General features: G+C 40.1%; 1 protein-coding gene across 2 annotated transcripts; it reads right to left on the reverse strand.

Moving 5' to 3' along the window:
• Positions 1 to 24,597: 24,597 nt before the first annotated feature.
• NREP (neuronal regeneration related protein) lies at positions 24,598 to 47,496 on the reverse strand. 2 transcript variants are annotated; one of them, XM_082784103.1, is made up of 5 exons: positions 47,415 to 47,496; positions 46,654 to 46,701; positions 45,106 to 45,160; positions 30,227 to 30,304; positions 24,598 to 26,270 (listed from the first exon to the last, which is right to left on the reverse strand). In XM_082784103.1, exons 3-5 carry the CDS (start codon positions 45,106 to 45,108, stop codon positions 26,145 to 26,147), a joined length of 207 nt encoding a protein of 68 aa, XP_082640229.1. In that variant the 5' UTR covers positions 45,109 to 45,160; positions 46,654 to 46,701; positions 47,415 to 47,496; the 3' UTR covers positions 24,598 to 26,144. The 2 variants fall into 2 exon arrangements, with proteins under 2 accessions (XP_082640229.1, XP_082640228.1); XM_082784102.1 differs by lacking the exon at positions 47,415 to 47,496 and adding an exon at positions 46,805 to 46,922.
• Positions 47,497 to 72,089: the final 24,593 nt, after the last annotated feature.

Raw genomic sequence — 72,089 nt, forward strand, 5'->3', positions numbered from 1 at the left:
ATTTTTGCTCTGCTCAGAAGATGACAGATATGCAGCTGTCTGTTCCTGAGCATCAATCCAGGGAGGACACCCCATTCAAATGCACACTACAGGCCCCAAAACTGCCATCCAGGTAGGACCAGCACTATCCCTGCTACACACAAGGAGTGTCCTCAGGCCTCATAGCCATCCCTGCAGGCTCTCTTAGCACCTGCACTGCTCCTGACTTTACTGACTCCATCAGGGAGCCTTTAGAAGTGAGCCTTCATGGAGAAGGAGGCTGAGGAAAGTGTGCATAGTATCTTGTGAGCCTCACAAAATAAGAGGGGATGGACATCATCAAGATGGGGATGGAGCCTCTGGGGTACTGAGGTGAGAGGTATTATTCAGTACAGCTGTCGTGAGCTTGTTATTCTGAACTCCCTATAGCAAAGCTTCCATTTTGGTGATGAGAAAGTGAAATGAGAAGGTGTTCAGCCTTGCTCCTTTCCTGTCCTCTCTCATCCACTGTGCTGCTATGCAATAGGAGCCACAGACACTTGCTTAGGTTGCCAAGAAGCAAGTGTTTGACTGTGATAATTTGATGCTATGCTGAAAAACATGCTATATTGAACACACACAGCGTAACAGCTGTGACTGTGCTGCACAGACCATGCTGCACTCAGAGCCAGCTCACTTTGTCATGTTAGGCTGTGGTCTTGCTGCTCTTCAGGATGCTTTTGCTCCATTTCTGTTAAATGCGGCATGTGTAAATAGTGCTGGGAGAATCCAGGATCTGGATTCTCCAGAGAAGGCGATTGGTGATAGTAGCAGGAGACTCCCTTCTGAGAGGTACAGAGGCACCCATTTGCCAACCGGATCTCTTGAGAGTAGTATGCTGCTTACCAGCTGCTTGTATCAGGGATGTCATCAACAGACTGTCAAACCTCATACAGTCTAGTGACTATTCTCCACTGCTGTTGTTTCACATGGGCACCAGCGATGCTGCCAGGAGCTGTCTGAGGAGCATCAAGAGGTTTCACAGAGCCCTGGAGCAGCCGTAAAGGACTCAGGAGCACAGAAAGTTTTTCCATCAGTCCTGCTGGTCAAAGGGAAGAGGACGGAAAGGACAAGTCAAATCTGGCAAATCAACAGATGGTCACAGGGCTGGTGCCTCAAACAGGGGTTCAGCTACTGTCATAGTCCATCTACGACAGGACTCGCTTTGAGAAACCTGGCCTGCTGGGGGCTGATGAGGTCCACCTCTCAGAGAAGGGGAGGATCATCTTCAGCCATAGGCTTGCCAAGCTTTAAACTAGAGTTACCAGGGGAGGGGAACCTCACTCCATCCCACTCCTCCCAATTTGATGCCAGTGTCAGCAATAGATGCCCAGAGCCTGGAGAAGGTTCACGGGTCAGCAGGAGAGCACCTGAAGAGCAGCACAAAGGAATTCCAGCCACTCCAGACAGTCAGTCAGGGGCTGACTGAAAACTCTCTGTGCTAACACAGGTAGCATGGGGAAAAAGAGCTGTTAGAGATGTACGCATGCCTGCAGGGCTATGGCCTAATTGACATTAGGGAGATGTGGTGGGATGGCTCCCCTGACTGGAGCATTGGCATGGAAGGATACAGGCTCTGTAGGAAGGACAGGCAGAGAAGACAGATGATCTTGAGGTCTCCTCCAACCTAGAAAATCTGTGAAGACAAGGAGAGAGTATAGCTCTCAACGTCAATAAGGATATATCTTTGATATCCTTGTCTCTAAATTGGAGAGATGTGGATCTGAGGGATGGACCACTCAGTGAGTAAGGAATTGGCTGGATGGTTGCACTCAATGAGCTGCATCCAACATCTCAATGTCCAAGTAGAGATCAGGAATGGAGGTGTTCCTCAGGTGCCAGCACTGGGACTGGCACTGTTTACCTTTTTTTTTGGTGACATGGATAGTGGAATTGAGTGCACCCTCAGCAAGTTTGCTGATGACACCAAGCCGAGTGGTGCAGTCGTCAGGCTGGAGGGAAGGGATGTCATCCAGATGGACCTGGACAGGCTGAGAGATGGGCCTGTGAGAACCTCATTAAGTTCAACAAGGCCAAATACAAGGTTCTGCACCTGGTACAAGGTCCTGCCAAGTGCAAGGTCCTGCCTGGGCAATCCCAAGCACAAACACAGGCTGGACAGAGAATGGATTGAGAGCAGCCCTGAGGAGAAGGACCTGAAAATGTTGGTTGAAGAGAAGCTCAACATGAGCCGGCAACATGCACTTGCAGCCCAGAAAGCCAACTGTATCCTGCGCTGCATCAAAAGCAGCATGGCCAGCAGGGTGAGGGAGGTGACTGTCCCCCTCTGCTCTGCTCTCGTGAGATCCCACTTGGAGCACTGCCTTCAGCTCTGGAGCCCCCAGCACATGAAGGACATGGGCTTATTAGAACGAGTCCAGAGCAGGGCCACAGAGATGATCAAAAGGCTGAAGCACATCTCCTCTATGAAAACAGGCTGGGGGAGTTGGAGTTGTTCAGCCTGGATAATGGAGGAACAAGATAATGGGGAATAGTCCTGCCCAATGTGTCTCAGGCTTCTTATGTTTGAGGGCTCTTCTCTAGGAATTGGGATGTCCAAATTTACAAATCAAATCTCACAACTCAGGGCAACATTATACAGCTCAGCTGCCCCTGCACTCAAGTGCTTTCTGTGTTTATCTGCTCGTTAAAGGATGCAAAAACAAGGTGCAATGAGTTTAGGCAGTCAAGGCAATTCAAGCAAGTCGATTTTCAGGACTGACAGTAGGTGTCTGAAGTTTGTGTACCTCCAGCAGCAGTTTAAACTTGAGTGTTTCTGGCTAAGCAGTGTTTGTCCCTGACAGAAATGTTAGCTTTCTGAATTTCCCTTCATGATCCAGCCATGGATGGGAACAGAGCATGACCAAGTGCCTTAAATCGTCCTCTTTGGGCAAAGCTTTACAATGCCGGTATTGCAGGTGCCTGTCAGAACTCTGATGAAGAAATGTTTATGAGTACTTAGAGGCCTCGTTCACACATAAAGTAGTACATAAAAAATATTAAATAAATAAATAAATAAATTATAGAAGACACAATAAGATTGAAATTATTTTGCTTAGACTTATAGAATACCACATGGTTAAGATCAGGAATATTAGTGTTAGTAGTAGATAAGAAATAAATCAGCCTACATTTGACCCAGGCTTATCAGCAGTAGTTACTGGATAATCAATTCAAACATTACCTTGTTAGTAAACAGAAACATTCTCGTCACCCTCTAGTGCATTTTAAGCCAGATATTACTCAGATAATATTTATTATTTTGCAATACTATATTGACATGTAAAACAGACTTTGGGGGTTGTTGTTTTTTGTTTGTTTATTTTGCTTTGTTTTGTTTTGTTTAGCATAGCTACAACCTGGTGATGCATTCTGCTTTGTCCAATAACCTAAGAATAATGACAATTAATTCATTTTCAGCATATCTTTTCAGCACATCATTCTTTGTCGTCATAAAGGACTGACACAAAAACATTTTATTTGTTTATTTTAGTTGATTTATTTATTAATTTGTTTGTTTGTTTGTTTGTTTTAGTAGATTAGTATCTATCCTAAAAAGGTCCTGGGGCAGATTTTGAGACTTTGGAATAATCTCTCTTAGAAGCCATGTTCTCATGCCAAGGGTGGTTCCCTCAGCTTTCTTCACAATTTATATCACATGTAAAGACATAGTCCTCAGCTATGAACTCAACCTGATATTTATTTAAAATTGTCAAACTGCAACAGTTTCTTTCCATGATAATATTGCTTGCTTGCCTTTATGAATTGCATACAATTGTTACAATGCCAACTTAACACCGTCTTTTAAAAGAAATATTAAAAAACAAAACAAAACAAAAAAGTAAGCCAACAAACAGAATAAGTGACTAACCCAATACAGTGAATGTTGCAATTGCTCTAACTTAACATCTCTGATTTTTGTCTGGCTTACACCAGAACTTGCAGGACAGTACGAAAAGTTTATGCAGCAGCCCTTTGACCCAGTGAAGTGGAGTCAGCAGGATGGGGGACACTCAAGTATGTTCTTATTTTGTGGCTTGTTTACCAGGCTGCTCACAGTGACTGAAAGATTCATTGTACATTAACTTTAGAGTCTGCTTTTCCTCCTGAAGCATGATTATGGGCTGCATGGCAGAGTGAAGTGTTACTTGCTATATTCTCTCTGGTGTACTTGTTAAACACAGTGACTGCTTCTAATGATGGTGGGTTTGATGCTTGTTTACTTAACTGCTGGTTTATCCCTTTTGTTGTTGTTGTTGTTGTTGTTGTTGTTGTTAATGTTGTCCTGTTGGAGCAGAAGCAGATAAAACAAGTTACAGCAATAAGCATTTTTCAGAAAATCACTTTATCTTTAAAATTGTTTTTCTGTGGTTACTTTGTAGCTTCAGTGTCTTTTCCTCATTTACTACTTTATCATTACAGCTTGTGTGCTAGCAGCTATATAATACTCAGCTCTGCATCTGTGAATAGAAATGACATAATTAAAAGCCAGCCAGCAGCATATTCCATCTACACTTTCATGCCTGCTTTAGCTGCCTTATTTCCCAGCAGAAGTCTGCTTGTGTTTGTTTTTCAGAAACTCAGCATGTCCAAATGCGGCAGGTTTGCTGTGACATAGTTTGTTCGAAGGGCACGTTGGGCAGTGTCCACTCGGTACATGTGCAGTAGTTTCTGATGTGCTGTTTTGATCTTTTTGTGTATGCAAGGTATTTGTCCAAGTTTTCTGGGCATCTGCAGCTTATGCTCCACCCAGACTGTCTGATCTCCCAGCCAGACAGTCAAAATCCACTATTGCTTCTAGGCATAATTTCCAAAGAAGAAGAAGCATACATGTAAATAAGTTAAAAATGTGGGGTACCTAAATGCACTTTTCTGTTTACTAGTTACTTAGGTGGGTAGCAAAGCTTCAAATATCAGCATTTCTTCTCTTATTTTTGAAGTATTTTCTCTTTGACTTATGGTCTGTTTACAGGAAAAACTACCTCGAGCAACTTTTTTTCCGTATATAGGAGCTTTCTCCTGCAAACGCAGCACGTCTGTCCTATTCTACATGTGAACAGCCTGCAGTGGAATTGGTTATTTCAAATGGAGAATGTGAGTAAGTGCTTTGCTGGACTGCAGCCAGGAAGTGTGGAGCATTTCAGAACTCAGCCCTTCCTCTCTTTGCTTTGATATTTTTCAAATTCAAATAATGTTAGTGGGCATCAAGTTAATACTATTGAATTACTCTATAAGAAGTAACCAGTAACTGCCTGGCATATTCAAGAAAGTTTGTCAAGGGCTGATTAAGAGCTGCTCAAGGAAACTGGCCTAATTTTCATATGACCATTTTGAACAAATACATTTCTTGTGCATTCAGATCACATTCAGTCATCCTAAGACATATTGCGATCAGTTTAGTTTCAGAGGTGAAGAATCTCCTTCCTAACAGCAAGACTCATTGTCCTATTTTTAGGCAAAGTATATATGATTACATAACTGTCTACGGTATTTTGGCAGTGGAAAAATATTATCAACCAGGAAACCCTGAAGCACTGGGGCTCTCTGCTTGCAGAGTGCTTGGAATGCAGTCTCCTTTAAATCAGATTGCATGACACTCAAGGTAAGAAGACCTGAAAACCAATAAACTTGGAATTAGTCATGCATACTTGTTCTGGAGAATCAAGAGAGCAAGTGAGTTTGATATCCCTCAAACACGTAGTTTTGAAAACATCTAGTTTCCTTTTCTCATCATAAATAAAGGAGATTTGAAAGAGAAATGTAGGGCAAAGTCTTTCTTTTCCTCACTGTGTCTGAGTAAAATTGTTAGATGTGAGACAAAAGCTGAAGCAATTCCTCCAGCACCTTTATTCAATATGTATTTTATTTAGTTTTTACTTCAGCTTATATTAATGAGTGCAGGTAGAGGAATTTTGACTGTTTGAAATAGACTTGAAAGTCAGACCAAAACAACTGTGCCCAAGTAAGATGTTTGTATGGTTTAGCATAGCATTCAAAATAAATATGGTGAACTAGAAAGACTGTTGTGTATTTATGCAGATGCATTGTTCTCATGATGTAAGAAAAGTGACCAATGCTTATCTCTATTTTACTGAATGGAAACTTGCAGGTAAATATTATACTCCTGAGGCTGGTGAGTGAGATTGGACTTTTGGCATCTCTTTCTCACACACTTGCCAAGCTGGACAACTTCCTACATAACTGTTGCCTTTTTGGAAAATACTTAAACTATTTCTTGGAAAGTGGTTGAAGGTCAGGCAGAGTTTGTTCTGTGTTTTACAGTATTTATTATTGCATAAGAAGGTTGTGTCCTACTTCTCACTGAGGTCTGGCTAAAAACTACTGATGTGAAAGACGCGTGCTTCCTAACACAAAAGAAATCCTACTAGAGATGGTGAGAGGCAGTACTTTGTACAGGTCCTTGCACATGTTACACATCCATATTCATATTTGGAAAATATGGACTCTAGAATGGTCTTTAAAATCTCTCAAATACATTCAAATTGCAGCTATTTTGATTTTCACAAGGGCTTTATAATAGGGCTTTTAGTGTTTCTGGTAACATGGCTTTGAGGTCATCCTGCTCTTGGTCCTCAAGAGTACAGCCAAAAGATGGCAGAAGAAAGCAGCAAAAAATGTTTAAAGATGTTAGTAGGGGTTCTGAGAATACAGGCACAGGTGGAAACAGGAGGCGAAGGGAAGCACAAACCACAAATGGCCATTCACTGGTCACTAAAGGAGTGCTGCCTCTAGAGCTGGTGAGACTGGATGTAGGGCATAACAAGGAGAACAAGAAATGTGTACCCTACATCTATAAAACCCATGTATGGTAAAAAAAAAAAAAAAAAAAAAGCAGGTGGTAATGGGGAGCTGTGAAAGATGGTCACAACCCCTAGAAGAATGGGATAAAAGGAAAAAATGGAAAGAGAGGAATTGTTCCAATATTGTCTTCCTCAGCTCAGGACACCACAGTCACAGCAGGTCACCCTCAGCTCTGGCAGGTAAACAGCACTGCTTTTTTGCTTACTGCTCAGCAGATTTTTCTGTGTGTGAAGTATCTATAGTACATCACAGGGCTAAGCAAATTTGGACTCTCCAGAGCACTAGGAGTGTGTGTGTCAGTGTGTGCATGTGCACGGGTGAGTGTGTGTGTGTGCGTCTGCATTTTCTGCTCTGACCTGCCCACGCAATGCAGTGATTGATACCACAGCACTGACTCAGAATAAACTTGGGTGTAACAGCTCCTTGAATGAATACAAGAATTTCAAACCTCCTCTCCACTCCCTCCCCCAGTTTCTTTGGTCTACTCTTACATCTCAGCCCATCAAAACATAAATACATGTATGCATTTATGCACACAAACAATCCCAGCAAAGTTAAGGGAACAGAGTGCTGCTTATTTCCTCACCAGCACGTCTCTCTCTCTCTTTGCATTGTTCTTCTTGCTTTTTCTGACTTGTGTGCTTTGGATTTGTTGCATGCTTGTTGCTGCCTGACGCACGTATTTGCACATTGCACAGAAGAGTGGTGTTCCAGCCCAGTAAATTACAATTAACTGAATGGCAAAAGAAGGATTTGATTCAGAGAGTAATGGGCCTGCTACAGAGAAAAAGAAACAGTTAATGCAAGGGAGAAAAGTACTAGGGTGTGTGTGGTATTTCCGTTTTGTTTTCTCTTTCAAGGTTATGGTTTGCCTAACGCTCTGTTTTTGTTTGGCATAGAATTAGAAAAATTGTGTGTGGAGGAGAAACAGCCTATACAATCATGCGTGGATACTTTGGTGTTCTTGGTCTTTGGCAAAATGTCTCAAAACTAATTGATTATTTTTTTTTCCTAAAGAAATGCTGTGACTTGCATTAAATACTTAAAGATATTAATTATAAAAGAACCGACTTGTACTTTTGAGTATGCTGGGGAAAAACAAACAAACAAACAAACAAACAAAAAACCTTTTTGATGTTATTTGTTTACTGCTTTTAAGAGGTACTCTGGTTTCAGATGCTCATTGCTTTCCTACATCATAACAGTGCAACAGTGCTACGGCACATCAGTTCTGGGATTGTCCCAGTCATTTCACATGACATTTACTCACCACAGATGTCCAAAGTATCCTTTACCTTTCACTGAGCTCTGTCTGGATTGGCAGACAATAAACTGCCTAAATTTCATGGACAAAAGCCCAAGTTGCTGCATTAACTCCAAATGATCTCATTAGCAGAGTATAAATCCATGCCTCCCAAACCTATCAGGAAAGTTTCGCCGTGTATATGCCACTCACCTGGAGGCGATCTTCCCTCTCCCCCTACAACTGGGTTTGCTAACTCTGATGCAGAGGAGATGTGAATGAGCACGAATATGCAGGCAATATGCAGCACAGACACCGAGTTAAAAACAAGAAAATGACTTTTGAGGCAGACCAGATTCTGGGAAAATGACTGTTTTGTGAAGCATGCAGGCCAGGCCCTGCAAATGACAAAATCTGATAAGCTGTCACACGCGTCATAAGTAATGACCCTTGTTCAGCAGCTCCCAGTGGCAGTGTTTGAGACACAGATCATTGCAGGACTGGACAAGCTTCCCTCTTTCCTACTGCTCCCCAGCCCTCAGCAGACTCCGAACGAAAAGAGGGTCAAATTTAGCAGTGGCTTTAGATTAAAACAAATGCACAAAGAAACAAATGTGGGAGACCAGAAAACCCCACACCATTGCTGCAAAATGTAAATGCTGGGACTCTTCATTTATATGCTTCTCAGTTTTCTTGTCTTCTTCAAAAGAATTTTCATTCCGTTTTTTTAAACTGTATTGGCATTTTAGTTAGAAATTATGTATTTGCTTACAGATTCACAAATGTTAACAGAGAAGTGCCAAGTGGCTAAAAATAGAGAGAGGACACTCTTTGAGTGAAACACGAATGATTTTCTGCCTGAACTCTAAAGAGAAAAAATGCTTCTGAAGTGAGCTGAAGTCACCACCTTTTAGATTTTCACTTCACTCAGAACGTCCCAGTTTTGCTCTCAGCATCTTTACAGCAGACCAATGCTGAAAAGATGCTGTGCCAAAACCTGAGGGGCTCCTGGTGGTCTCTGCGTAAGGGTGACCTTCAGCATCCTGGATTTTCTTTGCACGAGGAAAACACAAAACACAGCAGTGCTCCCATGAAGCTAGATCAGCAGTATTACCCCTGTCAAAAGCTGTGCTTAGTCCCTGCCTTCACAGTGCTGACTCAGTTATGCTCATATTCATTCGTTTTAGCAGTATAGGTGATCCATATGAACAATATACTTAAAGAAAAATGCTTGAGCAAAATTTGCTTCTTTCATCTCTTCTTTTCACACATCAGCTGTCACAGATGTAGCCCCCAAATTAATAGGGTTTCATATAGGATTTCCAGAAGAGGGGAAAAAAAAAAAAAAAAAAAAAAAAGACTTATTATGCTCCCACAAATGTAACTCAGGAGCAGGTGTCAACCTGCAGACAGCAAGGCTCATTATTATTTAACTGTGCCTTTCACATGTAGCAGCACAATTGCATATTTTATCTGAAATACCTAGAAACACCGGGCTCATTATATTCCTACAAAGAGCAGTATGCAAAAGTTAATGAAAAGTCTGCTAGAAATTCAGGACAGGTCTGCTTCATCCATACTTTGTGCATTTTCTCCCTTAAATCTCTGTGCTGCAGACTCTCTTAATCCTTATGCTGTTCTCTGTTCCAACACTGGCATTGTGTAAAGAGAGGGTACATAATTTATTAACTGTAGAAATGGAAATGCAACTTGTTTTGTCCCTTCCTGTAACTTATGGATAGTTGCTGGGAAAAAAATATGGAGTTCAGGGATTCTAAGCACCCTGCAATGTTTGTCATCACATCATCATATGTGAAGGAAAGTAGTCAGGTGTTTATTCACGTCTGGTTGGTTTGGATTTAACTCAGAGAACAGCACTGAAAACAGTACAGTGATCACTAGATATTTCAAAGGTGATACTGGATGGAAAATTTTATCCCAGCTGTTTGGATGGAATACCTTAAAACCACAGGAACATTCCTAGAGGTGAACTGTATGAGAACCTGGAGAATTCCCTTCACAATTACGAGCTGCCTTTTACAGATTCACTCACATTGTAGTAGAAGCCAGTAAGTTTAGTCCAATGTCAATACATGGGGATTGCCTTACTAAGTCAGGTCAGTGGCCTGATTAGTTGGGTATACTGTCTCTTAGGGTGACTAGATTCAGATGCATTTGATAGTTATGCAAAAAGTAGGATGGTAGGAGGAAAATATTTCTGCTACATTAGGTTTTCCCTTTTATCTCCTATAGCAAAAGTAACAAATCATAAAGCTAAGCTAAAATCTAAAGACTTGCTGTTTGATGGTGGTCCTCTTATCTACATGAAAGCCAGTTCTCTAAACGTTCCTAAATTCTTGGCTTCACCTCTGAAGAAGAATGTTTACAAAACTTTTTAAAATTAAATTTAGTAATTGTTGCATTGGCTCTTAAAAGATGAAAACCACACAAAGTGCTCCAGGCTTTTTAATACTCACAAAACAAGGAAAAGCTGAGTAGTTGACAAAACACTGCTTTCATATGATACAGGAAATCTAAATAATTATTCCCATCAATTTTTCCTTGTGGAAAGTCTGTAAAAAGGAATGTTTTCTTTCACTTTACCAGAATAAAGAACATTTTTAAGTTCTGTTCAGGAATGAGTGTATGATTTCAGATCTATTCATCATTTAGCACTGACCCCTTGAACAATACCAGGAGACCAGCCTTCAGGATTAAGCAAGAACGATGCCCAGAAACAGATTTACACCTCCATACTCAGTGAAAAGCATAATAAATTATGTTCTTTCAAGTGCACATGAATTAATATAATTATCCTGACGGTGATATTAAGTACCCGAGGTGCCAGTTGTAGGTAGATGTTCTGAGGGGTGATCTGGATGTTAATGGGAAAACAAAATTTATTTTTGAGCTATTGCATAGTCTCATGTGGCTAATGTAATGGGAAAAGATCATGAAAAATGTGGCTTTTGCTAGGCACTCCTGCAAGCCCTGGGAGCAGGGTGGCTGGTGCTCAGCCTGTCACCCTGGATGCGCCTCACCTGCAGCTAAGCTGCTGGATCAGCCTGCCAGGGGCTGCTCCCGATGCTGCTCCTGTGAACTTTGGTAGGCTCCGTGCAGCTACGAGACCGCCAGCTGTAACGCAGCTCTACCGCAGTGTGACAGGCAAACAGCCACGGTTCAAAGTATTACATGCTCGTCTGCTCGTACCCATGGAAAGCTGAGCACTGGAAAATATGTGAAATGTTTTAAGTAGGATGCAGAAAGAGAACGGAGAGGTTAAAAATAGAGCACTGAAGCCTTTGGTTCATTGACATGGTATGGCATTCCCATTTCTTTTCTGCCTAGGTAGAGAGAAGAGAAAAAAACACCAAAACTTTTTCTTTCCCATCTTTAGCTGATGAAACAAGAGCAGGGCACCTTGCTGGCCACTCCAGGGACCTGTCACCCCTGGGGAACAGGATGCTGCATCAGTGGTCCGGGTGAGCACCACCACCACCTCCAGAGCAGACCTGAGGACTTCCACTTGGCCACACCCATGTTCTCCCCACCAAGTGCCTCCGTCAGGCTTTTGCCAGCTCACATCAGGTGTGATTTTTCCTTCTGCCCAGAGCAAGGATGGAAGATAGGGCTTGCTGACCAGGGCTAGTTGGCTCCTAATAGCCTGACCTCATCAGGACCAGGCTGCTCAAGCAAAAGATGAGAAAACACACATGAAAGAAAGGCAGGCAGGCAGCCCACCTTCCCCCTTTCTGCATGGTGTCCTGAATTTGCCCGAGGTGATGGAGTTCCCCATCCTGTGGCTGCTGAAGACAGTTAGGTACAGCGGTGTTGGGGCTAACCTTAAGATCCCAGGAGAAAGTGCAGCTGCAACCAGGATATATCAAAATCAAAAGCTTCATTGAGTCTTCAGCCATTCCATGTCTCACACTTAAGTATTTCTTAAATTACTGCAAAAATGGAACAGAGGCCTGAGAAACCTCCACTACCCCTAATTTATCTACAAGGATTGCACCTATCTTTCACCTGTTGTTCCTTTTTCTTTGCTTTGCTACACATGAAATGAACATAGTTTTTGGTAGGTGCTAGACTGGACAGGTCTCCAGGAGGCTCAGCTGCATGCAGCAGGACAAACTACCTGTATAGCTCTGAGAGAACTTTGTGCAACTTTTCCTGAGTGTCCACTTGGGAATTTCCAGGGCTTCCCATAGCACTGCCCTAGCTGTCAGAAGACACCACCCAACTTTTAACCTAAGGCCCCACGCTGAGGCTTAGGCCTTTTTTTTCCTGCCATGACTGTCATGGGCCAGGAAACAAGATTTTCTCCTGCCCCTTTGCAGCGGCCTTCAGGCATTCAGTCATGTTCCCCTCGCTTTAAACTAAACAGTCTTACTCCTCCCAGTGTCTCCTGGCCAGGCACATGTTGCAGACCTCTGGCTATTCTCACTGCTCTCCCTTGGACTCCCTCCAGCAGCTCCCCACCTTGCAGGAAGTGCCTTGCCCAAAACTGGATGCCGCGGTTCGGCTGAGGTTTTACAAATGCTGACTGGAGTGGAACGAGTACTGTACAAGCCCTGTAGGTTGTGCCTCTGTTTATATACTCCAGTGCAGTGTTTGCTTTTCTAGAAACAGCAGCAGATTAACTCCTGCTGGCTTCAGATCCACTGCGACCCTCAGATCCCTTTCTGCAGAATACTCAAAAAAAGGCTATCTGTCTAGTCACTGCATAATGCCTGCACGTAGTATCTTCTTTTTGATGGCATCTGCTTGGAAAAGCATTTCTCCAGTTTGTCAAGGTAACACTAAACGCTAATGGAGTTCACCAGCATCACTATCTCACTGCCTAAAATGTAATACGTTTGCTTCCTAGCCCAGTACCCTTGTTCTGAAAATGTTGATTTGCAGAAAACCCATGGCAGGACTTAGCCCACCACTGTGTTCCTTATATCAAGCAGTTGAGCACTTTTCTGGTATGGGTATCCAGTTTTGTCTCCACCCAAGAGTATTTCATCCTGACATGGCTTGCCTGGTTTGCTTATAAAAAGATCACATCAGCCAATGTCAAAAGCATAAAGAAAGGCAAGATTTATGGCTTCCATTATTTATTCACAGGCCTTTTACTTCATTGTGAAGGAAACGAGATTGGTTGGACGTGATTTTGTTCCTGATGAATCTTTGCTGACTGTTAAAAATTTGTTTGCTTTTGTATCAGTAGATCCTTTTGTTTGGACTAAAGCTACGAACTTTCAGTTTCTTTTCTTAAAAATTCTGCCAATTGGTTTCTTTAATTGGACAAGGCAAATTTCTCTTATCTCACAGAGTTTAATATACAGACCACTGCACTGCAGCACCCTTCAGCACAGAGCAGGACTTGGAAAGTTGTGTTGCAAGATGCTGCTAAGCACACAGACCAAATTATCCAAATGATCTTGAGGGCAAGATCAATAGAAATAAAATAAAATTAAATGCCAAATCCCACACCTCAGGGCCAGCAATAACAACAGGCTCTTATGCTGTTAGCAGGCAACTCTCCCTAAGTGAACAGCAATGGCACAGAAAGGCATGGATTTATTAGTCAGTGTAATTACTCTGAGTTTTGACTACCAACAGTGACTATTGATATTAAAAGGTATGCCAGGATTTTGGCAAAGATGTCTTGGGAAGCCATGAGTAACTTATACTCCTTAGGTGGTCAAGGAAGAGTTTTCATGCAGATTAGATCCAAAGAGCAATAAATAGTAATGCAAATGAAACAAATGTGTAGTTGTTTCTGTTAAGTTAGTCAGAGATGAACGTACGGGGAGGAGGAAGAACCACTGATGATCCCAAAATGTTACCACTTGGATAAATGAATGTAATTCAGGCAAAACCTGTGGGCTGAGGCAAGTAGTGATAGCTATAGTAGATATTTCATAATTGCACAGAGCAAAAGTATCAGTAATCAGTCTTATGAATCACTGCAGTAGTAGTGTGTAGAAAAGAATAATGACAACTGCTGTGTGATTCTTTCATACATGTGTGAATCAGATCACCATGTTTCTCACCGTGTTTCACAGTCCAGTACTAACCTGTCCCTGTAGTACTGCCATGGATGAAGGAGGTGTTTTACAGAGGAGTTATAGCAAAAAAAAAGGGACCATGAAGCCAAGGGAGGCAGAGAGAGGTAAGGACTACATATCTGTAGTACCTGCAAGTAGGTTCCAGCACAGAACCTGTAGCTAATTACTTTTTTGTACTTTTTTTTTTTTTTCCATTTTCCTTTTAGATCTGACACAGTCACCAGCCTTAATTTGTACAAGAAATCAGTGGACTCCACCAGTCTCCCACAGTTTTTAGAATCATGCTCCAGCCTTTGAGCTGTTTTTAATGCACACTTTTAATTTGTCCTCGGAGAACTCTGCAACCTTTCACATCACAAAACCCAGTAATTGTTATTATTACTTCTACTTCTGGAAAAATGTTGGCCGAAAAGTTAAAGCTAGGTTTTCAAAAACAACTTTTTCTGCTGGACCTACAGCCTTGGAGGCCTTTAAGCTACCTGCCTCTTACAACACCTTTTGTGGTTATCAGATTTGAAGTTATCTCGATGAGAAAGGAAGTGAAAGCAGCATGGTCCCCCATTTGCATCACTGAGGGGGAACACAAATGAACAAACTCTACAAATAAATGTCCTTCAGCTGCAGCACTGGTGTCCGGGTTCCCACACTCAGGCACCATGCATCACCCTACGTTTCTTGTGGACTTTTTCCTCTGTGCCCATGGCCGTGTAGCAGGGCATGTGGGGATGCACTTGTGGCACATCCTCTGGGCTGTCCTGCAGCAACCAGCTCAGGCATGCTGGTGCTGGGGGAGAGGCTCCTCTGTGGTGGCCATCATCATCTCTGGTTTTACAACCCCTGGGTTTTATTAGAGACAATGTATTTGCGAATATTCAGGGAGCGCTCTGTGTGTAGGGTATTAAGCCAGGACATGCAGCTCACTCACTATGGTGTTTTCCTTCTACTGGTTCTTCAGAGGGCTAGGGAATGCAGCAATAAATCAAGAAAACAGCATGACAGTGGACGTATGAGACTGTTCAGATTGGCGAGTGCCATGATCCAAGATGCTGTTATACGATGTTTTGCTTCATAGAGAGGAAAAAAAAAAAAAAAAAAAAAAAAAAGATATTTTTAGCAAACAGTAGAAGATAAAGGAGTTTTGAGTGCATTGGCTAAAGTAGTTTCTCTGACCCAACTACTTCCTTTTTTTTTTTTTTTTTTTTTCTCTGTCTTTTTAGCAGTTTCCCCATCATTCAGGAAATGTGAATGAAATCAGGAAACCCATCTGTGGCCCAGGCCTGGTGTGGAAATGGTAATTCTTTGGGAGTACTTGAAAGGTGGTGTACCAGCTGAGATCTGCCAGATCACAGGTGAATAGTGCAGTCCCACTTATCCACATTTTCATGCCTCTGAAACACTGTCATAAATTACTTTTCAGAAGTCACCCCTCCCTCGGGCACAGATAACAGTCACTCACTGTAGCACCGAGTTGCTCTGACATACCAGCCCACCAAGAACTGCTCACCCAGGGTCCCTCACCCTCCTGCCCCAGAATCACCTTGCCCACCGCCAGAGGAGCCGCCGTCACTCCATCCCGCTCCTTGGCCCCGTGTCGGTGTTGTAAGAGCAAGCTGCTGGCTCGCAAAGAGGCAACATGAGGCCCTTAATCCGCTTTTCCTTGTCTACACTGAACTTGCATAATCCACAGAGCAGCCAGGCCAAATCTAGTTATTTATAATCCAGCCAAACGCTGGCTTGCTGTCTGCGCTGCCCCAGAGGGGGTTTCCCAAGGTGCAGGGCACCATCCCATTTCCATTACTGCTAAAGATCATCCGAGTGAAATCCTGTGACATGACCAACTTTAAATGGGTATTTTGCCTCAGATGTAGCCTACACTTCGAATACACCTAGTTGTGTTCACTATGGTGTCATGAATGGTTGGATGTTGTTATCCTATGAGTTAATTTGCAATATGGAGATAGCATGATCCAAAATTAACATCTCTACTTGTAGAGTTTGTCATCCCTGTAGGTCTCTGGGCAAATGTTTCCTTGGTTTTGCACATTTCTTATCTGCTGTATTTATTAGTGTTTTCTGGTGTTAAGGCTCGAAGGCCCACCAGCAAACATTACTCTCCAAAGGAAAAGAAGTACACCAGTAAAAAGTGATATTCTACCAGTCATTGAATATCCAGCTATTTAACTCTGTTATATCATCCAGAGAGAGTGTTTGTGTTTGTCTGGGGTGCGTGGGAACAGGCTCGGTGCTTCATGCATAATTCAGAAAGATATAAGGAAGCCCAGGCTTTCTGAAATGGGTTGACATACACCAATGTGCAAGGAAAAAAAAAAAAAAAAAAAACCACTGCATGGTTTCCAGAAGTAGAAACAAACTTGTTCCACCACTGGAGAAAATGTTTTTGCCCTATCCACAGAAAAAGATGCTGCCTGTTTTCGTCATGGTGAGTAACATACGTGAACTAGTGTTCACATATGTGATATTAACATTTACAGACACAATGGGAAGGAGTGTAAAATAGAAATAAAATAAAAGGATATTGTCCTTGCAGCAGGGCACAGGCAGGAATTACTGCAAAAGCAGAGAGTTGTGTCCTTCTTGTGCCTCTGTCGTGGCCCAGCGGAACAAGACCTGTTCTTGGCCCCAGTCTCAGGTTATCTTCATCTCTCAAGCAAATTAGAGCAGTGTGAAGCCTATTAAAGCAGCTAGGGGAAAATGAGTTTTCAGGGAATTTGTGTTATAACTCCTTTCCCTGGGCCTTAATCCTTAAGCCAGTTCAAAATTATTTCCTGTCCAAAAATTACCTGGGAGCTGATTGTGGTTTTGACTTGGTTTCCTAGGGGATAAGTAGGAGCAGGACCCAGGCTGATTGAGCACAAATTGGGCTGTGACTTCTGTCTTCTCCTGCACACAGAGCTGGGCAGTGTCTGGCGAGGGGTCACTGGAGCACAACCACCACAGAAACCCATTAAGGATTAGAGCATAAAAGGCAGGAAGAGCTTGAGCACCTAGCCAGAGGCAACCAAGTGCCCTGGACAGGAGATAAAACCTCAGGTTTGCCTTTCAGTTACCAAAGAAAGGCAGAGAGGCAAGGGCATGTGAGCAGGCAGAGCCCACCTGAGGCAGCTCACATGCACTGAGCTTCATCGTGCCTCTCAGCTTAGAGCCTGCACTTCTGTGAAACACATTCAGTGACAACATCCAGGCAGTGAAAGCTAAACTACACAGTTTCAATTACCCAGCTGACCTGTCTGCGTTACAAGTACACCAAAAGCCTTGGATCAGCCCTGTGAGCCTAGTTTTGATCTTGTTTATTCAGCCCAGTAACTCCAGCTGAATAGCTCGGGATTTACAGTTGTGTGAGATCAAACTGATGGCTCACTCAACATCCCTGGTGTTTTGGCATGTAATTTAGGCACACTGTGTTCTTGGATTCCCTTCCCACCTAATTTCTTGGAAGTTAGGATAGATAACATTATCCATGTAAAAGGATTTAATTAAGGTCCCTCTTCTCTACCACAGGGAGCCATTCCTCTCTCTCCAGACCTGAACCCCTCTTGTTTTCAGGGACTGGGGAGAACCCATTCCTTTCATTCCCCTTTAGAAAGATTCTCCCCAGCCCCAGGACACTGCATGCTATATTTTCCTAGGAACAACCACACCTGGATGTGGGTGTAATATGTATTTTTATCAGATATTTGGCTTACACAGCTGCTAGACATGGGATACCGTTGCTAGGACATGCTTGCCTGTGACCCTCTGTGCAGAGGGAACTGGAGAAGTGCAGAGAAGTAGCGTTGGGCTTTGGCAAGATGTAGCCATGCAATCCCCTGTCTGTGCACAGCTTTACCGTCCTGCTCCTGGCCCAGCATGTGCAGGGCATTTAGCAAATGGAGGAGCAGCATATAGGACCTGGGGAAAGTGCCTTGGTTCTGCCCCCGCACGCGTGTGAGAGTTAGCAATGCCGCGAGCTTCTCCAGCTGTAGCAAATTGCAGGTCTGCCAACTCGGGGGTCCCAGCTGGAAAGAACTTTACCAAACTGCTGCATTTCACAGCAAAAAGCACAAAATGCACCTCTTCTCACTTTGTTGATCAAAGTACACTTTTAAATAGAAGCAATTCTGCATTTTACATAACTGTTTCCTGCCACGGTTAGCTTTCCAGCATCTGACAGAGACATTTCCTGCTGCTACAGTTAACTTACTGATAACTTACTGCTGTTTATTTACAAATGCAATGTTCAGGCATCCTCTTCATCCCCTTCCCCCCCTCCCTTTTTTTTTTTTTTTTTTTTTTTTTTTTTTTTTTTTTTTTCCTGAGGCTGTTTTTGCCCCACACAGCCCTGTCCTCACACAACCTTCCTGTGAGCAGCCCTGCCAGCTTGCATGGGCTACCAAGGAAACATTGAGAATTTGTTGGACTTGAAAAGAAAGCAAATGGGCTGTGAATTTCTGAGAGGCTACAGGTGGTTTTGAATGGCCCACTGAAGTCTGTGCCGGAAACATTACAGGTCCAGAGCCTCCCCGGGGACATCACCAGACAGAGCTCTACAATCGAGCTAGTAACTAATGGGCAGAAAGCTACCTCTGAGCAAACGGTAGTGAGGAAAAAGTGACCAAGCCACAATGACTCACAGGGAAACGAAACCTCCAGAGATGAGGCTGCCTTGGCAGCCTGCTAACACGCTTAACTCGAGCAACAACTGTGCAGCTGTCAGTACAGTCACCGATGAGGCTGATTGCATAAGCAGTGGGAAAGTAAATCGAGATATAGCAGTAAACCTGTGTAGCCCTAAACCTAGCAGCCTCTGTAGCTTGCTGTCCTGTAGTCTCACTGTAGAAACTAGGTGGTCAGTGGTAAGTCTTAAGTGACTGGATACAGAAAATTTTCATAGGAATTTAAAACACCCTGATATTTCCAGATAAGATATGCAAATTTGGGGATGATGAGGTGTTGAAAGGAAAAATGGCACAGAGAGCTTTCTAGGTTCACATATTTGTTAACAGAAATCTGTTGAGCTGAACAAAGACTCAAAACTGCTTAAAAAACACATGAAAATACATGACAAAATGTGTGAGAACCCTGGTCAGTACTTTCAGCCTGAGGATGTGTCTTGAAAGCAGTTCCTACTGCTGTGACTTTTTCAGGCTTACAGGATCTGTTCTAAATTACATAAAGCAACTTGCCCAACAATACAATTAGCAAGTCTGGACCGATTCATGGGTTTAACTTTGGACACGTGCAATACGAATCTGAAACAGTGCTGTGCAAACAGGATACTGTTTCTTTGTATAAAACATCAGCTGTTGGGTCACATCTCTTCCTCTGGAATCAGCAGCTGGAAAATATTAGATGAGTCACAAGGAGTTGTGAGCTTTGAAATGCAGCACGCACCAAGTGACATAGAGGGTGAAGACTTTAAACCCACAAGTTAAGACACCAGATAGGAGCGTTCAGAGCAGGAATAGAGTTAGACTGCTCTGAAAAGTAACTTATATTACAAGCTGACAAATGGGTTCAAGTTGGTGTAACTAGCATGCTCAGACATCATCAGAAAGAGCAAGGTAGAAATGAATGTGTGAGGAGCATGAATGTCCTTCTGGTTTTGTTAAGCAGCCTTGATTTTGCACTTACACTGCATCCTGAGACACTTCACACCAGCCTACACAGTGCTTCGAGCTGTGGTCATCCCCTGACAGGCAGATGGTTGCTCGAAGCGCTCGACACTCCGGCAAAAAGTGTTCAGATGCATCTGTGCAGGCAGCAGGGATTGTCAGTGTGCTAGTAGGTCATCTGAGGATTTTAGGTTATGTTTACATTGCAGACAAACTATAAATGCAGGATGCATTGTCTTATTTGTTCTACAGCACGGGTAGGCAGTATTTGGGTATCCAGCTGTTGGACTCTTTCTTCATCAGGATGCAACCCACAGCATGCCTCTGCTGTTTCACCATGCCCCCTGCCTTAGCCGGGGATGAAAGGCACAGGCTCTGACTGCTGGTGGCCTTTCTGTGTCCAGAAAAGAAAATACCCACTGCATGTTGGAGCTTTGGAGACAAAACACTGTCATGGTTTGTCTCTGCTCACCTTGTGTCTCCTGAGCTCCTCAGACAGCCACAAATTCTGAATTTCCTGTCTCCCCTTAACCATTTACTACACCCTGTCTGCATTTCTCATTTCTTCCCGGCCTTTCCCTTCTCTCAGCCCGAGTGTAAGTTACATACACTGTCATGGCTGTCACAGCAAAGTCTTCCTTGTATTTCACCACAAATAAGTCTCAGAAAAGAGGGACATGTGGGACTGCAAGGAGGGCTCTGGTGCTTTAGCACCTGGCTCTCACAGCCCCCTTGGGCTCAGTCTACAGCAAGAGTGAAAGGTGCACAGGGAATGCAAGTCTAGTGTGGATGGTCTCGGATGTGTACAAGGTCAAGCTGTGTTAGCCAGGAAAGTTTTTAGGAAGCCATAAAAAGGCAGAAATTCCTGATTCTAGTGTCTCATTCCTTCATAATAGGGTCATCTGGCTCGGAGTAACTGGCAGCAGGAACCATCAGAGATATTTGCTGGCCTGCTCTGCAAGTTCTCAGAGCATCCCACAGCCCCTCCCTGAGCAGCCCCCTCCAGCACATCCCTACCATTCCACCTTGGAAAGGCTTTTCCAATTTCCAGGTATCACCTACACCCTTTTTATGATGCTGAAGTCTAATCTGCCTTGCGCTACCCCTACAAAGAGCACTATGCTAGCTTCACTTTGGGCTGAACGGGCCTGTTTCTTCCCGTCACTCCTCACCACACATGTTCTCCACAGTCATCTGCATTGCACGTGCTGCTTTCTCCTGGACTCTTGCCACTGGGAGCACATCTTCTCTGAACTGGGATGCCCAAGTAGGATGTCTTACTCCAGCTGTAGCCTTGCCAATGCTGAGTAGCGCTAAACTATTACCTCACTTGGCTTGCTGGCTATACTCCAGGTTATTCCACCACCATGTTTGCTTTTTTTTTTCTTTCCTCGGTAACATGATGCAGTTGAGACAGATCTGGGCTTGTTTTCTTTCTATTTACATTTGCCATTTGAATTTGAACTTCTTATCTGGAATATTGATTTTTTTTATTTTTTTTTTGGCTATTTTGTTATATGGTGGAACAGTTTTATATTGGAAGTTTTTGTGAACGAACTCGTCTATTTAATCAGAGTCTGACATTAAAGCAATATTGATTTAAACACGTTATTCTTCTTTAGCACAGATTTTGTATCCGTGTGGACAGAACTTAGCTAACTTCCACTGAATAATATTACATATGTAAATCAGGGGTGTGTTTTGTTTTCTCTTGTTTTGTTTTTTTAACTGACCTCCCCATGTTGTCATGGCTGGTATAAACTCCAAGGTGTAAGGGCTAATATTTTCTTCGTTTGGTAATTGAAACCACATTTTTTTAGTACTGGAATTTACTCATAACACATGCAGTTCTGCCCTACTTTTCATTTAAAATGTGATACTCGCTGCTAACAATAGCTGGCTCCTAATTAGTGATTTTATCTTCATATTTTAAAATGCTTTGTGAAAAACAGGTAGCCTTTGTCATTCCTATTTTTCAGATGACATGTTTGGGTAGTTTTTTTTGGTTGGTTGGTGTTTGTTTTTTTGTTTGTTTGTTTTGTTTTGTTTTGTTGCTTGATTTGCTGAGGGATGAGAATTGATTTGCCTTTGATCCTCCATTATATGTGGTTACTACTTTTGAGCTTTAGAACCAAGTCTTCCGGAATCAGCCTACTTGACCATAATGCCTTAAAAGTACTCTCACCAGCCTTTCTGTTGCACAGATAATTTAATAAAGGGATCAAAAAGGTGGCTTGCCATGCTGTCCTGCATCGACTAGCTGTGAGACGCGCTCACAGCTGTTTTCTTTCCAATAGTTCTAATCAATTTTTCAGCTCCAGGAAGCCTCCCTGACAGCCTTCAGGAACACTGATCTCTTCCACTTGCCACCCTTGCCCTACCACCTCCTCTCTGGACCTGCTTTAACACTGCTTATTCTCAGACACAGTTCAAGCTCCGTTTGTGCCACAAATTAAGTGTTGCTGCCACGAGGATAAGAACAATATAGCCTCTTTGCCCCTACTCTTGGTGTAGCAAAGCTTGGGTGACCCACTGACAAAGGGAGGTTGGTGGCATTTTGGGGTGCGTGGCAGGAAGAGGTGGCCAGAACAGGTGTTTGGGAGGCACGTGGAGATCTCCCTACTCCACTGAACCACCAAGCCCTCAGCCCACTGGAATTTTGTCAGTGATGGGGGCCGCCCCCTTGGGGACTCCATTTACAGAGGCTGCCAGGACATCACCACTGTCCCAGGCATGGTGCCAGAGCACTGCCCAGGACAGACACCCACAGCACTGGGCCTGTTCTGGGATAGAGGGTGCCTCAGTCCCCCTCCTTGTCCTGTTCCCCAACCCCAAGCCTCACCATAGGGGTGCAAAGCCCATGGCTCATCCCTGCCCCTCTTATGTGCCCAGACCCACCTCAGCACTCGCCCTGCATGCAGGGGCATTCCCACGCTGAGACCTTCTGCTGTCTGTGTTAGTCCTGCTGACCTGCAGACCCAGCTCCAAATCTGAAGCCACTGAGCACTGGGGAGATGCTGGGAGGCGAGCAGGGTCAAGGCCAAGAAGTGCTGCAGGGTCAGGGAGGGATGCAGCAAGGGTGCATGAACAGCTGCCAGCAGCAGCTCCACAGCACAGGGCTTTGCCACGAGCCCCAGCACAAAAAGTCTGTCTAGGACTTGAAAATTTTGTGTCCAGTGCCAGTTTTGTCCCATATGTACAACAGAGGAGCAAATGTGGCACACGTAGTTAGTGTCTCAGAGCGTCAAACTGAATCATTTCTTCACAGCTGTGTCTAATAATTATGATTCATGGAGCATTACAATAAAGATATGTATGAAATCCTGAAGCATTCCTTAAAATGACTGTACTGTTGTGTTTTTGTTTGTTTGTTTGTTTGCATAGTCACACATTTAATTTAAAAAAGCTTTTGGAAGGTGATGCTACAGCCTACATTTTGTTGATGCAGAAATGTAGGTCACCTTTGCTTATTTAGGAAGACTGTATTAATCATAATGTATATGGTATCATCTTTGGCAAATCTGTCTCTAGAACATCAGCATTCGAAAAGTCTCTGTACACCTTAGGGGTCTTCCATGTTTATGATTAACAAAAAGATTTGTTAGTTGCGGTTCAGTTCTGTTGTAGTTTGATCAAAGACCTTAACCCAGAGATCCTTCTGTCTTAATTAAAATGTAGCATGCTGCTGTGAAGATTAAAAAACAGTGCCAAGGGTCATCATTATTCCAGAAACTGAAAGTTGTAAATAAGTGTGCGATCCTTTAGAGATTTCAAATTTAAAAGCTTTTTTTGTGAAGCAAATTTATATATTACTAACAATAGGATTGGGCTTTTAAGGCTTTTTAATCACCTTTCATATCTCTTTCAGAAATGGTTCACTTATTCCCTGAAACCAGTGAACCACAGGTTAGAAAAAAAAAATCAGTTAGGGGTTGTTTTAAGTCTGTTAACTGTTTCTCACCATTTACTGATGCATATACATCTATATATATAATGTTTATATCTATATGCATATGCTGTAGATGGGTAAGATAAAGCTGCTATCTGTTGTGTTTCCTACACAGCAATGAGAACGGTGGTCATTTAGGTGAGAAAGTGGTGGTGCCATGTGAACCTGGTCAGATTCTATGATACAACCAATGTCATCAAGCCAGACTCAGTGCCTGTGTAAATTCACTCTGTGGAATAAACAACCATGGCATACGGAATTGAACTCATTCGCTCTCGTGACTGCAAAACTTTAGAGGCAGACCTACATCTGGTACTAATTCGTAGATCACTGCCTGTGTTTTTAAAAAAATGCTATTCTGTGTTCTGTGTTAAAATAGAACCAATACTTATTTTAAACCTAGAATAATGCAGATATTACTGCATTAGGGAGGAGACATTACTGCAAAAGGGAGGAGTATACCAACATTCTTTTAAATTAAATTACACACACTTGAAAAATTATCTTTTAATTTGAGTTACCAGAGGTGAAAAATGAGATGTGCTATATCTGCCATGTATATATTCTCACAGCTTCTTTCTGGGATTACTAAAAATGGCATAAAGTATCACATCTGACCCAGTCACTCAGCAGTCTTGGAAAGAGAAGTACATGACTGCAATTGCCCAGAAGCTATCACTTCCCAGCCCCACATCTGGTATTTAAGTTATCTCAGTGGTTATTGTTTAGCAGGCAACAAAAGGAATCACCTTTTACATCAGCAGATATTCCTGAAAAAAAACCAAAACACTCAGAAGTCACATAAGAACAGGTGCAAACAATTAAAGGAGCCCTCCCATTAGACAAAAAAAATATATAAAATAAAGAAGCAGAGACATTGTGGCTACCCTTAGAGCTTGCATATTTATTGAACAAAACCTACTAAAATAGCTAAAATACATTGGGTACTGGTAGTGCATTATTAAAGATCACATTGTTACAAAAGCCTGCGTTTTCAGCAGTACACAACTGCAACTATACATAAATGCCACAACTGCTGAATATTATTTGTTGCTCTATATACAGCACAGTAGACATATCTAATCTATTTGAAAATAAAATGTACAATAAAAGAGATACTGAAGGAGGGAAAAGGAAAGAAATCTAGGAAGTGCAGTGCATGCATTGGTATTTAACAGTCAGAAGCTAAAACAGTTCAGAACAAGGCCTGCCCTGTGAAAGGAAGAGCTAAAAGACAGAATTATATAAAAAATTAAGGTGGGCTTTCAGACTGTGTCTAACACAACAACATCCCATGAATAGATGATACTGTTTAGTTTTGTGTTTTGTATTGTTTAGTATTGATAGTATTCTGGGAGCAAGAACAAAAATGTAAAATCCACATGTTGACAGTGCTGTGGGAATGTACTCTTTCCCCTTTAGGACTTCACCTCTCAGGAATTTGCTGTATGTTTCTTACAATATCCCCTATATTATCGATTTGAAGAGGACATTAAAACTTGTCTCTCTTTCAAAAAGGCATTAGAAAATAACAAAAATCAAAAGATTTCGAGAGGTTGGTTAAAAATTATTGCTTGTCTTTCTCCCATTTAGGTGGATTGGAGTCAGAAAGGAGATTTTAAGTAAATTACAGTTTTGTGATTGCTCCCACTATAACTGCATGTTTGTGAGTGGACCCTGATAGGGAATCAGTTTCTCACTTGTACACTATAAGTAGTTACTCACCTACGGCACTGAATAAGAAAGCCACACTGAAGACACAAGTAAACAAGTCAGTCCAGTCTAAAGAACAACATTCAGAAAAACAAAGTACCAACACCTTCTCAGAACATGGAAATAAAAAATAACTCCATCAGAGCTACCTTGCCAAGGAGCATATTTAAAGTCCAAAATAGCACCATTCATCAGTGTCTCAAATCCCGTGGCAGCATCACAATCACTTACCACAAGGAAACCATGAGTTTCATACTACTTCTATACATCAAAAGAGTACATGGATAAAATATAGAGATATACAGACAATCGATGAAAATAAACTACTAGGCTTGTTACATCTAAATGAAAAAAAGGGGGACTCTCAGCCTCTGCAAAAAGCAGTTAGGGATGGTGGAAATGGAGAGAGCAGTTTACCAGTTGCATGTGAGCAATGGAGTTTGAGTAGTGGAAGACATTGCTGTGGTAGAACCAGGCCTGAGGGCCCACCTGTAATGTTTGTAAACATGGATTCACAGTGTGAAATTCTGAGAGCTTTCGCTTGAGTCAGAATGTTAAAACCTAGTTTTATGGTACACATTTGTCCATTGTTATTCTCTAAAGCAAGGCTCAGAGTCCCATAGTTTCTTCTTACACTTGATGATTTACACAGAAACAATTCCCGATATATGACACCATGACCTCATCAAACCCATACACCATATGTAATACAAATGGAAAAATCATGATTAAAAAGAGTAGAGGTAATTGATTTTGGTGAAATGGTGTCCATAGCCATTTACCGGAGCCCAGCACGCTCCTTCCACCTCATTTTTCTTCTTGCGGTTTACTTCCTTCGAGATGGGAAGACATCCCTGTGAAGAGGAAAAACAGCATTAGCCGGGCTTCTCTGAAGTCAGCCTAGTGAGTCTTCCCTGCTCATGTCCTAACATTTCCATCACCCCTAGCTTTAGTTCAGAAGTAAACATCTACTAAACACAGCATAATCAACAGTAAATACTAATGCCAAAGAGCGGGAAAGATTGTTCTAATGCCAGCATCTGAGCAAAAGCTTCTACATGGGGCTGAGCAAGTGTGCCCTGGCAGCAAAAGCATAAAAGAGTTGGGTCAACAAAAGCATAAAACAGTTGGGTCAAGGGACTTTGGCCACTTGTCACAAATGGGGAGACCCAGCAAGGTTACAGGGGAAGGAGCTATAGAGTGACAACTCTTCCCACAGCTCACTGTCAATTGTACATCCCTACACTATTCAACATGATTTTCTTGAGCTCACCAAGCCAAGGACTTGTGCCCTTTGAAATAGCTGAGACTGCCCAACAGATGTTGCCTGTGCAGTAGTTCTGGCATACAGATATGGCCAACAACAAGCTACTTTCTGTTTTGCATGCATGCAGCAGAGAATCCAGACACAGTGTCTCAGTATCGTGAATGCAAAGCTCATGGCCACAGACCAACAGATGGCACCGAGCCCCTTTGAAAACATAACTCAGAACTGGCATGGGTAAGAAAAACATTAATGTTCATGGTTCTGTCTATCTACCAGCATGTACTACATCTACTTTGCTCACTTGCTCTTAAACCCCAAGCTCCATTTTGTGGCTCCACCTGGACTCCAACATAAAAGTGTGAGTTAGGAAAGATCATCTCATTATTGAGAGAACTTTTTGCAGTTTAGACCACTCATCTTTTGAACAACTTACATCTTTAGCCTCCAGCATACATCAATAAGAGACTTTCCTACAATACTTCACAGAAAAGACCACGTATCCTATTCCTACTGGTGCTTCAAAGGCTATGTGCATCATAGTGCACACAGTGCATCACTGTGGTCTCTCAGAAAGTAAGGAAATGGTTTGCCATGATAGCCAGCTACGTCAGAGATGCTTTTATTCACCACACTTAATCATTCACTAGCTGAACACTATGCCTGTTCAGCAGAGCACATACATGCATGCTTAAAATACTTTGCTGCTGATACATCACTATAGGATCTTAAACTAAAAGAATGTGTTTAGCTAGTAATGCATTGTAAGTTATTGAAAATTCCTCTTGTGCATCCATGTGTGTGTGTTTAAGAGATCATAATTGTAAAGGTGTTTGATTTTATTGCTAAGGACAAATTCGTCAAATAAGATCACTTTTTCTGAAACTTTTTTAAGAAATTGAAGTTATCTTCTCCAAGTTCATTTTCTCTGACAGAAGGGTTGTGAATTTCTGAATTAGAAACTGAACAAACAGCGGTCTCACAACTACCAAGAAAGAGAAATTTCCAGAGTCTTCTTTTCTGGCTCTTCAGAGCCATGATTTTCACTGGAACGTCCATATTTGCTACATTTACTTGCACTAAGAATGAAGCCACCCACTTTGCACTAAGAATGAAGCTTTCCCACTGTATTTATCACAATTCTGCTTGCAGGAACACAACTGCCTCCATGGTTCTGCACTGCATACAGTCAGGACCTGTTTCAGTCTAAGATCCTTTCCTAGGGGCATACAGTGCCCTTTCCTGTAGGGGCACCAGAAACCGAGAAACTGGGCAGATTTCAGTCAGCACACATGCAAGACTCTCCAAGTTGGCTATAGAAGCGTTGGAAACATACCTTGCCTTTGTAGAGCCAAACTGGGGGTTTTGCAGAGACAACATTTTAGAGTCAGAAAGTAATGTTTAAATTTTAGTTACTGTACAAACATGTTCTCTCACGGGACTCCAGAAAATTCCATCCTTGTGATATTTTTGCTTTTTTTGTTGACTAAATTTGCTACTTGTGTATCATTACAGGATATGAGAAGAAAACTAGAAACTTGCACATGCAAACAGGCACACCGCACAGACCAAAGGTCTGGGCAAATTTCCAAAAGCATTGTGTTGGGCAGTTCCTTTTCAGCTGTGAAAACAATCTTAGTCCTGAAATTCTGCCATACAATCATAAGATAAAAGTCCCATATGACCCTTCTAAGGTCTGGAAGTAAGTTGTCTTTATCCTTTTATATTTGGTGGTTGCAAGGGGGAAAAAAATGGAAAAAAAAAAAAAAAAAAAGAAAAGAAAAAGAAAAAAAACACCTTTATCTGAAATTAAGATTTTCAGAAAATTTATTGATTTTAGTCTTTCAGTAGTTCTATCTATTTAGGATTATAAGTGAGTATACAAAATGTTGAGCTGAAGAAGGACTGAGCAGTTTCTGCACTTTTCTCCAACAATTATCCCTTATTAATTTTATAAGCCTCATGAAAAATAATTAGATTCCAAAGACACTGAGTTTGTGTAAAGGCTGATACTCTGCTGGAAACTGGATTTTGCGCAGCTAATATTTAAGTTGATGGTGAAACTTAATTGTGAAGTTTGGAGCTAGTTCTAAATTCTGCTCCTTCTAAACATATGCCGAGTATGTTCTGAAGAATTACATAAAGGCTAGAATAAATGCATGTTATTTAAAAAGCAGGGCTGCTTTTTAAAAGCATTTTTAAAAAGCATAATATTTTTGACTACTTCAGAAACAATTATGCCTTTTGATGATTTTTTTTAAAAGGTATGTACAATATAAAAACATGTCTTTTCAGAAACCCAATATAATGCAGCTTTGATACCAAATATGCTGCACATAATTCACAGCTTTTTTTCCTGTGATTTAGGAACAACTTTGAATAATGATGAATGAAAACTCACTAAAAGCTGCTAACTTAAAATTTCAATAAAAATAATCTGGTTAATGTACAGCTGTTTAATAAAATTAGTAAATTTATTTAATATAAATATGACCATATGCAGCACAGTTATCTTAATCTTGCACTGCTATCAACTTATTCAGATGAACTTTTAAAATACTTTGAATGTGAGGAGTGGCAGTACAGCCATATATGTTAATTTAAATAATTCAAATTCAAATGAATCAGCTCAGTTATGAATTTTAGAACTTCCTTTATAAGGAAAAACTATGCAAAATACAGCATTACCCAGATGGAATAGCAGAATTTTGTTAACACGGAGCTGAAGTCTAGATAGTAATTGAAATTTAATCAAAACAGTTTTCCATGTTCTCTCTCATTTGCTTACCTGCCATTTTTTGCCAGACTTTGAGTCATCAATGAATGAGAATATGCGAATAAAACATGTACATTCTGTAGTTCTGAGCCAACAGTTCTATTTTCCTATTCAAATTTCATATCCAATTTGGGACTTATGAAACCAGCAATGGTAACAAAAATCTTATCAATCTTGTCTGATAATCCACAACTTCTGCATTTATGTTGGGGGTACTTACCTCTTTGTCAAACTCAAAATAAAAATGCTCTGTATGTTTGTTACTTAAACCAAAGCACAAAACTGCACAAAAGAAAAACAACAACAATCTCCCCTACCCTCTCCCTGCATTATCATTGACTTTTTCCTCTGTATTGGTAAGTGAATACTGCCAAAATCAAGCATTCAAAACCCAGATGTCAAGCTTGAAAAATCATGAGACAGTTTTAAGAAATTTGAGCTCCTGAAAATTAGCATGTTTTCTTTCTGGTATGTAGCCAGCAAGAGTCCATGTTTTCTGCAAGCCTGAAGGCTAAAAACATAATTTTAAAATGAAAGCTGAAATCCTCACTTAACTGCTTGGCTCACAGAGCCAAGGCTTCAAGAAAAACAGAATACCATGAGACTCGTGATGAAATCATGAGAGCTGGCTACTCTCTTGAAACAGTCATAAAATAAAATCCATTGAGCTTTCAGTGTTTCATGGCTTGTTTTTGTTTTGTTCTGTTTTCCCCAGAAAACTTTCATCTTAGTTAACCATTAGGTGAGATTAATAACATAAATAGCTTTACCTCTGGAAATCCCCCATCCCCTCGGCTGGTTGGGAAGATTTTCTGGCTAACCCAAATAGTTGACCTTGGCTGATTAACCTGTAGTGACATAAATACATACAATTTCTTACTAAAAAAAAAGAGACATTCATTAAATGCAATCAAATGGTGTTCATATGACAAACCACATTACTAAAACCAAAATTCAAATGTCAGCTGAGCTTGGCCCTGAGACCTAGCTGTGTTTTACACTCAGTACATTTTTGAGTACCCATGACAACAAGATTTGTCCCTTGAGTATTTCAACCATTTTGCATATTGTAATCTGTATTCAACAGGCATTTTTAAAAGTGCATAGGATATATGCTTTTATATGACCTTTACACAGTATCTTTAAGAAATTCAGTATTCAGTCTGTTACCATTAAACTGACTGAGGATATTGTGAGACATCTAACCTCCCCCCTCTCTTCTGCCAGAACTCACTGGCAAAAGACTGTTTAATGAAGATGATTACCTTTGCTGATGACTGCAGGAAACAAGGAGAACATGTCTTTGATAGACCTTTCACACCAAACCGTGAACTGGAATTTATTGCTTTCTAAGTACATTGAACATTGATTGCTATAATCCTGTGATTGCACCCTGTATCTTACACTTTAAAGGAACACATTATAGAAGATGCAGGATAAATGAGCTGGCAGCAGGATTTAATGGTGGTGGACTGTGGCTGCTCTGGTGGCTCTGGTAGCTTCCTAAGCAAACATAGGATAAATTGTTTGGCCTGATTTATCCTGCCTGAGACTCTCAGGAATGAGCCCACTTCTCCTAGGCCCTGTATGAAGTGAAGAGGTTCACTCATCAGAAAATGAGTGAGATCCAAAGCAGTGGGCAGCTAGAGTGAATACCAAGCTACCATGAATCTGAGCTAGAAACCTCCAGTGCTTTAGTTTCTCAGCCTCAGGATGAGGATCAGAACATTTTTCCATCTCACTCATTAAGCTCTGAAGTGGTCAGGTAGGAGTTGTGTACAACACTGAAGATCTTAAATTTGTTTTCCTGCTGGGTTTCCCTGCTGGGCCTTTGGTTTTAAGAATTCAACTCTTTCTGCACAATGCCTGAACATCAAACTGTTTCAAACTGAACATTATAATTTACAACATTCAAACTTGTTTGTACTTTGGGAATAAAAACTTGCCTTGTAACTGAAATTCCTGGTGGATAGGCTTTACTCACCTGCTTGTTATTGTATTTATATTGAAACCTGAGAAATGTTTTCATTTCTACAGAGTTGCATGTTGACTGTTAGCTGTCACACCTGGACTACACATAACTCAGAGAAATTATCTGCAGATTACTTAAATCATCTTTCAAAGAAAAAATCCTGAACTCTACTGTAAGGTAGGAAATAGAGGAGGGACATGTAAAGCACAGAGCCTAAGGCAGTGCCTGCTATGATATACTCTCCCATTATTTTCCACAGTACAAAAAAGAGTGTTGCCTACTAATTAAAGCATCAGGATTTATCTCATATTTATGACTACTGTATGATCTCAAAAAGGCCAGTCAGACTCCCTGACAATGGCTTACATAGGACAACTACTACACATCACAGAGCGCTCTGTGAATTCATCAGCTAATGTTCACCCTGAATCTCTGAGACACTCTAATGAGAGATAACAGGTAAGCTCTGAGCTCTCCCGTTGATATGTATAATCACTGACTATGTATCCTGTGCCTATACCCTGATTTTATTTATGTAGCCATATTCTTCGTATGAAAGCTCATGATGTGAACCAGCAGCAGGGCATGCATGCTTAAATGGGCAAGTACATAAAAGTGAATATTTTTCTATAGAAGGAAGGAATAAGCAACAAAATACATTATTCATTATGATGAATATGAGCTTGTACATTTTCCAAGGAGTCTGAGATGGATTCAGGTTCGCCCATAATTCTTGTAATACCTATTAGCAATTTAATAGGAATAAAATAACACCTGCAATTAAATGAAAAAAAAAAAAAAAAAAGTACTCTCTAGACTTGAATTATTAAGAACATGGAAGAGCTGCAGCTTTGAGGGTGGGATATTGGGATGGGGCAGTGGGAGAAAGATGTAAACTGTAAGATACAGTAACTATGCTCCAGGGTTTAAAACAAACAAATAAACAAATATGCAAAAAACTACCAGCCCCTACTCCACCCCAGCTATCTTTCATATTAATTTCCTCCATGGAGAAAATACTTAGTAATGTCCTACTCTCTTAATATCTTCTCCAAAAGCAACTTCTGTGGCCACCACTGGTAGATAAAAATCCCATGAACCTACTCCATGTGCAGTAACTGCTCTGCTGTAATTGCACTTAATTCCTAAACTGGGCAGCCAAAGGACTTTCAGTACCCACATTAGAACAATGCCAAAAGGCTGTGGAGTCATGGCTTGGATGCTGGCTAAGGGGGGGAAGTTTCTGGAATGGAAAAATAAAATGCCAGTGTGGAAAAGTCCACTTAGGACTTCATATAATCCACAAGGATAAAAAAAAAAAAAAAGACACATCTTGATGTCTTGCCATGTTATGGGCTTTATAAAATGCAAGAATGTCTTAGATGTTCAAACATACTGATAGCAATGGTGCTATAAATGCACAGCAAGAATTTTAAGTCAATTACAGCAATTCAAAACAACTGATATTAGCATTGCAAGATGATCTATAGAGAAAAAAAAAAGAGCAGAGCAATGCTCCAACAGAGTAGGATGTAAGGCTTACAGCATTCCAGCTGTTAGCATGAAGCAAACACTTCTAGATAAATGCTTTCATTGATACACACCATATTTTCATTTCTTAGTACTTCCTGTGTGACTATTACGAGAGTACAGGCTTGGCTTAAAAAGCAAAAATATCAGGATTTAGAAAAGAATTACTGAACTTTAGGATGGACTGAAAACTGAAGTTACTGCAAGTCTAGACAATACATAACAGCAGTATGATGAGTGAAACTGATAGCCTCACTCTTTGATTCTCATTAAGGAAAAAATGAAGCTAGTAAACTTCATCCATAAATTGTCAGATTGGATCACCCCTAAACATCTGACTAACAGCCTTGGAAGCAATCCTTCCTGGCAGAGAATGTGATACACAAAACCGTTCACTCACACTTTGAGAAGTCAGGAGAAAAGAAACCCACTGATCTGGGATATGCTGTCTGAGGCAGTGTTCTACAACAACAAGCAGTTCTGCCCAAAAACTGAGGCCAACTTTAAATAAGGAGTTATGAGCTGTAAAGAATATGCTTGCAATTCTTCAGTCTTTATTTGCTTGAAAATCTATGAAATTAATAACCAAAAAAAATGAAAGATGGAGGAAAATAAATGCCTGGTCTATTTACTGGTTATTACCTCAGAACTACTTACTTCTACTCCTTTACAAAAACAGGAGGATGTCTCAGAGTAGGCTTTTCTTTTCTCCTCTGCTCAACAAACCAAGAATCCTCTTTTTGTTACTGCAAAGGTTCCATCTAAAAAGCACTTCAAAATTTAAACATCTATTCTTCCATTTTGAGCCGCTACCACTAGTCCTGTCATAAAATTCTGTCTTAAGAGTTAGAGCAATGGAGCACAAACTTCTGCCCACCTTCAAAACAAACATGTGAACCTTGCAACAGAGCTGCACAAAATCTACTGTATCAGTCACAGCACAATGCTGAAATGAATTTCTTACTGCCCACTCTTCATTCCTACACATTAAGAGCATCTTTCAAACATTCAGAAACATCCATCAAGATACAGATTTAAGACATTCTAAGCTTAGTACAATGAGCACAGTAGCACAGTCCTATTAAGCATTTCTAAGTTTTTTTTTTTATTATTTTTTTTTATGGTTAAGAAACAAAGAAAAAAGCCACCAGAGTTACTTTTCTATCATTTTTTCTTCCTTTTTTTTTTTTTTTTTCTTCTTTTAACATGGGCCACAACTAAATTGCTGTTCATCAAATTTTACTCAAGACTTATAGGACTGCAATTCAACTACAGCCTAAATCTCAAACCTGAACCTTAAGAGAGAAAATCAACCACTCTGAGTGCAGCAGCAATCATCTTTTGAGAAGTTTCAGCTAACTTCTTTGTCATATAAATCAATTTGGGTGATGAGCTGGGGAGGAAGGTTACAAAAAAAACGCTGCAAATTCCTAACCTCTAGTAATTCTGTGCTAGTCTACCTGTCTACCTAGGGGAAAAAAAAGAAAAAAAAAAAAAAAAGAAAAAAGAAATCTTTACCAGATGGATTAGCAGTCTTCTCTCAAACACAAACGGCCATGAGCTAAGGAGCAGAAGAGTAAAATGCTAGATATATGCGTTAAAGAGAAGGAAAGAAAGTGGCATTACACCTATGTCATGGCATGCTCTTCCCCACTGCAGAACCTAACTTTGCATTTGTGCCATTCTGAGGGCCCTGTCTGTCTGCAGTACATGACCCATCACAGCGAGAGCACATCTTCCTTCCATGCTCCCCTGGCAACAGGCCTTATAGCTGGAGATCAACACTTCGTTTCTGTACCTATATGTCTGTAAAGTAGTTCAGGGATTTTCCATCACCATTGCTCTGTGTTGCAATGACACAAATCAACCCTAGTAGGGCACCCAGGAGAAAAGTTATAGATTGTTTCCTGCCTGCTCTTAGCACAACCACAAGGTGTCTAGCAGATTTTTTTTCTTCCCCAATTGAGTCTTGATGAATTTCCTATTGAAAAAAAAAAATATATATATATATATATATTTAACATAATTGCCTGCTAAGCTTAAACAGTTATTACTTTGCACTTTCTTAAGATTCTTAGTTACCAGCTGGTTTGAGCTATAGTGACTTTCCCCAGCATATTCTACCATGCACTTTTCAATACCCCAAATGGCTCCCACTGCAGTAAATATTCTTTATAACCAAAAGCCCACCATCACCATCCAGGTGTGTAAACAGACCCTTCACTAAAAATCTCACTGCATTGCTGCTTGGACATCAAATAAATCATCCTGTTAAAGAACTAATAAATTTTAAACAAAACTGGAAGGAAAACTCTTCCTAGGATCAAAGCATGTTTTATCACTTGCTGCAGTGCAAGACATAAACTAATGCTCCCATCTGCAGTCATTTATTTTTAACACTGTGAGGGGAACATCATGATAGCAAATTATATTAATGTCCACCATGTTCCAAACCTAGCATGCAAGATTTAATACATATAGCAAATGTCAGCTGAATGGTCGCTGCTTCTCATTTTAGTTGGGTGGCAGCCTGCTGCCATTCAGGTTCATCTTCTGCATCTTCCTGAATGCCAGGACATCAAGAGCACTCATCATTCCTCCTCATTTCAAAGACTAAATCAGTGAAATTTCAACAAAACTTTTTGTGTGTGTGTGTATGTGTGTTCGTGTATTTAAGAAGCTGTAATCCCAATCAAATACTGCTTTTCTAAGGCTGATTCTAAAACAGCATCAGTGAGGAAGCTTTTCCTACTCAGCTATCAGACACCATAACCTTCCCTGGTTAAAATGCAACTTTATGACCTTAACTGATTTAAAAATACTTTGAACAAGTGGCTGAGTAGGTTTGAGGTCTCTCAGTTTTGTGTACTCGATTGCTTTTTCTGTGTGGCTCTGCATCGCAAGTCTGAATTTCTGGTTGAGGTACAGCAACAGTTATCCCAACAGGTTATTTATTACCTGTCTTTGCATTTTCAATATACTGTCAGGGCAGCAGCTTTTCCTAGCAATTATGCTTTCCACGTCAGTGACATGCCATGAGCATTCAGAACTCAGTGGAAAAAGAAGAAAAAAGAAAAAGAAAGAAAGAAAAAAGAGGGGGTTATAATCATTTTACACATCTTCCCCACAGCAAATAGAGGTAGATAAATGGTTTGAGAGAACTGGTGAACAGATACACTATCAGTCTCCTCCTAACTGGGATTAATACAAGTAGCCTACCTTTCAGAGTAGACTTGAGCTGCCCATTAAAGTAACAATTAACACATAGCAGTATATTGGCAGAACATGGCAAGACACCTGCACACCTGAATTTGCCTTTAACTTTGCATCAGCATCCTTTTCTGGGACTGACTTTCCATGGGGAAGATATTATTGCTTCTTTTTATTCCTCCCCATCTGATGACTCAAACTCACAACCACATAGAGATGAAAAAGCCTAAATGAGACAAGTACGCTTTTCCTTGCATCCCCCTCTCCATGCTGTACATGAATTAGCAAGTTTATTCATTAGAGGTTTTTTTGGAGTCCTTGTTCATCACTTCTTCAATTTCTGTCAGTTTTAGAGAACTAGATGTCATCTGCTCCTTTCCTACACAACATAAAGGAATGACCTTGGAATTAACTTTCCTACATTTTAACTACAAAACTTATCATAAAAACACATCTTCATTGTTTCTTTTATTGCTCTTAAAGCTTGTACTCTTCGGGTTACACTGAAGTGTTTGCTTCTATCTAGCCTCCTACACTGGCTCTTTATCATCAGCTTCTTCAAAGAAGTCACACCTGTCTTCATCTTTGCATCTTTAAATATCTACTTACAGCATGCCATGACATATAAAAGAAAACTATCTGAGTGACTGTACAAAATTTACTGAAATACATACTTTTAAGATTATTGTGCTTTATTGCTCCAGGAAAGGATACTGGTAGAGACTAAGCTCTCTGAGCAAGCATATTTTGCTACGAAGAGGTCTCTTACCTGACTACTGGCCTCCAAAACTGAGCAAGTATGGTGTTCAGGAGGGGAAAAACACAAGCTAATCCAGATTGATATATAGTTAGCACGCTCCTGCCAAATACTTTAGCTGGTAAGAGCCCCTCAACAGAAATGTTAGCAGTCTTCTGGTATACATGACTGAATGAGGTTAGTTATGGAAAACAGTTCATTCTTCCCTTGAGAGAAATCCTCCCCACACCATCTGAGTGTAATGAAGTTTTTAGGTAGAGAGAATTTGGACTTTTCTGTGTTAGTCAGGATGAATCTAGTTTGTGTGCTACAAGTGCTCTCATGCTGCTCTTTTTCCTCATTAAGCAAGCAAAAGCCATTGCAAAGCATTGTTAATATTTACCATGCATATGAAGAGTAAGAGAAAAAAAATCAAGTGATACATTGTGAATGCTGTCATAAACACTCATCCAACTTCTGGCTGAATTCATGAATTTAACAAAGATATTCATCACCACAGTACCACACTCCTCGAAAGGAAAAGAAACACAATTATTCCAGAATAAGAAACAAATTTATACTATATTAAAAGTTGCATTGGCTGATTAAAAAAAAAAAAAAAAAAAAAAAAAAAAAAAAAAAAACACACATCTGTAAACTACTTTATCCCACTAGTAAATTTCAGTACATGGGGTTCTTCTAGAACTATGAAACATTACAGAAATCAAATAACAAAACAAGCCCTCCGGAAAACCAAACTCCCAAACCTGTTCAACCCAACAACTTTTCTTCTTGTTTGCCTGTGTGCAATAATGGTAGCTTTTGTTACTTTACTTAATATAGACACAAAAAAACATCAGTAACAGGTGTGAATATTAAAATAGTATCAGAATTTTCAGTCAATTATCTGTGACTTCATCATTTGCTCTTCAAGAGCAATCAGGTAATGATTTAATTAGTAACTATGTGTATCTATACTTAAAGGTAACTGCAGCAGCAGATGCACAACCAAGTCTCCTGTTACAGAGTTAGGTAAACACACAGCATGGCAGCAAAATTCAGGATCAAAGTCTGCATGCTTAAGTTCTTCAGTAACATCATATCCAATACTGACAAATTACTGGAGCAATAGAGGAGGAAAAAAAAACAAAACATGGTCACAGACTGATTAAAATTCCATTTAGCTTGGTTCTCTCACTGCATCAAGTTTTGATCCTAAGGATCCTGGGAAAGACGAGCAAGAACAGTGGACAGTAGAGCAATCCTGAGGAAATAATAAAAACAGAGAAAGCCCAGAACACTGCTTCACCTTATGGCCTCCCAGTTCCCTCCTTCTAATTTTGGGTTATACAAAATGTATACACCAAGCTAAATCCCAAAGCATGTGCTATTATTTAATTTCTTATAAATTTTCTAGATCAATGTACCTTCAGAAAACTTAATACACTGCTCTGGACTAACACTTGTTTTTGGTTTGATTTGGTTTGTTTGTTTGTTTAATTTTGCAAACATTTCTCACACATATCAGAAAGATGACTAGAATATCACGGTGATATCCTCCAAGTGGTGGCAAGCTCACCACCTCTGCTGACTGCTTTCCTATAGAGGCCAGCAGGGAAAACCTTTTCCGTCACGAGATACCAAACCCTTTCCCAGACAGCATATTTCAGGCAAGTATTAAAAGTCACAGTAATAACCCTGGAAAAGAGAGAAAGAGCCAGTCTGTATAGCAAGTACTTACCTTATTAAAATAGATGTAATTGACACCTCATATTGTAACAGGTGCTTGAAAGCATTTTGGTACATTTACCTGCACAGTCACTATATTACCAGCATTGAACATAGCTTAAACAACAATACAAATATAAAAACACAACTTAAACTGTATCATTCATGCTATATAGGTTGTATACAACAAAATACCTGAGCTTTCTGTAATTTATGTAATCTCAAGAGAGACAGGAAAAAAATCTTTTTATGCCAAGTATTGTTTCTGGTTTTTGTTTATGTTGCCCTATATAATTACTTAGCTGAGAAAATAAAGGCAAGAAAATTTACCATTATTGCCACCAGAAGAGTTATTGAACTCATTTCTTTCATGAGAGACATTTATCACAGATATAATCACATTAAGATAAAGAAGGCAGATTTCTTAACCTCTAACTTCATATTTTTGAGCAAATATTTTTGAGCAATATTTTGATGCAAATGTGTCCTTTCTTAATGTTTTCTTAATGCTTTAAGAAGTAAGGAGTTCTTTGTGATAATACACATATTAAGTCAAAGCTTATACCACCTTCAGTGAGAGTGTACAAATTCCTTTGAACTTTTTAAACTTCTTCCCACAGATGTAAGCTATGCAAGTAGACAGACAAGAACATTAGTGTTAACAGAATTAATCCAGAAACACTTCTTCCTGCAGGATGAGTAAGTGCTACCTGCTCTGAATTTGTTTTGTTGTTGTTTTGTTTGTTTTAATGCAATGTTTACAGAAGGAAACATCAGGAAGCCTCACAGGAACAAAGGGAATCATTCAGAATTGCTACAGAGAATTTGCCAGAAAAGCAGTCTAAATTGAATTTCATGTAACACTCAGTGATTCATAGTATCATTCTACATTAAACATTTGAAAAGAACATCTTTGTATCTTTCCAGATAGCACCCTCAGCCAATAGTGTTTAATGAGGTATATGAGGTGAATACATATTTGCAATAAAAACAAAAACCAAATATTTAAAAATAGTTTTATTAAAAAGTCCTGTCCCAGTCAATGATATTAACTAAATTATCTTTTATGAAGGTGCTCTGAAGCTACTAGACACAGTGTCTCTCCCCTCTCTTTAGCCATACACACAATGACCAGATTTCAGGTGGAAGGTAGCAGGATTCTGATTGAAATAAATAAATACATAAATAAAATTAAATAAATATATAAAATAAGATACGCATTATATAATGTATATATAAAATATACAAAAATGTATAAAAATAAATTAATACATAATTATTGGTGATGGCTTTTGATCTCAAGATTTAAAAATCAGCATCATGACTGTATAGTATTACAAGGTGTATATGATTTATTTCTGATTTTCCAAGGTTTACTGAGCTTTTTTTTCACACAAGCTGAAAAGTTTGTCCTGGACAAAGTAGTCCAGGACAAAGAAACTTCCAATTCCATGTGACAACACTGTTTTGTTCAGTGCATAGTGCACTACAGTGCATAGTTACAAAATTTTAGCACCTACAGTGTGCATGGTTGTGACTGCAGAGAAACACAGGTACAGAGAATCTTTGTTTTTTACTGTGGATATGACTTGTACCACTGAAATATCTACAGTATCTGCTTTGGATAAAAATTACTTTGTCTTAAACTCCATTTCAAATTGTTCTAGCCATAATCAAGTAAAGGTGCTTTTTCTACACCGTGGAACAGCTAACTTCACAAAAATATTGCAAAAGTTTTATTTCTGCTTATTTATTTTGTAAGGTGGCAAGCATTTGATTCTCCATAAGTTTTCAGAAATGAAGTAATGTTGGGCAAATTGCATCAAATGCATTCTTCACATACAAGCAAAATAAAAAAGCACAATATACACATTCACGTGGCCAAAACTGCTGAACTGTCATCTCTCTCAATTGCTTCTCTTGACCTTGACCAAGTTCTGCCCATGACTACATGAGAACAGAACTGGATCTGATACAGTTCTACAGCTCCTCTGCAGTTCTGAACTACCATTAAGACTGTTCCAGTTCTGGACTCAGCAATAAATAACAAAGCAGAGTTAAGTTTTTTCATGCCAGACCAGGAGTTACGTTTGCCCAGTGTGTATCTAGAATCAGGCTGTAATGTCTCATCCTGGTATTTCATTCTTACTCCTCAGAGAGTATGAAGGGTACTTAATAATGCCTGTTTCTGCCAGACCAGTCCCAGGCTCCATTTTCCACAAACAATTCAAAAGCTATAAACAGTTGTTTCAACTCAAGTGAAGTCATTTTATAGACACAGAAAATCACAGAATGTGTGAAGGTATCTGCATATAGCTCACTGGAAAAATGCCCATAATGGGTAAGTTGGGATTAAATCTTAAATACAAGCTTTCCCTCATAAATATCTTCACCTAACTTACATGATATTATTATTTCCCTACTAACTGCAAAAAAAGAAAAGGGATGGTGTTTTTTTACCCTTCATTCAAACACAGGCTACCATTTATTTCTCCCTGAGTTAATGAAGAAAAGCTTTTTCCCTATGAGTTTTTCTCTCCAAGAAGTCATCATTCATTTTTTTCTCTTCCCCCCTTTCCCCCCAACTAAGACAGAGAATGGGACTGATAGAAAAACCTCAGAACTGATCTTGCTCAGACAAGGATATGCTATGGTAAGTGTTCAGCCCAAATGACCTCTGTTTTTTCTTTGGGATATCACAGGTATGACACCTAGCCTTGAGATTCCACAGCAATAGCGTGTTAGAAGAAAGCCATCTAATCATGGTAAGCCAGAAATAAGCTAATGAGCTGCCCTGGAATACTTTTTTTGTTTATTTCAGATAGGTCAGATTTAGACTATTAAAGATGCGTCTGTTTAATGATGCACTCTTACTAGTTACTGATAAACATGTCATTTGAATTCCATAGCACCTGTGCTGCAAAGTCTCAGAACTGAGCTTGAAGTCCAGAAATGAACTCCAGTGGGAGTAGGGGAAAAGGACATATATGAGTGATTTAGAAGGGAAAAACAAAAAAACAAACAAACAAAGACCATACTGTGAAGTGTCTTAAAGGCTTTTGTAATCCTTTGTAATTTCTTTCCTTAAAAGCAAATAATTTACTGGGGTCAGAGAAAGAAAAGGGGGAGAGAAAAGAAAAGAAAAGGGGGAGAGAAAAGAAAAGAAAAGGGGGAGAGAAAAGAAAAGAAAAGAAAAGAAAAGAAAAGAAAAGAAAAGAAAAGAAAAGAAAAGAAAAGAAAAGAAAAGAAAAGAAAAGAAAAGAAAAGAAAAGAAAAGAAAAGAAAAGAAAAGAAAAGAAAAGAAAAGAAAAGAAAAGAAAAGAAAAGAAAAGAAAAGAAAAGAAAAGAAAAGAAAAGAAAAGAAAAGAAAAGAAAAGAAAAGAAAAGAAAAGAAAAGAAAAGAAAAGAAAAAGAAAAAGAAAAAGAAAAAGAAAAGAAAACTTTCTGGTGGTTTTGCTAGAATTCTTCTTTGAGGTCACCGAAAACTGGACTGAAGACTTCCCTACTCTCAGTCTTCTGACAATATCCTTTATTTCAATGACTGAATCACATAGCTCTTTGTTTTGTTTTTGTTGTTTCTTGCTTTTTTGTTGTTGTTGTTGTTAGAAACCTTATTTTTTCTCAGCATTAAAATCTAATTTCTTATGTTATGACATGCAGAATTTTCCATGAAGATAGTATATTGAAAGTCTACTATTTCAAATAAAAATAGCATTTCAAATCACCCCAGGACTTTACACACTGCAAATAAATACAAAAGATTCCTTTTTTTCTTTAGGTGAGCACTTTGTAAGCAAATATTATACAAGTAAGGACAGATCCTTAAATGTCAGGTATTCTTGTGTAAGATGATTCAAAATGTCCACGAGTTAAAACTATAATATTAATATACAGTATACTCTTTTGCCTTTTTATTTCTCTCCAAATTATTATGTTACCATAATACAGCTCCAAGAAAGATTAACAAGATACGAGGAAATTATAATTCCTGCCTAGGAACAGGAGAAGCAACATTGAAAACTAACCCTCTAAGTTGATTGCTTTTACTCATAAGCAGTTTAAGACATAGCTCATGGAATAAGAACAACAAGAAATGGAGAAGATAATACAGTGAAGTTGCACAAACAATTAATTTGTTTTCACTCAACAAATTTATTCTGGTCACTCTTAATTGATCACTGTAAGCCTAACTAAATGGTTAATGCACCTTCAGTTTACCTGGGGAATAAATATTTTTTTCCCATTTTTTCAAGTTCAGTTCAAGTTGGTGAAATGAAACAGCTAAATTCTCACTTAGCAGTGAAAGCAGAATAGAACCCTTGCATATGCTCTTATATCAAAAACAAAGTAAGCACTTTTATAATTATTTATTTTGGTGTAGAAAGTGCTGACATGCAGAGAATTTACCTGCAAATTATAATGGATGAAGAGACACTTGGAATAAATACAGGAACTATGCCAAAGACAAGTGTGTCCACTGCTGCAAGGAAAGTGTGTCAATGATCTGACTTCATATTACATTCAGTGTTGTGTCAAAAGTGAGAAAAAGAAAGAAAGAAAGAAAAAGAAAAAGAAAAAGGTGGCAGTAGGTGAAGGGATCCTGCCAAGTATCACATCTTAAGCAACTCTTTGAGTTGGAACAAAACCTAGTCTTTCTTACACTGAAATTCTCATCAACAGTTACAAACAAGTGGAATTAGGTATTTTCATAACAAACACAAAACTTCTCAAAAACAGCCAAATCAGATTTTGATTTATGTCATACTGCAAAAACAACAGGTGTGTACCCACCCCACTAAACAGTTGGGTAATTTCATTTTATTTTCTCTACTAACTTGTATTTTATGTTCTGGCCTGGAGGCTGGCTTTACAAAACTGATTTCACTGACTGCTAGAGGAACCTTGCTAGATTTATAGAACCATCTGCTGGTAAAAATCAGAGGCTATTTTATGCTTAACAAAACTTAAAATAATCTTTTGTTCCATAGATAGGCATATATTGCACATAACAGCCTGCATGCCATCTCAAAATGTGGGCTGATTGTCACCTTAGTGTTGGTAGGAAAACAGTTGCCTTATCCAATATACCACAGTTGTGTGAACAGAATGTATTTTAACATCATTTCTATTCACAGCTTAAGTGAATCATTTCCCTTTTAATTCCCCACCCCCAACTATTCATTTATATACAGATGAGCAAAGCTCTTTGATGAAAGTAGGTTCCAGAATAGACAAAAACTCCAGAATTTGCAAGTTTATTTTTGCAGATGGGAATGATATAAAACAAGAAGCCAAAAAGAAAAAAGCCTTTACAACAGATTACATATTTTCTTATTTTAAACATCCTTTGCTTCATCCCTCCTCCCCCATGTGAAAACAACTCCAGAGACCCAGACAAGTATAACATAATTAATGCAATTAATTTAACCCAATCTCAATATGTCCTTAAGAAACTCATACTTTGGAAAATAATTTGTCCTCGTTGTACACCTTATTCAGTGCTACTTTAGACAATGTATTGCCCTATGCAAATTGACATATTTTTGACTATGGTAGTATTGCTTACTAGTAGCACTCAAAATATCTCATACTTATGTCAATATATGTATTCACTGATAGCTGCATCAAGAATGCTCCATGACTACAGAACATCTAAGTTCTGCCTGCTTTACCTACTTTTCTGTAAAAAAGAATTTTCTTTGTCCTGCTGTTCCTGAGACACTAAGACATTCTCAGGGAAAACCATATTTAGAGAATGTTTAGAAGCATAACATGTTCCATCCTTAAATTTATACATTTGTCAGCAGAAGTATGTCAGAGTATAACAAGTGGGCTTTACCCGCTAAAAATATAAACACAATTAGCACTGAAGCAAATGGATAATTGTGGAATACTGTTCATTAATTATATTCCTACTAAGCGCCTGCAAGTTCAGCTAGGCTGAGGCCTAGCTTTTTTTTTTTTTTTTTTTTTTTCTGGAACAGATTTGTATCACAAAGAAAAGCTATCCTTCTGAAACAAATACCAACAAGTAAGAAAAATTAATTTGCATCTTATGTACCTCCCTGACAGAGAGTAACATTAAATCTGCTTCATTTACTATGTGCAATGACCTATTTCTTCTTTTTGGGGGTAGAGTGAAATTACTGGATATTGTTTTGTCTGTATGTTTTCCTGCATGTGTTATGACGTTTATTTTCCACAGTAACCTAAACATTTATTGTTTTGATTAAATAAACCTTGCTGCACAAAGAGGGATTTCAGATTTTTATTCAAAACAATGCAAGGAAACCAAGGATTCAACATACGGAGGTTTTCAGGGTACATCAATCATTATATGGCAAATCCCCACAACCTCAAAGCGTGTCATATAGAGGTCATATTTATAATTTGGTATTGGGGATGAGGAAAGAAGGCTTGTATTTATCAAAATATATATATATTGATTCTTTGCTAAAACAACTAATTCTTACCATTTTTAGACTGTAAAGTCTTGGGACTGCAGTTTCTCTCAGGTAGCACAAGGATCTGAAAACAATTGAAAAATAAAAAATGAAAATGAGTGTAATTCAAACTGTCGCAATACTTAAAAGATTTTTTTTTCTCCAGCATAACTGTGAGTGATCCAAGCATAATCCTCTGTGGTTCAGATTAAAGTCATGCAAATTATTCTAACCACATGTACGCTCATATAGCATGCTTCTCTGCACTTCAGTGGTCTGTAGGCTTAAATATAGGACAAAGGAATCCCTGGTACCTAGATTTGCAAAACCCTATGCTATTCTTAGCACTTGGTACATCACTGAAGAGCACTATACCTAATGGTTAACACACCCAAAAATCAGTCAAGGGGACAAAACTCTGTCATCCTATGCTTATTGTCAAGGTGGTCCATTGTTCCCAGGCATACGACAAAGTGTGTTTTTTTTTTTTGCAATCAAGAAACAAGTATGACAGCATTAGGCTTTCACAACGTAATGGCCCAGAGAGTAGGTATTTTTGGAAATGGCACTGCATTACATAACCTCCACTTTTGTCTCTCCCTCTATTCCACACACAAATGCACACACCTATTTTAAATAGTGAAGAAAAAAGAGTAGGTCCTACCTCTTTCAAATCGTTCTTTAAATTACTGCTCTCTTAATTGAGTGAAAGTAGCATACCTCCTTTACCAGTTTTCATACAGTGACAAAAATTAAAGCTCTCTTCTATTGATTATGTATTTCTTACCTATAGTGTGTATGCATGAAATGCAATTAGGTATGACTCATATGTTTGCACACAAACACATACATACATACTGGATATAAAACTGCAAACTCATATACCTATAAATGGACATAGAAACGTTTGAAAGAAAGCACATCATGAAATGCACACCAAAATACGTTTGTTTTTGTTTTGTGTTTTTTTTTTTTTTCCCTCTCTCTAAAGAACCACCCAAAATTTAACTGCTGCACATGCAAAAATGCAGAAGGCTGTTGCAAGAATGACTGCTTTCTAAAAATAAACCCCAGCAGCCTGAGAGGAATCCAGTGTCAGGGTGGAGAAGAGGGAGATTCGTTTTACAAGGGAGCAGAAAAGAGATGAAAAACCAATCCTAGAGCCTTGCATGCATGCTAAAAATTTTAAGTGCATTAGGTTTAAAAATGCATTTTGGTGGTTTTGGAGTGCAAAAACGAAAAAAAAAAAAAAAAAAAAAAAACGAAAACAGCTTTATAAAAACGCTCCTCATCTCCCCTTGCATGTGTGCACAAAAATCCCCAGCCTAGAAATCCAGCCTTAAAGCATAAAGACAAAGAGTTAAATATATGTAACTGCACGTTTTCTCATCTTCTTTTTTTTTAAAAAAAAAAGCCTCTTTGGAAACGTGCACCGAGAGGGGGGAAGGCAAGCTGCAGCAAAGTCCAGCTAAGGGCAAAAGGAAACGAAAAGAAACAAAGAAAGAGAGAGAGAATTAATTAAAAAAAAAAAAATAAAAATCAAATAAAATTCTGTGGATTGGAATTGCATATACTTACAGACAAAAGCCCCCGCTCCCTGCTCACTTTCTGTCCTTTCTACATGATCTGAAACACAAATGTGGATTAAAAAAGGGCAGCATGCTACAGAGGGAATTTATAGTTGGGGGAGTGGAGAGAGGGTAGGGGGTGTGGGGAAGAATGACTGCACCTCTTCCAAAGTGCAGCCTTGGAGAAAAAGGGGTGGGGGTGGCTGGGGGAAAGTCTCTCTCTCTCTCTCTCTCTCTCTCTCCCTCTCCCTCTCGGGCTGGGTTTTGGTTGCCAGCGCTGGTTTATATTGAACAATGAGCTAATTCTGATGGCAGCTGGCTGCCCGCCAGCTCTCCCCCCCTCACCCCCCACCCCCCCACACGCATCCCCTCCTTTTACACACACACACACACACGCGCGCAGCTCCCCCCCCCCTCGTTTGCCTGCCCGCCTCCCCCCCGCCCTCTGCTGCAGCGCCAGACTGCTTAGTCTGCAATAATCCGCAGCCCCGCGTCCCCCCTTCGCCGTCTGGCAGCCGGGGCCAGCGACCGCCCCGACGACGGCCACGGCCGCCGCCGCCGCCGCGGGCAGCGCAGGGGGGGCCCCGCCGCCGCCGCCGCCGCCCCCCCGAGGCGGCGGCACTGAGGGGAGCGGCGGCCGTTGGTGCGCGGCCGTTAGAGCCCCCCCCCGGCCCCCCCCCCCTCCTCATGCTCCAACCGTTCCCTCCCTTCAGCGCGGCGCCCTGCCAACGGCTCGGGGCGGGAGGTTGTGGGGGGGGAGCAGGCACATACTGTAATAATAACCCTGCAGCAGCCAAAGGGCATCTGAGGAGAAGGGGAGGGAGACGGAGGCGGCCGCCCGCTCGCTGCTGTGCCTGTCTGAGAGGAAAGAAAATGGTGGGCGGGGAGGAGGGGGCGCCGGGGCAGGCGGCGGCCGGCAGCAGGTGCGGGCGGACACGGCGGCGGGGCTCAGCCGAAACCCCCCTCCTCCTCCTCCTCCTCCTTCTCCTCCTCCTCCTCCTCCTCCTCCTCCTTCAGCCCCGGTCCCTTCCAGTGCCAGGGCTGCGGCGCTGCCCCGTCAGGAGCCGCAGGTGCGCGTCCCGGAGGGCAGGAGCGTTACCTGAGGGCGCAAGGCGGGCAGCAGGCACCTCACGGGGCTGAGGGGTTGCGCAGGGTCTGCCGAGGGTTGCGGGAGCTTTGCGAGGTGCCGCCTTACCCTAAGCGGCCCCCGCCGTGGTTGTAAGGGGCAGGGAATGAGAAACCAACAGCCCAGGGGAGTGCGGCATGGTGGCACGACAGGCTACACACAGACCCCCACTGCGAAGGCACCGGGAGCGGCGCAGACACAGCGCGGTGGTGTGCCGCTGCATAGTGTCACTCCATAAAATGCTACACAGGGAGGCCTGATAAGATAAATAAACAGAGAAACAAGTGCTAAGAACCGGATTCTGTTACCCTGCAGCTTCTGTAGCTGCCTTCCTCAAGGTTAAAATGTCTGAGGCAAAGTAGGTTGAAATGGTTTGAAATTATACATGCTGCAGGCTGACAGAAAATTCAGCTTTCTCTTTTTGGCCTTAGGTTTTGAGCAACTAACCTTGTTTTTCAAATCCCCTTTTATTAACTCCCCAGGAAACCATATTTTTCAGTGGTCCACAAAGGATTTCCATTTGTTGAGTGGAATCAGCTTGATAGCATGTCCCTGCACCTCCCTGATCAGCTAATGCCTCCCCGGGAATACCTGCAAGCCTACCAGAAGATCAGGCAACTAAAAGGGAGAAATGTGAGACTCAAGCAGCCTCTGGTATTCAAACCTATGGGAAGCTGTGATAGTAATTCTAACTTCAGAGCATCAGGAAGATCAGACCGTTAGCCACTTAGGGCGCATTGTTACATCATGTAATTATTCAATTTCCTGGAACAAATTTCCTCAAAGAAATCAGAGAGTATCTTTCATCCCCTCTTCTTTCTGCTGGACGTCACATAACCTGCTGGCACCACTCCGTTGGCACACACGACTGGACTTCAGTCACAGCCACTCCCGAGACCTTTTCACCAGCCTGTTCTTGCTCCCTTCACTACCTCTGCTCAGAGGCGGGTATCTGTGATGTCTCTTCCTTACAAGGAGGGCCAGGTCCGCGTTCTTCTCTTCTGCTTGGACGCATGCCACACTCAGACATCTCTGCTGTTGTCAGTTCTGAGTATGGACTGTGCCCGCTCCCTCCAGTTGGAGGCTGAGCAGGTCTCTGTGCCCACGCACCCCCTCTGAAGCCTGGCTGAATTGTTGCTTTTAATAACAACCAGCTTGATACCAGGTAACTGAGCTCAGCCACCTTCTTCCTGACAGTGTGGGGCCACTGCTGAACCCCATCTGGCCTTCTTCACTTGCACCTCTTTTACCATCCGTACGTTCTTGGGACATGTTGCCAGCTGCCAACAGCCTTGCCAACAGCTCTGCAAGCACTGCCTTGCACACAACCCACAGCATGTGCCTCTTTGATTTGTCCCAGCTCGCAGCCCTGTGTTTCCCAGCAAGATGTGTGTAGTAGGGTGTTTGTGGCAGCACCAAACGTTGACTGCCCCAGCCCGGAGTGGCAGCTGTGGCACTCTCAGAAGTTTAGCCCACAAGTCCCAGTCTCCCAAGCAGCTTTGGTTATTCTCTCTCCTCTTTCTTGCCCCCTGTCTTTGCTGCAGGATAATAACATACACAGCAGAAAGCTAGAGAGAGCAAATTTCAGACACAGCCAGTCAGTTGGTTTTTATTACACAAATGAAACGTGGAAATTCTTAGTTAATAGTGGTTGTGTCGGTTCTCCTGTCTGCTTTCTCTACAGGTTACTATCCATCAGCTAATAGACCTCTTCTCACGTTAAAGTCTAAAAAATTAAACTCTTGAGATGGTGAAGGAGAATTCTTCTAAATTTTTGCTGAAAAGCAGACATGTAGCCAGCCGAGTTCTTTATATGTCCCCTCACCTGCATCACATTTGAGAACCTGCTCCACATCCCAAAGCCATTTACTGGAACCACAACCAATGATTGTAGATCTCCACCTTGGACATGAGCCCTAAAACCTTCATTTTCTTCCCAGTGGCTTAGTTTGTTACCCCATGTAAGCTACCTGGTTTGCTGTGCTGTGTATACTAGCCCATATCTGGAAAGTCTTACACCTGTTTGTTGCCTATTACAAGCTCAGTTGCTAAGATCTCCTCAAAGTCTGCACTGTTTAGTTTGGCTGTAATGTCTTGAATTTTCCTGTTCTTAGCCACATTCCACTTGAAGCACTGAATGGAAACTCAGAAGTGAAGGCTTAACTGGCAACAGGAATAAGAAGACAAAAACCTGTAAGCATGGGAGAAGAGAAGGAGGCAGCAGAAGGATGCAGAAAGACTCAGTCTGGCCCTGTGTGGAACAGGAGAGGTTCAGCCACTCCTGGTTCTGGAAATTTAATTGCAGATCCAGGGTTTGCAAAACAAAAGTCTAATATGGAGTATGTTGGCCCCAAGTTGCAAGGTGGAAACCTGGAAACCTTAAGAGTCAATTCAAGCAAACTGGTAAGACTGAGCTGAAAATAACTTTGAAAAACAATTGACAGAAATTACTAGTTGAAATACATGAAATTTTTGATCATTTGTTTGTTTTAACTTTTTGTTAATTCTTGGTGTTCTTTCCCTATTCCTGTTATTCTTTACCCATTTGTTTAAAAGGTAAAGAGCATTAACATGCTGAGAAACACCAACAGGGAAAATGCTAGGTTACAAGGAAGCGCAAATCGTTTTGCACCTTCAGATGGGACCTTCAGCCTGACTGCGACTCCAGTGCCAGACTTCTCTCTTTTACTCTCAAATCACCCATGCAGTACTTCATTCCTGCAAGTGTGTAATGCAGGTAAATTATTCCAGTCTCCAGGAAGACTAGATTTAACCTCAAGCCTAATTTTTATACTCTGTGGTTACTTAAACCAGTCTGATTTTTTTTCTGTGGTCAATTTTATGTAGGAAGAAAAAGGTTGTTCTTTCTGCTACCTCTTAGCAGTGACCATTTCCTTTTCTTTTTCCCTTTATTTCTCTCTTTGGCCTGAGCTATAACCCCAAAATTGATAAAACCCAGACTTACAAAGCATTATGATTATAAAAATAGCCTAAAATGGACTTGCAAAGCAGGGAGAGCAGAACAGGTTCTTGTGGCTGAGGGGAAGGTAAAAGCAGCAGAAGTTATGCATGTAAAAAAGATACACTGTTATATCAGAATATAAGTCAGCAGCTGGGAAACTCCATAGGTTGCAGGGAATAGGCACAAAACAGTCACCAGAGGATTACTCAGAAGCCGTCCTTCCCAGTTCTGACAGTGAGCAGAGAAGCTGTATCCTACACTAGAGGCCACAATTCCCACTCTTATTCTCACCTGCATCCTTCAGCCATTGATTACAGTATTGTGCACGATGCAGAAAAGTAGCAGGATCCTGATCTGGAAATGGGTCAGATTCAAGCATGACACAGGTATTGTAGAGAGCTGCTAGCTCACGTAACAAATGGGCTGCAGACTGCATTGAGCACCTGAAATAAAAAGGTGGGAGGATAGCAGATGAGATCCTGGTAGAAGCAGGCAGTTTAGCAACTGAAGCCAGGTCATGCGTTCAACTCATTATAGAACCATCAATAAAAATGAATTCAGTTATAATTTTTTCAGCTTTTGTGAATATGCAGCTTCTCTGAATGATATCACCCCTGCAGCACATTCACAGATATATTCCAAAAAGACTACATAGCACCACAAAGAATATCCACATGTAAGCATAAAGATAGAGCTTAAGTATCCACATGTAAGCATGAAGATAAATAAAATGACAGCTTTCCTTTCTTGCAGATTCTTCTGCTACTTGTGCTATTTCTACTCTTAAGCTCTATTCATCAATAAATTAATTCAAGGAAGGAAGAGGGTAATTGCTTTGCTGCAGCTAAAAACTTCAGCAGATTTTTCATGTATTTCCATGCATTTCCTTATAGCCATAAGGGGGACAAAATAGATCATAAACTAGTTATCAGAAATTGTGTGGTGTTCTCCTGGCAACTAAATTAAAGTTAGAGGGGAAGGTTATCCATTAAGCGACTTTTCAAGAAGACTTAAAATGTGGGATCTATTTCCAGTTTAGTCTTCTGGGGGCTGGATTCAGTGGGCTTCCTTTCCTGTTTATCTCCAAATCTATGAGAATTTTGTTTTCATTTATTTCTATTACCAAACAAAATGAGCTGTGCATAAATAACTGATGGAACTGAGCTATCTGGAAGATTTCCAATTAAGATTAGTTTGTCATTACATAAACCAAACGTTAAGGATTTTTTTTTACTGGTACTCCACCAGAGGACAACTTGGATGGAAGAATTGCACATCAGCTCAAGAAAAAAAATCTGCTATATGAACACATTCTCTTATAACAAACAAAAGCTCCTCACACTTCCAGAAGGAATCATTCATTCACCCATTGCAGTTCCTCTGCAATAATGACTGACACTGAATGCTTGACACAAAGATGTAAAATATGCAGGATATTTCAAAAATATACCAATGGAAGGAATGCCATAACCCTTGATCATGGCAAAGCCTGTACACTTAGACTAGCTCTCTTGATTTAAGTGAAGCTGCCTACAAGTGTACAGTTAACTACACAGCTGAGTTTAAACATTATCAAAGTTAAAATTAAAGTCTAGATCCACTAAAATTCATGAGATGTTTTTGCTATGGGCTTGGATGTTGTTTATTTTGTTGTTGCTTTGTTTTGTTTTTCTGTACAGACTAGACAGAGATGATTTGTGAAAGTTGCAGAATAAAAAGCACTACAAAAGCAGTATGATTTGATCATGACTTGTGGCAACAGAGAGAAAAAAAAAAAAAAAAAAGTAAAAATGTTGCAAATTTCAGCCCTCAGACAGAGGTGAATAGAGTTCCAAGAGGAATAACATATGGTAAAAGAGAACTGCTACAGAAGCAATGAAAAAGATGATAGTATTGAATGTTTTCATTTTAGTCAAGAGCAATTCATGATTTCCACTTTGGCAGTTCACAGAATCACACAATCACAGCAGGGCTGAGGCTGGTGGGGACCTCTGGGGGCACTGCTCCAACCCCTGCTCAGGCAGGGCCACCTAGAGCAGGGTGCCCAGTCCAGGGCGCTTTTGGAGATCCCCAAGGAAGGTGACCCCACAGCTTCCATGGGCAGGCTGTGCCCATGTTCCTACACCTGCACAGCAAAGCAGTGCTTCTACATACCTAGGTCATGGCTGCCTCATCTTAGCACGATCAGAAAACTATGCTTAAAAAACAGTGCTAGTTACCAGCTAGCTTAAGTTCTGGATGTACCACAGACTCAAAGAAAATGAAAAACCATCAAAAAAAAAATCAACAGGAAAAAAAAAAAAAAAACAATTTCAGAATTTTAGTAGATACTTTATGGGCAGAAAGAACACTAAAAGAATCAAATCCATTATTTATGGTAAATTATCCTCTCACCTGTGCTTGGAATTCAATTTACTGGCAAGCTTGAAGTGACAAAAAATTACCTGACTCCTATTTAGAGAAGCATCTAATTTTTGCTTCATAGAACAACCTGCAGTGGTGTCTAGATCCCTCTGCATACTGTCACAGAACATGGATTAAAAGTAAAAAGCAGCTGCAAGGTAAGAAAACTTCTCTCTCTTGGGTTTTATCTTTCATTTGCAGGTTGTGGCCAGATAGCTCATACCATATACATGCTTTTTTAATGCAGTGCTGTATGACCTTGTCCATAGATTCTTGCCTACACATGTTCCTGCTATATAATAGAGTGTCAGATATGATGAATGTCAAGGTGTTTCTTTCATTTGAGAAGAGCACTATAAACCACTCAATGTCCCCCTGTGGTGCTCTGCTGAGAAATGTTTTATTATAAATGTTTAAAAGTGCATACAAATGTAGAAATAAATGGAGATTTTGGAATGAACAACAAAAATTATTAAAAGCATGGATAACCTCTACAACAATAATAATAATAATAATAATAAACAACACAAAAAAATGTATAGCATGCACAGCACCCGTATACATGTAGGCCTAAGGCCTCTAGCAGTGCAAAGAGCTTAAAAAAACAGCTACAGTGGTCTGTTTACCCAACAGTCTTCTGAGGATGCTCTTCTGCTCTTCTGAGGATGCATGATCCTAATTCAGGGGTGCTCCCCTGAAACACATAGCTTCTCTGATCTGGTTAACTCCAGCAAGCCTCAGTCACATTTAACTTGTAGCAGGTGTCAAATGGACTCTTAAAAATTGTGACCAAATAGAAAAAAAAAAAAGAAAAAAAAAAAGCTTTATTTTTAATCTACTACCTGACAAGCCCATTGAGTACCTCCTAATTCTTATGTTTGAGTAAAACTGAATTATTCCTTAATCAGGATTTACAGTTCCCGTTAGCTGTAGAGGAAGTTAGGGTTTCTGTTGTAGCCAAGCCCAAAATGCAGAAATGGATAATCTTGTGGATTAGTTTGTGAGTGATTCATGTTACCAAAAAAATAAAAAAAAAAAAAAAAATCCTGTAGGTCTAATTGATCTTTTCAGAACATACACATTTTACTTATGGAACACCTTGATTTATTTATCAGTGTCATTCGTACAAATATTTGTACCAATATTCTAAACACTGATAAGTCAAAAGGCATATTCATAGTTGGTAGATTAAGTTTTGAAGAAAATTTGTGTCAGCATATTAAGCAAGTATTGTGTGACTAAACGTTTAGAATTTGGCTTGACTTTGACCTTTTGTTGCCTTGTAAAATCAGTCAGTGCTTCTGTTCTACTGCTGGATTGCCAAAATATTCAGAGCAATATCTGCAAGCCCAGAAAACAGAATCATCTGAATTCAAAACAATCTTACATGTGGTCATTGTAAAGCACGTGGCTTTCTTTGTCACATGACAGAGGAAACATTTCCATTGAATATTACAGAGACGGCATTAACTGAAGTGCTGCAAGTTTGATATGATTTATATTTCATTGCCAAATTTTATTTCAAGTAAATTATGATCAATGACTAGAAAAAGACAGGTTCAGAAACTTGCAAAATAATCTACCGCTTGGGTTTGACTTACAGCAAACCCAGGTGCTTAAAAAAAGATGGAGCATATGGAACTCTAAGACTGACTGGAAAGCAATTGTTCTGCTGGCCAGGATGAAGAATTAGCATGTCCCTGGAGAAGGAGGTCAAGAGCAGGAAGAGGAGACAGCAGATAAAGTCTTAGACATGAGCAAACTTAAGAAGAAAAGTTAAAGTGCAGATCATGAGATTTGTTGTTGTTAAGTAGCCAACTAAAATTCAAATACGAGAGCATTTGTGTACTTTGTACAAACCAACATGAGACATTTCCTTACTTATGTTGACTTTCTATGAATGTCATTTTGATATATGCACTTGTATTGTTGTTGTAGCTGCACTGTTTAAGAAACATGAGATGAAGACCAGCTCTGTAACTCTCACTACTATAAGCAGCATTCATTCACATTAGTGGCAGCAGAGAGGACAGACAATGCGTTTAATGCTGTTCCAAGTAATGGTTCAAGAGATGAGCCTTTCTATTCAGGTCAATTAAATAAACACAGTCTATTTCATTTGAATTCATGAGAATTCACTTAATTAAAAATGTAGACTACAGTTTTTCTGTTATGGGCTATGCTTTCTGTTATTCTCAGCGTTTAGTGAGAACTTCAAAGATTGGCTTAGTGAACACTTGAGGAGGATAAGCCCAGGTTAAGTCTAGCTATAAAGCTGAGTTTAAAATTAAAATTAATTTGACTGTTATGCCAGAACAGAGGATCAGTTGTTGCCAGTTTACAAATTCTTGAAAGCAGGATTGGAAGATAGGAGTTTGCTCCATATCACTTCTGTCAGTTCATTTTCAAATGTTTGGATTTTGACTTTTTTTTTTCCTCACTACAATGGAATTAAATACAATCAATCAGATAAATGTCATTCTAGATTAAGTTCTAAAATATTGAGGACCATCACTGCCAATCATGCTGAGAGTTTCTATGATTTCTGTGATTACAACAACATCATTATCATTACGTTAGAAAATAATTAAATACCTCTGAAATTTCTGCCACCAGATACGGAAAAGAAGGTCTGTAAAAGTTGTTGCAAAAGGGAACACAATTAAGGTCAGACACAAAAATACATATTTGTGTTTGAGGAATATATAAAAATCAACCAATATACCCAACAGTACCTAGGGAATAAGTGAAATTCCTACAGCTCAGGGACCTTTAATTCTTTATTATAGACTACATTTCCTTCAGAGTGTTTCAGGCCTTGTATCAAGAAAACGTGAAGCTGTGGAAATGATGGGTATGGAATTAATGACATTCTTTGGCTTGATTCATGGGCTTAAAACCAAAAATTAATTTTTTTCCTTTAACCATAATGATTCATAGCTTCCTCACTACAGAAAGAGATGGTCAGAATTCAATTGCCCCACAATTCTCTCTCTCTCTCTCTCTTTTCTTTTTTTCTTCTAACATTGCACTATGCTTTCTATGACAATCTGTATCACAGTTCAATTTTTTTTTTCTCTTTCAAATGCCTGCAGCGTATATCTGGAACTTCACTTAAAGCCATATTGTTTTACTCTGCAGGAAAGAGTTCTGACTCTGTTCCCCAATAACACATCTCCCATTCATTCCCACTCACTTTTAGAGAAAGTAAGCTTCAGTCCATTATCCTCCATCAAATGGTTCTCTCTTTTTCCTGGTATTTTTCATAATAGTGACCAAAGAACCAGGCAGCAAAGGAATGAAGTTAAAAGTTAAAAGGTCTATTTTAAAATGGTGAACAGAGCTGCTTCCTTGAAAACTTGTGCATGTATATTTGCAGAACTCTGTTGCCACCGGAACATCTGGGATTCAGCAATCCCAGCATGCCATATAAAGAAATTATGCTTTTTTGACAAAAAAAAAAAAAAAAAAAGGTCCTAATGACAAACTACTTCCTCAATTTACCAGATCAGGTCAGTTACACTGTATTCTACACTGGTGAATGAAAATCTGATTCTGGCTCAGGAGAGATAATCACCCGCCTGGCATCTGCCAGATATCCATTGTAGAATATCATATGAGCTTATCTCTTACATTTGCAGTTTCACCAATACACCTGCTTTGCCACCTTCACCAGTGTTGGGTCAAATGGACTTTTGATCTCAGTCCAAAATACTGTGATCACTCCTACATTCTTCCATTATAGCATAAAAATACAATATTCTGCCTCCTTTAAAAATCTGGCTTATTTTTAACTGCATAATATTTTATCAAGGGTGATAATGGTTGCTTCTTAAAACTAGCATTTTCTCCTCTTGATCAGCTACAAGAGTGTTTAAGCTAGATCAGGGAGATGGGGGACTGGCAGCAGAAGAGCTTTGTGTACCTAGGAAGCTGCACGTTACAGTCAAGAGTGCTGTCACCTCGGCAGATGACTATAGTTACTTGCTACTAATAAGTTAATAATACATTTGGAGTGGCCTTTGGTGAAAGCTTTGTTGATTTGTGTCTGGCACTACTTAAAAAGAGCTTTGTTTATGATGTTCCTTCTGGAGTTATCTTTTTTAACTTCAGCAGTGTACTCCAACATCATGTACAGCTGTTTCATAAGCAACTCTAACCTCTGATGAATGCACAAAGCTTATTATTTACCACTGCAGAAAACATTACACAAGGAAAGGAATTTTTATCTTTAGAGAAAAAAAAAAAAAAAAAAAAAAAAAAAAAAAAAAGGAAAATAAAAAAAGGAAACCTTGATGAGAAAGTTTAGCATAGAAATAGAAGAACAAAGTTAACAGTCTTAAAAATGTGGAATAACATTTGAAAGGCAGTAGGAAAGTTTCAAGTTAATTGTTGGATATATTAATGCCTCAAATGATGTTAAATTTCCTTCTTTGGACCCTTTCCATCATTCACGCATAGCATGTTTGATAAGTGTTCTGTCTTTATAAACACATGATGATCACATCATGCAGAGTGCAAAAATGCAAAAATGCATTTGCAAAAATGTATGCTGTCAGATCAGAGCAATCTCCAGCTGTAACAGGGAAAAGCTCCAGAATTTTAAAGTTATTCTGGGTGTTATTTTGATGAAGAACTACTAAAAGATGCATTTGAAAACTATAAGCCATTTAAAAAACATTTAAAATATTAGAACTTGCCCCCAAATGTAAAACATATCCTTTCTAAGTCCTTAAATGTCAAAAACATCTTGTCAAAGTAATTTTACATTTTTTCTTGGGCAAAAGCATCCTGTGCTTGAGACTGCCCATGAGAGACAAGCACAGTGGAGTTTTTTAAAAGGTGTTATGATCAACATCGGGCTTGTCATGGACAACGATTTCTAACCAAAGAATTGAAGAATCATAGAGTCATAGAACCATAGGATCATAGTATGGCTTGGGTTGGAAGGGGCCTTAAAGACCATCTAATTTATTAAGTAATAAGTAATTCCACCCCAACCCTGCCATGTCCAGGGACACCTCCCACTAGATCAGGCTGCCCAAAGCCCCATCCAACCTGGCCTTGAACATCCAGGGATGGAGCATCCACAGCCCCTCTGGGCAACCTGCTACAATGCCTCACCACATCCATTGTGAAGAATTTCTTCCTAATATCCAACCTAAATCTAACCTCTTTTGGTTTAAAGCAATTACCCCTTGTCTTATAACTACCTCACATTCTATAAAATCCCTCCACAGCTTTCCTATAGGCCCACTTTAGGTACCAGCAGGCTGCTATAAGGTCTCCCTGGAGCCTTCTCTTCTCCAGGCTGAGCAACCACAACTCTCTCAGCCTTGTTTTTCACAGGTACTCCAGTCCTCTTATCATCTTTGTGTCCCTCATCTGATCTGGACTCTCTCTAAGAGACCCACATCCTTCTTGTGCTGGGGGCCCCAGAGCTGAATGCAGTGCTACAGGTGAGAGCAGAGGAGAGGGGGAGAATCATCTACCTCACCCTGCTGGCCATGCTGCTTTTGGTGCAGTCGAGGTACGGTTGGCTTTCTGGGCTGCAAGTGCACATTGCCAGCTCATATCAAGCTTCTTATCAACCAACACCACCAGGTCCTTCTCCACAGGGCTGCTCTCCATCCTTCCTCTGCCCAGCCTGTATTCATGTTTAGGATTACCCGAGTCCAGGTGCAAGACCACCAGCTCAGGTGCCTCTCAGAGGTGGTTTGGTAAAAAACAAAAAACGAAACAAAACAAAACAAAACAAAACAAAAACAGAGCCAAAGGAACAGAAGCTGGCCACTAAGAGCAGAAGTTTGTTTTTGTTTGATTTGTCTGAAAGGAAGGAGGCAGAGGAGTACATGGGACCTTGAAGGAATAGGATGGCCAGAGAAATGGGCAGGGCTGCCAGAAGCCTCTCCTAATGTACTGTGCAGAGCAGGAAAAGCTCCACTCCTAAGAGGCCAACATGGGAACAGCTGATTAGAGTGAAAAGCCATTTGATCAAGCAAAGTAACCAGTGGAAACAATATTTGCCGGTGCTAGTGTGACACACCTATAAAGCAACTTGATCTGCAGCGGCAATGAACACACACCATTCCTCCTCAGTTTATTAAAAACTACATTTTTTTATGTATTTAAAAATAAGTTTGCATCTTTACCCAACTGTGCCTAATAAAAGATTTAAGGACCTGACTGTAACTCAAGTTGGCCAGTTTTTACATTTCCAAAGCAGGCATGACTGACACACGCTTCAAGGTTTATTTACACTGCCAGAGAGGTAAACTGTTATCTTGCATATGGTAACTTGATATAGTTGTTTGACTGAGACTACAAGTTTGGCTGATAAAGCAATAAAGTTGGTGCAACGACTTCTGTTTGGAGTTTGACTTGGTGCTCATGACATTTTGAATAAACAGTGAGAGAAATTCAAAATCTGCATGGACTATGCTCACTGGATGAAACCCCAGCTAACTGATAGCTGTCCAAAAGCAGCTGTGTGTAAATAGCTGGCTGTGTACTGCAAGGCGATATGGCTCCTGGCCATTCACTGCTTTAAAAAGATCAGGAATTTCATATCTCGAATTAGAAGAGCTGCTGTTAAAGTTTGCAGAGAGTGATGCACAATGATGGGGATGGATCAGCAAAGCAGAATGATCCTAGCTGCACTTCATCATTCCCTGGTGTCGTACCTCTTGTTGACAGATACAGGATGAAACCACTTCAATGACAGTCACTGCCCTGTCTAAACCCTATCCAGTAGAGTCTCCAGGAAGGTGCTGGGATGCAAGCAGCTGGAGTGTATTTTTTTTTAATATTAGTGTGGGTCGATACAAGAGATTTCACCTCAGAGGCCTCAGCTATTGACAGAGCCAGGTTACACAGACAAGCTCACAATTTACTGTCACAATGGCTGTTAGAAGCAGAAAGCTTGCAGCACAACTGGTCAAAGTGGTGTTGGTGACACTGCTGAATTCATCACGCTCGCCAGAACGCAGCAAGTGTCTCAGAAGGATGAGCAACATCCCACTGCCTTGTCCTGCCACGTTGGTTAGAGGAAACTTAAGGAGGGGTGAGGAAAGAAATGTTGCTTGCCTCTCCTGTGTGGTTGGCAAGGCCATTGCCCCTCACAGCAGAGCCACTAACCAAACCCAGCCACAGCATCTGAGTGCAAATTGCTGTTGTCAAGGAGCTTAGTTATCAGTGGAAATACAGCATTAGTTCAGTTAACACCTACAGCCCCTGTAGGTGTTAGAGGTTCGGATGGCTGGTCATGATAGTTCATTCTGCAGCTATTTTATTTCTTTACTTCAGACCAACCTTTTGTATTATTTGTCTTTGATCCCTAGGACGCCACCTGACTCCCCAACCTTTTATAGATTTTAGGACCTTGGAATGCCATATATAACCTTGAAGAGTCCACTTTATGACTTAATACTGACTTAGACATTCAGTGAGGACCCTGTCATATCTTTCTGTTATTTGCTGATTTTTCTTCGGTTCCCTTCTGTTCAAAAATCTGACCTCAAGCTGTCAAGAAAAAGAAAGATTTTACCTATTGTGCTTTTTATTGACACTACAGTGCAAAACATATCAGAAACAATAGAAAGACAGATTTTTCATATAATACTGAAAAACATTTTCAGGTTAATTTTTACACAAAATATCCCCCTTCATTTTGTGCTGTGGTTAGAAGGTTGCAATTATATTGGTATTGCAGTTAACAGTAAAGGTGCAATTCTGGCACTGTGCTCACGGTCTACCACTCTTCCTACTGTACTAATAATATCAGTGTTGTGATTGTGAAACGGGTCTGTCCGTTAGAGTGCCATGTTATGCTTTGTGTTGTCTAACTTGGAGCACTTTCATTTCTTCAAAGAAAGCATGTGCTGACTGAACTGACTACTGAAACACTTTGAAAAGTATTTCAAATTAGTGATGTTGATCTTTTGATAAAACACTAGACACAACAGATTTGAATCTGAAGAATTTTGGCTCTGAGCCTTCACTGGGGCAAAGAATGGTTGGCGACTGCTGAAGTGAACAGACAAAGCTGAGCTTTGAAGGGTTGCATTCAGTCAGATTTCTTCACAGTATCAAGTAATACTACCTTGCTCTGTAGTTTTATACTGTTCAACATTTTCATTAATGATCTGGATGATGGGGCAGACTGTAGCTTCAGCACGTCTGCAGATGGCCCAAAACCAGGAGGAGTGCCTGGTACACTGGAGACTCAAGCTGCCACCCAGAGGCACCCCAACCGGCTGGAGACATGGGCTGACAGGGACCTCATGCAGATCAGCAAGGGGAAGGGCAAAGTCCTGCACCTGGGCAGGAACAGCCCCAGGCACCAGGACATGCTGGGGCCACCCAGCTGGAAAGCAGCTCTGCAGAAAGGGCCCCGGGGGTCCTGGTGGGCACCAAGATGAACATTAGCCAGAAATCTGCCCTTGCCACTAAGAAGGCCAACAGTGTCCTTGGCTGCATCAAGCAAGGCATTGCCAGCAGGCTGAGGAAAGGTGATCTTTCCCCTCTACTCAGTACTGGTGAGTCCTCACCAGGAGTGCTGGGCCCACTTCTGGTACAAGACACAGACTTACTGGAGAGATTCCTGCAGAGGGCCACCAAGATGATGAAGAGACAGAAGCACCTCTTTTATGAGGAAAGGCTGAGAGATCTGGGACTGTTCAGCCTAGAAAAGAGGAAGCTCTGGGGATCTCATCAGTGTATAAAAATACTTGAAGGGAGAGTGCAAAGAAGACATAGCCAAGCTGTTTTCAAGAGGCAATGGGCACACACTGGTACACAGAAGGCTCCCTGTGAAGATCAGGAAACATTAGTGTATGGGTGAAGGAGCACTGGCACAGGAAAGTTGTGAAGTCTTCCTCCTTGGAGATCTCCATGCTAAGGTTCAGTGTTGTATACACCAAGATAGGATGCAAAGATGATTTTGAAGCTATGTTATTGAATATTGCAAGTCATTTCAGTACTTTTTACATGATTAAAGTGTTCTTTTCATTTAATTGAATAGTTTTCTCTCTCTCCTGAAAACCATTATAGATTTAACTGGTAAGTCTCCTCTTAGCAATGTGATGTCTGGCACTTTTACTTTTGTTCAATCAGTACAGGCTGATAATGATGTCTTATTGTAAGCATCTGCAAACCTCCCTTTGCTTAAACTATTAGAAATTAACTGTTAACTATCTGCATTTGGTCATGTTCATGTCTCAGGCCAAATTGCTATACTTTAAAGCAAGTTTTCTGCTCCTGCAAAATAAATAAATAAATAAATAAATAAATAAAATTGTAAGGTAAAGAGGATGGAGAGAGATAAAGGGCAAAAATTCAACCAAGCAGCAAAGTCTAATATTTATCTATAAGTCATTGATATCTTCAGTAGATCACTCTTCTTGAATCTAAACAAATTTTCATCTGATACATAGTTAACAACTGTGCATGAAAGACTTGATTGACCAAGCTTAGTTCATAACAGACAGGTATCTGTATCACTTAATGCCTGCAATATGATCAGGAGCAACCGGCATTCTCACTTCCTGAAACAATAGAAATGTAGTGGACTACAAAGCAATGCAGACTAGGTGAGAAGGCCACATTCAGAAAGCTGCTGTGACACTCTCTGAGCAGTATGGAGGGACACATAACCACGAGCCTCTTGTTCTTGTATTGTCTCTCATAATAGATCCGGACAGTCTCATTATACTTTTCTGTTACACCACTACATACCATGAACTGGTGTATTATCACAATAAAAGTCCTGTTTCCAATTTTTAAATAAACAGAGAATAAAAACTCTTGTATGTTTTCATTCGCTTTAGTGCTACTGTTCGTTATTAAACCAGTGCTTTCTAACAAGACTCAGATTCTGCTCTTTGGCCCGATGGCAAAGACATATTTGAATTTACACCATCTTAGTCTGTTGTTCTGGAAATGGTTAATGGTGAAATGGTTAAATTCAGACTTTGTACTTCTACACAACAACAACTTAAAATAGTAAAAAAAGATAGTGTGTAGATTGAAATTAATTTTGTGTGTTTAACAGCCATGTGTTTTCCCTTAAACATATTTTGGATGACTAGAAAAATTCTGTATGTTAAGCCATAAGTCTGAGCATTTTCTACTTGAAAGCAGTAACAGTATAGTTATATTGTGGGGGGAGTCATGTTCTTTCCAGGTTCTGGGTAACAATTTTCAAAGTTGCTTGGCAAATGTCTATTTGAAAAAAAAAGAAAAAAAGAAAAAAAAGAAAACAACATCCATTTCACTTTGAAACCTTCTGCATCTAAAAACATAACATATGAAATAATAAGCCATAAAGAGTACCTTAATACTTTTATTTTGAAATAAATAAACTGATTTCTTAGCTTTTCCCTCTGATTTTTTTTTCCTTACAGGTTGTAACAATTTAACACCTATCAGGAGCATGTTTTTTCCAAGATACATCACAGGTCATACTGACTAACTACAAACTGATTTTTCACAGATGAACCCCTCATACTCCTCATTTAATCTGGATTTTTATATGTATATGTACATGTATGTATCTATACATATATATGTCATGGAGAAAAGTACTGCTTATTTTGGACTACGCTACCAAGGGCCTTGGCCTACAGTGACATTCTTGTCTGGCAGCATGGCTCTACATTAGATAGACTCGATGGGCTTTCAATCAAGCCCTTAGTCTCATCTTTGGCAAAACTCATGTCTCTGCTTTGCAATTGCCTTAGAATCACAGGTGCTCAGACACAAGCTGCATAGCTCAAATTCCCCCCATATGAAATGGAAGTTATGCAATCTGAGAGGTAGAATGATATGTCTCTGCCCAACTAATGAAAGGTTCATTATTCTTATCTTAGAGTGGTTCACAGACCCAGGATTTTACTGGAATAATAACTATAGCTTGCATTCTAAAGTAACCATGGTGACTTGAAATGCTTCATGGTATTTATGAGCCAAGAGACTGCCTTATCCAGAAGGGTGACCTTAGTGCACTTCTGCAGCCCTTTATCATCTTCAGTCTGCAGGACTACAATATATTTTTCTTTAAATTATGCTTTAAAAAGAACTGAAGTCTTCAGACAGTGTTTACTACAGCACGTCTCCTCTTGCCTGGACAACACTTCTGGGTTTCTCTACTTCAGGGATTCAGTGTTTCCTCCATGTTATAATTCACAAATCTGAATTTCTGCAATGTCTAGATTTGTGCAGGTTTTGATTCCTCTGGAAAATTTTCCTTACCTGTATTTTTCTTGCCTATAAGATTATGACTAGTTGTGTTTGCTCCCAGGGGAAAAAAGAAAAAAAAAAAAATATATATATATATATATGTGTGTGTGTGTGTGTGTGTGTGTATCCCATAAGAAAATGATCATGCCATGTAAACTGCTGTATTTAAGAACTGGGTGGAACATGCATAATCTGTCCGTCATAGCATGCAGTGTGGCACATCTATTTAAACACTAACTTTGCCAGTCTGGTATGGAGAGGGGTCTGTTTGCTGGTAACAGAAGATTATTTAATAGCTTTGAAATTATGGCAACCTGGCTGGTTATTTTTATTTCAGATCATAGAATCACAAAATAATTCAGGCTGAAAGGAACCTTGGGAGGTCTGTAGGCTGTCCTCCTACTCAAAGTAGAGTCAGCTCTGAGGCCAGAGAGGGTTGCTCTTGAACAGTTTCAAGCACATTGTCCAGCTGGGGCTTGATAAACTTCAAAAAGAGAGACTGCACAACCTCTCTAGGCAACCTGTTGCACCTCTTGACTGACTTCATAGGGAAAAAGTTTTTTTCTTAAATTCAGTATGAACTGCTCATTTCAACTCGTGCCTGCTGTCCCTCCTCCTCTTCACAGACACCAGTGTGAAGAGTTTGGGTCCATCTTCTTATTTGATTTATTAGGCAGCCCTAGGACATCATATACATTTTCCAATGGGCAAAGGAAACAAGCCATGGCAGAACCATAACTCCAGTATGGCAGCAAAAGGAGAATTCACACCTGTATCAGCTGTTAAATGAAATATATATATACACATATATTTTGTCAAGCAATATTACAGTATTTCATAAATTTTACTACTGAGCTCATATTAACTAACGTTATCTGAAGCCTATAGGATCTGTAGGCTTTTGAAGCATTTTTAGTCAACTTCAGGACTTTCATTTGCCTGTGTTGTTTCAAGACTGTGAAGTTCTACAAGAAATTCATCACACTGCAGAAGAGACAGACACTAGTTCTAATGTCAGAAGAGAACTGATCTTTTTGGAGCTTTACTAGATAAAAAGAAACCAAATCATGCAAGAACCACTATTAACCACAGCAACTAGCAGGTTTTCAGAGTTATTTATATGAATTAGATAACATTTCTGGAAAAGCCCACTGCTGTGACTCAAGAAAGTATGCCACTACTGATGGTACAGTTCACCTTCAGAATGACCCAAGGCTGGAGATAAAGGTTACAGAGACAGAGCAAATGAGTGGTAGAAGGCCATTTCCATTACAGGACAGCATTTTTACTGTAGTGAATAAGAGCTGCTCACAGCCTTCCTGTTTAGGGCACTCTGGAATGGCAAATGGCAAGCTGGAGATGCAGCCAAAAATGTGCTAGGAGTGAACACAGGTTTCTGGAACAACCTCTTCCTCAGATGTGGAATGAGTAGAGGATTTCACCAACATTTAATACAGAGTTTGATATATTTCTAAAAGAGTTTGTATGTTCTGTTACATGCTAAAGTAAAGGACTGGGCTCAGTAACCCAAGTGATTCATTTTGCAGACATTTTTCCCAGTTTCTTCTTTTCACAGTTTCTCATTCCTTGTGTCAAGCTTTTCAGTAAACTAGAACACTGGTTATTTCTCTATTTCTTATTAAAACCTGACAGAGGACAAGAGAGTGGATAGAGAGAAAACGTACAAGAGAGTGGGAAACTATCCTGTAGGAAATAGGAATGATGCCATACCTGGACAGTGTTGTTTCTGAGGCACTCACTACGACACAGACTGCCTTGCTTCCAGAACTGAAGGTGATTTTTTTTACAATATGTCAGTTCCTCCACTACTCTCTTTCTGGTTTATGATTTTCAGAGCCCAAAAGTTGGTCATGAATAAGAGGCTGAACACAATTCCCTCTGTGCACTGGAGTAGAGGAGGAAAATCACATAATGAATAGAATCTTTGCAGAAAAGTCAATGGAAAGATATATAAGGGATTCTACGTAAAATGAGACACGAGTTTTTAGGAAGCAAAGATCTCAGCTGTAATCACATGAAGTCACTGTGTGTCTTAGGAAGTGTAAATTACACTTGTGTTTTCCTGAAGCAAATTTCTGTTTGTTTTGTTTTGTTTTGTTTTGTTTTGCCTCATGTTTTTTTTGTTTTGTTTTGTTTTGTTTTGCCTCGTGTGTTTTTTGTTTTGTTTTGTTTTGTTTTGTGGTTTGGTTGGTTGGTTGGTTTGGTTTGGTTTGGTTTGTTCTTTGTGTGTGTGTGTGTTTTTTGTTGTTGTTTTTTTTTTCACTTTTCTGAGAAACAAATCAGTGCTAAATGAAACAATCCAGAAAAAAACTTGCCTTAAGACTTTATTACATACCACTCTGATAGTAGTATTTGTGTTGGGATAAACCAGCCAGTGCTACAGAAGTATGGTGCCTTCCTCAAGTGTACACACAAAGGTACTCAGTAAGACTGTGGAGCTCTTTAGTTAGTGAATTATTTATGTTTCACCTTGGACCTAGCCCAAAACTCATCTAAGCTGGCCAGATTCCTATTGACTTTGAGCATTTAGAATGAGGCTTCCAGCAATCACTATATTTTAGATATCTGAGAATGCTCTTTGCTCTCTGCAAAGCAATACTGCAAGCAAAATAAACTAACTTCCAAAATAGATTATCCAAGCAGATGTAAAACCTGTCTGAAAATCGTGTAGGTTGGGGAAAATTATGATTTCTTTATTAGTAATTTTTTTGAAGAATGACTTGGTAGAAACTTTGTAGAAATTATGAAGAAACTTTTGTATTATGACAGGCTAACCAAAATGCATTGGCTTTTATTTCTACTTCTCTTGAGAAAAGATGCAAATCAATTTTAAAAGTTTAGACTGTAATAAATTATAATCTAAGTCTTAGAAGCCAAAAAAAATCATTTAAAAGAAATAGTCAAAATAAATCAAACACCAACAAGTGAGATGTACTTCAATAAACACACATATACTGAGAAATGTACATATGAACATACAGAAAAAACAAGTGTACCTATAATACTGTGTCAAAAATGTTCACATTTAGTGACATGCTGAAATCAGAGGCATGCACCTAGCAATTTTTATGTTTGTAAAAGTCTTAGGTCAAAAATGAGGCATTTGCACAGACATTATTTCCCATTTTGCACAAAACTGGATTGAGAACAGTTTCAAAAATCAGAGTGTCTGAGGCCCTGGAAATGAGGTTTTGATATATATACTCTAAATACATAATCCAGAGCTCTCCTTGTACTCACTCTTCATGATGATGGGGATAATCCTTGAAAAGGAACATTTATTCAAAATAATAGCAGTAGATGTTGCAGAATTTAAGAAATGCATTCTTGCAGAAATGGATACATCCTAAGTAAGAGCAAAATGCCTACATGCATTACAACATTACTAATCTGGGTATTTACAGTTCAGTAGGATCACCAACCAAATTCATTTAATGAAACTCCAGAGGGAAATGTCCTTAATGTCTGGGTTTGTCTAACCCTGCAGCAGAGCAGGTCTCAGTTCTCTCTGTACAAATTCAATGTCAACCTGTAGGCCACACCAGCAAGTTTTACCCACATAACCATGTTGGCAAGGAGACAGGAAAGCATATGTGTAGCTAACCAACAATGCTTTTGCAGCAGCAGAACTTTTATAGATCCAATTATCCTGTCACAGAAGTTTTTCAAGTTCTACTTCTTAGGGATATAGTGTTCTTGTTTGTTTGTTTTTTTGTTTGTTTTATGCTATACTGCCTATCCTAGGGTAAATTGTAGTTGTTTCTACCCATCTCACTCCACCTACAACAGTTTTTAACTGCAACAAAAAATAGGTAACTTTTGACCCTGGACAAAAGTTAACGTCAGAAATGGGTGAAACTGTAATTTATCATCATACATGTAAGTGTTTCATTCTAGTCAACAATCAAACATTACTGAAACTACTACTGTGGCTGAGAAAATATTGGTATTTTATCCATATGTGCTAATATTTATCACCACTACTTTTGCTATTTTTTATTGCTTTAGCTCTAAAATATTTGTACATAACATTAAGATTGAGTCATCTAGACAAATCTATTTAAGTTTCAGTCTGTTCCCTGGAATTTTCAGGTGACTTGGCATTTGTGTGACTCCCATTTTGAAGTGAAATTTCCAGAAATGCTCAGCTTGCTTATCTCTTTTTGAAGTAAACAAGGAGAAGTGAGGCAGAGCATGTGCCTCAGTAAGAGGAGTTTTAGGCATCTGGGCTTTTATTTTTGTTTTTGTTCCTGAAATTTGTAAGCCCACATCTGCCTGCTTCTGAAATCAATAAAAGTTTCACTTCATAGATAAAAAATTGGTACTCGGACTAAGTATCATAACTAAGCATTTTTCTGAACTTGTTCTATGTGGAAAATATTTCTTTTTTATCTTAGACCTCAAAGACTATCTTGTGTACACTAAGATATACATTGAAATATATAGCTCGGCTATGTCTGAAAGTCTGATATAGAAATTATGTAAAAGAGATAAAGAGAAATGAACTCATAAATGTCATAATACCATTTGAAATACCACTTCCTTGCTTTATTACCTCTGAGCACATTTAGCTTATAACGTTTTCCTCTTTAATGAAGCAGATCTCATGAGTTTCAGATGAAAATAAAAACACTCCATGTGACAAACACGCGATGGGAAGCATCATGCAGTTGAGGTCGCAAGCCTCCTTCCTTCCCACTGGCACCCCACAAGTGGATTGCTGCCACTTAAAGCCTTCCACGGGAAGTGAGAGGTGTCTCTGTCTTAAGCCACAGAGTGGAAATAGAAGGGTTTTTCATGCAGGCCTTTGCTGCTGTGAGGAAACCTCATAGCTTCTTTTGGTGTCTACCCCAACAACTCTCTCCTGCTGCTGTTTCAGGCAGAAATGATATCAATATAGAAGAGGGATTTTCTGGACCCTTCACTGCTCTGGACAGTGAAAAGTTACCACCTGTTAAGCTACAAAAGCAGCACATTATATAAGTTTGTGCTTTATACCCAACAGAAACAAAGATATTGCAAAGTTGATCTTTGCATTTAGGAGCATTTTTTTGAGACTTTTCTTTCAAAACTTGGAGTTTTCACTTTCACTGTGAAATATGAAGGTCTAGCCCTTAACAAATTGTATCACTTTCTATTCATAGTTCTTTCGGGTAAAAATTAACACAGAGTTGCCATTTCTCATACAGTAAATTCACTCTCATATCGCCACTATATTGGAAAAAAAAAAAAAAAAAAGTATGAATTTGCCTCTGCCTTGTTTTCTGCTACAAGACCTTATTTATTCATCACTATGGCAACTGCTGCCCCAGCCCAGCTTAATAGGGAGCTTGTCTAGACAGCATTAAACATATCTGCACTTATGCATGTCTGCTTTTAACTGCCAGGTGTGCAGAAGGTGCGGTGGAGGGAAGAGAGGCAGCAAAATGGAATAAGTAAGAGAGTAAAAGCATTTCAGGAGCCCTCACAACTTACATGAGACTGTTTTTAATTCTGGAGGCTCTTTCTGAGTCGCAGTGTTAAAACATGTTCCGCGCTCAGGACCCATGGATTTACTCAGACACATGAAAGAACACCAAACTGTTTTATGACTGACTCGAGTGAAAGCCACCACCAGACGTGTCTCCTCTGGGAGCAAAGGTATCTCTCACAGGCAGCAGCTCATTTCACGGTTCATCCAGTTAAAGTACAATGTGTCTGCTGCTGAGCAAGGTCAGCAGCATCTCATAAGGACCTGAGGGAGGTCCACTTTCTGATTCAGACCTGCTGGGTTGATCATGGGGACAGAATACACAACACACTGCTCATCTCCCCACCATGGGAGGTCTGCCTCCAAGATGAGACTCTTTGCTCACCAGCAGTGGAGCAGCTGAGCCTGTGCAGACCAAAAGAGGTTCTTGAATTCAGCTGGGTGCAGTGTGTGCAAGCAGAGTTTGTTCACCAAAATCTGGCACTTCAGCCATCCCAAAACATCTGCAAATATGTGCCCAACTCAGCAAGTACTTTCCAAGCAAGGAAAAGAAACATATTTTCAGTATTATCCTCACAGTGAAAGACAGCACTGCCTGATGACTAGAGTAGTGAGCTGGGATAGGGGAGATGCAGATATGATTTCCTGGTCTTCTCTCCTCCCAGAAAAAGTGCCAGCTAGCATGTTTGAAGATGCTAAATTGTCAGAGTGTATTGTTTGGAAATGTCTTTTCTTCTGTAATTAAATCCAGGTTAGAACAGGTCCAGCTGACATCCAGACCTTGAGCCTCCCAATGCGCAGCAGGCATCCTCCCACTTCTCCTGGTCCCACTTTGTGTCACAATGACTTTATGTTGAGTAACTGATTTATCCACACTGAATTTAAATGAATTTAAAAATGAATTTAGCCACAATGACCAAATGTTGAGACGTTTTCCTGGAACATAGAGGGTAAAATACCCCTGACAGAAGCAAGAGTTAAAATGGGACCTTTCCCATTACTGGAAATGGGAAGTAATAATATGAATCTAACCTTTCATACATATTTCTTATTTTCTGTAAGAGACTGAAAAATATAGTGCTTTTTTTTTTTTTTTTTTTTTTTTTTTTTTTTTTTCCCAAGCTAAACAAGGGAATTCAAAGGAATTTACAATTTAGAATAGTTCTTTTGGAAGGAACCTAAAGAGATCAAGTCCAACTGCCTGACCACTTCAGGGCTAACCAAAGTTACAGCATATTATTGAATGCATTTCTAAATGCCTCTTGGAAACACATTAGGGGGCAAGAACAGTGATAAGGCAGGGAGGAAGAGCAATAAAAAATGATATGGGTGAGTCAGTCTTAATTTTTGCCGAACTGAAAACCACCTAATTATTCCTACTGCTTAGCCAATGACCCTCATATCCCTATGTGGACAAAATAAAAGTCTGTTGCTTATGTGTGGTGGATAAATAACATTCCATGATAAATACTAAAAATTTTAAAGGGGTATGTCACCATGCTACATCATGCTATCACTTAGGAGCTGCATACAACACTTAGCATCATCCTTCGAAATACTCTGTGAATTGAAACACATTTTCCAGGCAGAGGTGTCTGAAGGACTACACACCTGAATTTTTATTTTTTATCATCATATTAAGGACTTTTAAAATATTTAACCCTTTAGTTGTACCCCTGTTGTAAGATAAAGATAGCAGAAAAGTACATACAAACCAGCCCAACATATAAACCCTGCATTGCAGCTAAAATTAAGGAGTATACGGGCAGACAAAGAATGCAATATCCGGTATTTATGTGTTGTTGTGGGTTTTTCTGACTGACAGAAAAATCATTGTGGTGTACGTTGGCAGACACCGAACTTCCGTTTGGCACCAGGCAACACAGAAGCACAGGAGTGTCCAGAATCAATTCAGGGCCGGTGCCTGCTGGCAAGCAGGCTTATCGCGGGGATAGCCAGAGATGGGTGTTGCAGCTACCTGTGATGCCAACACACTGCTGCTGTGCTGCGGGGCTGACCAGTTGCCAGCGGAGTTCAAACAGTAAGCATCTCTGATGAGAAGACAGTTTTTCTAACAAAAACAGCACTAGACGATTATGTATCCCATGTCCTGGTTAGGTCCACTGCCATTTGCCTTTTTCACATTCATCCCGAATTCATGCTCCCAAGACTGTACCATGGTGTCCATGTGTTACATGCCAGTATCCCACCTGAACATCTGCAGAG

This window comes from Aythya marila (assembly GCF_965140915.1).
Source record: "Aythya marila genome assembly, chromosome: Z".
Taxonomy (NCBI): domain Eukaryota; kingdom Metazoa; phylum Chordata; class Aves; order Anseriformes; family Anatidae; genus Aythya; species Aythya marila.

Coding starts and splice junctions, on each gene's coding strand:
- NREP (XM_082784103.1), bottom strand. Junction 26,271..30,226: donor GGGATGGGGGATTTCCAGAG/GTAAAGCTATTT, acceptor TCCTCTTCACAG/GGATGTCTTCCCATCTCGAA.